This window comes from Bombina bombina, chromosome 8 (genome assembly GCF_027579735.1).
Source record: "Bombina bombina isolate aBomBom1 chromosome 8, aBomBom1.pri, whole genome shotgun sequence".
Classification (NCBI taxonomy): Eukaryota; Metazoa; Chordata; class Amphibia; order Anura; family Bombinatoridae; genus Bombina; species Bombina bombina.
The window spans coordinates 180,505,230-180,577,318 of NC_069506.1; positions in this window are offsets into that span (position 1 = coordinate 180,505,230).

Genomic DNA, 72,089 nt, shown 5'->3' on the forward strand with positions numbered 1-72,089 from the left:
TCTGAGTCGGCAGACATTGCATCCGGGGGAGTGGGAACTCCATCCGGAAATCTTTGCCCAAGTCACTCACCTGTGGGGCATTCCAGACATGGATCTGATGGCCTCTCGTCAGAACTTCAAAGTTCCTTGCTACGGGGCCAGATCCAGGGATCCCAAGGCGGCTCTAGTGGATGCACTAGTAGCACCTTGGACCTTCAAACTAGCTTATGTGTTCCCGCCATTTCCTCTCATCCCCAGGCTGATAGCCAGGATCAAGCAGGAGAGGGCGTCGGTGATCTTGATAGCTCCTGCGTGGCCACGCAGGACTTGGTATGCAGATCTGGTGAATATGTCATCGGCTCCACCTTGGAAGCTACCTTTGAGACGAGACCTTCTTGTTCAGGGTCCGTTCGAACATCCGAATCTGGTTTCACTCCAGCTGACTGCTTGGAGATTGAACGCTTGATTTTATCGAAGCGAGGATTCTCAGATTCTGTTATCGATACTCTTGTTCAGGCCAGAAAGCCTGTGACTAGAAAGATTTACCATAAAATTTGGAAAAAATATATCTGTTGGTGTGAATCTAAAGGATTCCCTTGGGACAAGGTTAAGATTCCTAGGATTCTATCCTTCCTTCAAGAAGGATTGGAAAAAGGATTATCTGCAAGTTCCCTGAAGGGACAGATTTCTGCCTTGTCGGTATTACTTCACAAAAAGCTGGCAGCTGTGCCAGATGTTCAAGCCTTTGTTCAGGCTCTGGTTAGAATCAAGCCTGTTTACAAACCTTTGACTCCTCCTTGGAGTCTCAATTTAGTTCTTTCAGTTCTTCAGGGGGTTCCGTTTGAACCCTTACATTCCGTTGATATTAAGTTATTATCTTGGAAAGTTTTGTTTTTAGTTGCGATTTCTTCTGCTAGAAGAGTCTCAGAATTATCTGCTCTGCAGTGTTCTCCTCCTTATCTGGTGTTCCATGCAGATAAGGTGGTTTTACGTACTAAACCTGGTTTTCTTCCAAAAGTTGTTTCTAACAAAAACATTAACCAGGAGATTATCGTACCTTCTCTGTGTCCAAAACCAGTTTCAAAGAAGGAACGTTTGTTGCACAATTTGGATGTTGTTCGCGCTCTAAAATTCTATTTAGATGCTACAAAGGATTTTAGACAAACATCTTCCTTGTTTGTTGTTTATTCAGGTAAAAGGAGAGGTCAAAAAGCAACTTCTACCTCTCTCTCTTTTTGGATTAAAAGCATCATCAGATTGGCTTACGAGACTGCCGGACGGCAGCCTCCCGAAAGAATCACAGCTCATTCCACTAGGGCTGTGGCTTCCACATGGGCCTTCAAGAACGAGGCTTCTGTTGATCAGATATGTAGGGCAGCGACTTGGTCTTCACTGCACACTTTTACCAAATTTTACAAGTTTGATACTTTTGCTTCTTCTGAGGCTATTTTTGGGAGAAAGGTTTTGCAAGCCGTGGTGCCTTCCATTTAGGTGACCTGATTTGCTCCCTCCCTTCATCCGTGTCCTAAAGCTTTGGTATTGGTTCCCACAAGTAAGGATGACGCCGTGGACCGGACACACCTATGTTGGAGAAAACAGAATTTATGTTTACCTGATAAATTTCTTTCTCCAACGGTGTGTCCGGTCCACGGCCCGCCCTGGTTTTTTTAATCAGGTCTGATATTTTATTTTCTTTAACTACAGTCACCACGGTACCATATGGTTTCTCCTATGCAAATATTCCTCCTTAACGTCGGTCGAATGACTGGGGTAGGCGGAGCCTAGGAGGGATCATGTGACCAGCTTTGCTGGGCTCTTTGCCATTTCCTGTTGGGGAAGAGAATATCCCACAAGTAAGGATGACGCCGTGGACCGGACACACCGTTGGAGAAAGAAATTTATCAGGTAAACATAAATTCTGTTTTTCCTTTGTGGAGAAAGTCTGCTAGCCTATAAAGCCCCTTATTTGCCCATTTATCAATTAGCCCCTGAAAATCTGGGCCCATCAGTGTCCGTAATGGCCTCATTAGTGAATCTGCTGGTAATAGCTTTAAAGTAGTGGACAACGAATGCCACATGGACATCATTTCTCCTGCTATTCTTGAGGCTTTTGTCAAGTTAAGTATATCTTTTGGGTGTTTCCACAAGATATCTTCTGACTGGTTATGTCCAGTCATTAAAGTTTCTACCTTGACCCACACCAATTAATTTTTTTTTTTTTTGCTCATGAGGGTTGACTGTGCTATTCTTGCTGCCTGATAATAATTAAGCAAATTTGGCACCCCTACACCTCCTAATTGTTTATGTTGTGTTAATATTTGTGAAGGTATTATAGCTTTCTTGCCCCCTCTTATAAATCTAATCAGATCTGTCTGAAGTTTGTTTAATTCTGGTAGTGGGATCCTAATTGGTAAAGCCTGAAAATAGTACAACAGCCTAGGGAGAACGTTCATTTTGATTGCCGACAATCGGCCATACCAAGAGAAGCCCCCCACTGTCCATGTTTTAATCTCTTTTCTAATTATCTTATACAATGGAACATAATTTAGTCTATATAGTTCTGAGATATCATTCGACAACCGAACCCCAAGGTATTTAATTGCTTCTTTAGCCCATTCAAATGAAAAATTAGTTTTGATGATCTTTTTAGAAAGGGCAGGGAGGGCAAACGGTAGCGCCTCACATTTTTCCTGATTGACCTTATACCCTGAGATATCAGCATAATCCTGTAGGATACGGTACAAGTGGGGCAGGGACTCCATTGGCTTGGTTAGAGTGAGGAGGATGTCATCTGCAAATAAAGATATTTTAAATTCCTCTCTACCTATCTCAACACCATGGATTTCGGGGGTTAAACGAATCACTGCTGCCAAGGGCTCTATACAAAGAGCAAATAGGAGTGGAGACAGGGGGCAACCCTGTCTTGTCCCATTACAGATGTTAATCTTTTTAGATTGGTAGCCTGCCGCTCTAACGTGTGCTGTGGGATTAGAGTAGATGCTCTTGATGGCTTGAACAAAGTGACCCCGAAATCCTAGCTTACTCAAAACCTCAAACATAAAATCCCAGTCTATTCTATCGAACGCCTTCTCCGCATCTAGAGATAGGACCAGAGAAGGCGTTCGTGTCTTATTGAGATAGTCGACCAGGGAGATCGTGCGCCTCACATTATCAGGGGCCTCTCTTCCTAAAACAAACCCTACCTGGTCTGGGTGGACCAAGGTCGGCAGATGTAGTTTGAGTCTGTTTGCCAAAATCTTAGTAAAAATTTTTATATCTTGATTGATTAAAGATATGGGCCTATGATTTTGGCAGAGTTTTGGGTTTCTTCTTGGCTTAGGAATCACTACTATCTTAGCCTGTAATATTTCGCTTGGGATTTCCTTACCTTGTAGAATACTGTTGCATAGTGTTACAATATGTGGAATTAGAGTTGATTTAAAGAGTTGGTAATATTCACCCGGGAACCCGTCTGGGCCCGCTGCTTTTCCCGGCTTAAGTTCTTTAATGGCTATCAGGACCTCCCTGGCCGACACCATCGCATTTAATTCGTCTCTAGTTGCTTTATCTATTGGTGTTAGTTTAGCGTCATCTAGAAATTTATGTAATATCTGTCGTGTCCTGTCATTCTGCATTGTTTTTTTCCCATCATAGAGTTGGGCATAATATTGAGCAAAACTATCAGCTATCTCCTGTGGGTTCGAGGTGCATGTACCGTCATTCTTTTGCAAGATTGGTATGGAAAAGGATTTTGTCTGTTCTCTAAGCTTGTGTGCTAAGTACTTGTCAGGTTTATTGGAATAAAGAAAATATTGTGCTTTCAGCTTGTGAGCTGCTCTAAGAGATGCCTTATTCATAATTGTTGATAAATCTGCTCTTTTTGCCTGTAGCTCTTGAAACAGTGTTGCTGATTGGTTCTGTTGGTGTAGTCTGGTGTGGGTGTCTATTTGAGCTTGTAGGGAGTCTATCTGTTTTCTGTTTGCTTTGGTTAGGATTGCCTTTTCTTTTATAAGTAACCCTCTAATGAAAGGTTTGTGTGCTGCCCAAGGGTTAATCGGGTTGGAGGTGGAACCTGCATTTAATGTCCAGTATTCTGACATAGCTTGTAAGATAGTATTATGTATGCCTGGTTGTTGTAAGACGTATGGGTCATAGTTCCAAGAACGGGCTGTACTGATCTGGAATGTTTCTTTTATATTAATTTGGACTATGGAATGGTCTGACCATGCACATGCGTGTATTGTGGAAGATGTTAGGTCAGGAATCCATATCTGGCTTAAATAAACATAATCTAGTTTTGAGTATGTTTTGTGGGCGTTAGAATAGTAAGTTTAGTCTAATGTTCTCCCATATAAGGTATCCCAAGACTCTAGGAGGTTGTGGGACAAAAAGATCTCCCTTATTTTTTTAACCATAGAGTTGTGTCTTAAGTGTTTTTCGGTCAATTTGGTTTGGGCTGTACCTTGGCGATTGTACATTTCTATATTAAAATCTCCGCCTAACAGTATTCTCTCCTGTGACCATTGGGTCAGCAGATAGGAAATGTGCGTGAAGAAAGATATCTGTGTCTCATTGGGTGCATAAATGTTGCATAGGACAATTTGTTTATCTCTTTGCCTCCCCCTTACTATCAAAAACCTTCCCTCTGGGTCCCTGACCACCTCCTCCACCACCATGCTTAGTGATTGGTGTATCAGAATTGATACCCCTCTTTTTTTTTTGTCTGTTGTTGCGTGATAGTGTTGAGCAAAGTTTCTCGACCAGTATTTTGGAACCACCTCTGTGGTAAAGTGAGTCTCCTGCAGGAATATTATATTAGCTTTTATTCTCAGATACTGATTTAGTGCTGTCCATCTTTTAAGGTCTGTATTGAGGCCTCTAACATTGTGTGAAACTAAACGGATGTCCGTAGTCATTACTTACTGTCTGAAGTCTGGGGCTCCCCCCCCTGATCCGCTTCTACCACCTCCAGTGCTGTCTTTTCTAAAAATTCCAAATAAGTACCTCTTTTTCTTAGGAATTCACCTGAGTAGGATACACATTGTAACAGAGCAAAAACAAAAGTAAGAATTAACAGGCTGCATAGTATTTCCAACAGGGTATTTGTACAACATTGAGTGTAAACATTAAAAACATTGAAAAACTGGTGTCTTCTACATTTGGTAACTGTATGCAGAAGTAAAACATAAACCATAAGAAAACTTCCCAAACCCTCCCTCTCCCCCCCCTCCATTCTGTCCATTTACTGAGTGTTTGTATACTCCCACTGCTAAAATGTTAATGTTGGGCATAGAGAATGTTCTTGTTTACCTTATTTCTGCTACTAACCGGCCAGTCCCTTGGTCATTTATAGCAATAGGTAGCATTCAAAACCTACATTTCTCACTCCTCAGAGGTTGAATCTCTAGGGTCATCACAGTTAGTTGTCCCTCAGGGTTCCTAGGGAATAGGAACTTCATGTCTTGGTTTTCTTCTTCGTGACTTTTGTCCACCTTTGCCTTTGTGGTTGACTGGATCCAGATGACTGTTGAGTTATGACCCCTGTTTGCTTTTCTTGTGGTAATTCCGGTGTTTCCAAATGTAGTTGATTACAGATTGCTGGGATTTCTGCCGGTTCTCTTAGGCTCAGAGATCTTCCATTGTGTAAAATGTATAGGTTGAAAGGGAATCCCCACCTATATCTAATTTGATGTTTCCTCAGAAGTGTGGTGAGGGGTCTCAGACCACCCCGTCTCTGCAGCGTTTTGACACAGAGGTCCTGATAGAATTGGATTACTGATCCTTGGAATTTAAACGTAGGGTTCTTCCTAGCATCTGCAAGAATTTCCTCCTTTTCCTGAAATCTGTAAAATTTAACTACCACATCTCTGGGTGGAGCTTCTTCTTTTGGCTTGGGTCGCAGTGCCCTGTGTGCTCTTTCCAATTGAAATTTCTCATAATTTACCTCTCCTGTGATGGCCTGGAAGAGCTGTTGTAAATAAATGCTTAATTTGTCCGCTGCAACGGATTCTGGTATCCCTTTTAATCTCAGGTTACATCTAAGACTTCTATTTTCTAGATCCTCTAATTTCTCCTGCATTTCGGTAACCTCTTGTCTTTGTTCTGTAAGTTGTTGGTTAACACTCGTGAGCTCATCTGTAACTGAAGTTTCAGCTTCCTCCAAAGCTGCCACCCTGGAGCCTAGTTCTGTAACATCAGTCACAGTGCTTTGGAATGCATCAAATTTTTCCCAAAGTTTATTAAAGTTCATGTCAATATCACTTTTAGATACTAGTGATCTTAGATCAGCTTTAGTGGCTGGTATAGAGTCATCTTCAGTAAACTGTGAGTCTGTTTCAGAGTCTATATCTTCCTCTGCAACATTTCTAGTTGTTTCTATAGCCTTTTCTCGCACTGGTTTAAAGAACATGGTAGCCGTTGGTGTCTTAAGGCCTTGTGAGGATTTAGTTTGTTTTCTTGCTGTCATGTTAGCTTTTTAAATGTTTTCCTCTAGGAAGAAATGATATTAGTTTAAAGTGTTGGTTAAATGAGGGACATTTGTTGAGATTTTGTCGTGTTATTTAGTTCCAGATATTATACATTATGCTTGTGTTGTATGTCTTTCTTGCACCTGCCTGAAGGGTACCCTATATCTGTAGATTATTTGTTAAGCGCAGCATTGTCCGTGCCAAACTAGTAATGCTGGAGTTGTATAATTCTTGGAATGTGTTTCTTTTACTGGATGTAGGGTATATGTACTTGTAGCAGATGTAGCATCTCTTTTTGTAGGTTACATGAGCAGGTATGGGCAGGTCTCACAACCTCTCAGTAGTGAGCTTTCAAATTAGTAGCTGATGTAAAGCATGGCACCATTTGCCACGTGGTGGTAAGGTAGTTTATGAAAAGGTTTTCATCACAGCATCCTAATTGTACAGCCTTAACAGCTTAAATCTCATGTCCCTCTGCTCAAAACTGTAATGTGCTAGCTTTAAACTCTCCTTTGTTTTCTAATAACTTTTACAGAGTTCAGAGTTAAGTGTAGTTATAAACGTTGCCTGTACTTTCATTTAATCTCTTTGCCTCTGTGCCTTGCAATTATCGATCCTTTGTATATAAGGCAATCAAGCGACATATATTTTTTTATAGGACCTGTCTCTATTTGGAGATTATATTTGACAACTGGTAGCAGTAATTTTATTAAGCTGGCATCACGCCGTTTATTTATATTGTCCCTGCACCGGAGCCATTAGTTTCTGTGTCACGCTGGCTAATAGTCGTCATGTTTACCCTCCAAACTAATTCTCCCGTTATCAGCCCGGTACAGTGCCGCTTACTTGTTTGGTCAGGTGGGACCCGAGGTCCGGTTCTTGTAGCCAGCTGCTATTGTACCTGACTTGTCTGCCCGGTCGCAGAGTCTCTCCTTGTCTCTTAGTTTTGAGACCTCGTGGTCAAGATGGCGGGCGGCGCAGCATGATCACTCTTCTCCTCGCTGCTTGTCAGGACCCGCAAAGGTCAAATCAGTCTCCACTCCGTCCCAATAAAGTTTACAGCTCCTTCATTGACACTTTTTGTGCTGTTTTAGATAGGTGTGTGCCCTTTAGAGAAAGCTAACAGTGCAGTGTTCAGCGGAGCTCCAAGATCACACCACCATCTACATTGAGCTCCAGGCTCCGCCCCCTTGTACTTAATTAAAGGGACACAGACCATTGCTTTGCCTGACCACTCTGCTGCCTCATCCTTGTACTTGATTAAAGGGACACAGACTATTGCTTTGCTTGACCACTCTGCCGCCTCATCCTTGTACTTGATTAAAGGGACACAGACCATTGCTTTGCCTGACCACTCTGCCGCCTCATCCTTGTACTTGATTAACGGGACATTGACCATTGCTTTGCCTGACCACTCTGCTGCCTCATCCTTGTACTTGTTTAAAGAGACATTGTCCACTGCCTCATCTGATCACTCAACTGCCTTATCTTCTGCCTGCTTTAAAACTCCAATCCAAATACCTGCATCTGTGAGTACAGTTTTCTTTTTCTACAAATTAACCTGTTCATTTTTTGTTCCTGAGTGGGTCACATCCTGGTATCCTCTCAGTGTGCTAGCGTGTGTTTATTTTTTCACGCTAGTAGTTTGGTCCAATCCTGGACTGATTCTATACAGCTGACACTTCTTCAGGGTTCCTTTCTCCTCTTAAATCTAGATTCTCTGAAGTTGACTGCTTGGAGATTGAACGTCTAGTCTTAGCTAGGCGTGGTTTTTCTGAGAAGGTCATTGATACTATGCTTCAGGCTTGTAAACCTGTTACTCGTAAGATTTACCATAAGGTATGGCGTAAATACCTGTATTAGTGCGAATCAAACAATTTCTCTTGGATTCAGGTGAGGGTTCCTCGTAATCTGTCTTTTCTTCAGGAGGGCATGGAGAAAGGGTTTGTCAGTCAGTACTCTGAAGGGTCAGATTTCTGCACTGTCTTCTCTTTTGCCCAAACGTCTGGCAGATCTGCCAGATGTTCAATCCTTTGTTCAGGCCTTGGTCAGAATCAGACCTGTGTTTAACCTGTTGCTCCTTTTTGGAGCCTTAACATTGTTCTTAAAGTTTTGCAGCGGACTCTGTTTGAGCCTATGCATTTGGTTGATATTAAGTTATTATCGTGGAAAGTTTTGTTTCTACTTGCTATTTCATGTGCTTGCAGAGTTTCCGAGCTTTCGGCTCTGTAGTGTTATTCTCCTTACCTTATTTTTCATACGGGTAAGGCGGTCCTTTGTATTAATTTGGGATTTCTACCCAAAGTGGTATCGGATCGCAACATCAATCAAGAAATTGTTGTACCTCCTTTTTGTCCGAATCCTCCTTCTCAGAAGGAGCGTCTGTTACACAACCTGGATGTCGTGCGTGTTCTAGGATTTTATTTACAAGCAACTAAGGATTTTCGGCAGTCTTCTGCCCTGTTCGTTGTCTTCGCTGTTTAGCGTAAAGGTCAGAAACACTTCTTCTGCTCTTTCTCTCTGGTTGAGAAATGTTATTCGTTTAGCACATGAGACAGCTGGACAACAGCCTTCTGAGAGAATTACGGGTCACTCCACTAGGGCTGTCTCTTCTTCTTGGGCTTTCAAAAATGAAGCATCTGTGGAGCAAATCTGCGAGGTGGCCATTTGGTCCTCATTGCACACTTTTTTTTACAAATTCTTCAAATTTGATACTTTTTCCAAGTCTGAGGCTTCCTTTTGGAGAAAAGTTCTTCGAGCAGTGGTGCCTTCGATATAGATCCGCCTTTCTTGTTCTCGCTCCCTTTCATTCTGTGTCCTCTGGCTTGGGTATTTGTTCCCACTAGTAATTGGAATGAATTTGTGGACTCCCCATGCCAAGGCTCCTTCCTGGAGCCTTAACCTTGTTCTTAAAGTTTTGCAGAAATGTTATTCGTTTAGCATATGAGACAGCTGGACAACAGCCTCCTGAGAGAATTACGGGCCACTCCACTAGGGCTGTCTCTTCTTCTTGGGCTTTCAAAGATGAAGCATCTGTGGAGCAAATCTGCGAGGTGGCCATTTGGTTCTTCAAATTTGATACTTTTGCCACGTCTGAGGCTTCCTTTGGGAGAAAAGTTCTTTGAGCAGTGGTGCCTTCGGTATAGGTCCGCCTTTCTTGTTCTTGCTCCCTTTCATTCTGTGTCCTCTGACTTGGGTATTGGTTTCCACTAGTAATTGGAATTAATTTGTGGACTCTCCATGCCATAGAAAAGAAAAGAAAATGAATGCTTACCTGATACCTTTCTTTCTGGACATGGAGAGTCCACAACCCACCCTTACTTACATTTAAGACTGCTTATTTTTTGGTATAAACCTCAGGCACCTCTATATCTTTGTGTTATCATCTTTTTCCGTTTTCCTTCGGTTGAATGACTGGGTATTATGGGTAAGGGAAGTGACACTTAACAGCTCTGCTGGGATGCTATTTGCCTACTCCTGCTGGCAGGAGTTGAATATCCCCACTAGTAATTGGAATGAATTTGTGGACTCTCCATGCCCGGAAAGAAAGAAATGTATCAGGTAAGCATAAATTTAGTTTTTTCTAACTTTGACCCCCAAAATCAAAACTATTTTTTTTTTAGTAGACAACCCAAAGTATTGATTTAGGCCCATTTTGGTATATTTCATGCCACCATTTCACCGCCAAATGCGATTAAATAAAAAAAGATTGTTAACTTTTTCACAAACTGTAGGTTTCTTAATGAAATTATTTACAAACTGCTTGTGCAATCATGGTACAAATGGTTGTAAATGCTTCTCTGGGATCCCCTTTGTCCAGAAATAGCAGACATATATGGCTTTGGCATTGCTTTTTGGTAATTAGAAGGTCGCTAATTGCAGCTGCACACCACACGTGTATTATGCCCAGCAGTGAAGGGGTTAATTAGGTATCTTGTAGTGTTAATTTAACTTTAGTGTATAGATTACCCTCCCACCTGACGCATCCCACCCCCTGATCTCTTCCAAACAGCTATCTTCCTTCCCCCACCCCCCAATGGTCACCCCCATCTTAAGTACTTGCAGAAAGTCTGCCAGCATGAAAATAAAAGGCTTTTTTTAATTTAATCTTTTATATATTTTCTGCAGTGTAGGATCCCCTCTTACACCCAAACTCTCTGATTCCCCCAAACAGCTCTCTAACCCTCCCCTATTTACCGCCATCTTAGTTACTGACAATTGTCTGCCCACTGTCTGTCCCACCAACTCCCACCCCCCTCCAGTGATGGCCCGCCCACCCGCCTCCCTCCAAACCCTCCCACGCCACCAACGATCGGCACTATCGCTGGCCGATGCAGAGTGGCCCTCTCTGCATCGGTTTTTGACTGGTGGGTGCTGGAAGATGCCTCAATATCGATGCATCGCTGCAATACCCTTACAGCACTCATTTTGACCGAGGACGTGCTAGGTACGTCAGCGGTCGTTAAGGGACGTTTTTTGGAGGATGTACCTAGCACATCCTCGGACGTTAAGGGGTTAAAAAGATTGATAAACCCTTTATTACCCATTCCCCAGTTTTGTATAACAAGCACTGCTATAATTAATTTACTCTTTACCTCTATAATTACCTGTATCTAATCCCTTGCAGACTGCCTCTTATCTCAGTGCTTTTTACAATCTTGCATTTTAGTCAATCAGTGCTGGTTCTTGTTTAACCATTGTATGCACAATGTTACTTATATGGCGCATATGAACTAGCACTGTCTAGCTGTTGGGCAAGATTTAATAAACGTATAAAAAGCACTGAGATAAGAAGCTGTCTGCATGGGCTTAGAAACAGGCAATCTTCTAGGTTATAAAGTATATTAATATAATAATGTTGGATTTGCAAAGCCAGGGAATGGGTAGTAAAGGCATTATCTATCTTTTTAAACAATAAAAAAAATATAGTACACTGTCCCTTTAAATGTGTGAAGACATAATTCTCATATGCTGCTTTAGTTCTTTCACATGCACGTAAGTTTTGCTTTAAGTCCTTAGCAAACATACTTAGAAGCTCCCAATTTAGCACTGTTGATGAGGTTAGGCTGGGACACCCACTGAAATGGGCTAGAAAAGCAGGATAAGTAGACAACCCCCCCCCCCCCCAACTGCACATGAAAAGACCATTTGCACAAACAGGGGCAAGCTGCAGTCCGTAGATATCAGTATACATATAAAAATTTGGAGCTTGGTTAGGAGTCTGAAAATCATCTCAATGTCATTAAAAATAATCAAAACTATACAATTCTTTCTAATGGCAGTAAAAATCACACACACACACACACAAATTGCCAACATATTATGTTAAATAAAGTGCATATAAAAAACAATTAAATGGAGGATACAATGTCTGATTTCATAAAACCAATAATGGTCTTTTTCTTTTTTCATTTTCCTCTCAATCCACAACTCCACCTCAAGAGATAAAAGAGTCTCATATAATTCCAAACCACTTCACAGAGTATTACTCACGTGATTAGGAGCTTTCTGGCAAAGCTCAAACCAATACAGCAGTGTTATGTTTGGCACATAACCAGCCACACTCTCTGCAAACGTAAAAATGGTTTAATTATTTAAAACACATACAGAACTCGCCAAATACAAACACATTAGAGAATATACACAGGGTATAATAGTGTCCTATAAACCTCAAAAATAGGGTCAAAAACACTTCCTCAATACCCTGTAATCCATTCACAGTGCTGTTAAAAGAGTTCCAGTAGCTACAGTATATCTGACACATGTTTTGCTTAAAGTTTTTTCAAGGATATAATATTTCTCTCCTCTTGCCGAGTTTATAAACCCTATATTTTGCCCTCATTGGTTATTCAAATTTTGCACCCTCCTCTCGTTGTCCAGCCTTCTTCATTCTAGCCACTCAGCACATTATTGTTTGTCACGTCCGGTTCCTGTAATGTGTCGCTTCCGGTTCCTGTAATACATACAAGACGGTGGCCATTTTAGTAGTTCTATTAGCGGCGGCCATCTTTGTAGTCCATAGAATGAAGAGGACGGGACACCGAGAGGAGGGTGAAAATTTTGAATAGCCATTGAGGGCAAATTACAGGGTTTATAAACTCGACAAGAGGAGAGAAAGATTATATCCTTGAAAAAGCTTTAAGTGAAACGCGTGTCAGATATAGCTACTGGAACTCTTTTAACAGCACACTGTGAAGGGATTACAGGGTATTGGGGAGATATTTTGTACCCTATTTTTGAGGTTTATAGGACACTATATTATACCGTGTGTATATTCACTGATGTGCTTGTATTTGGTGAGTTTTGCAAGTGTTTTTAATAATTAAACCATTTCTACATATGCCAAAAGTGTGGCTGGTTATGTGCCAAACATAACACTGCTGTATTGGTTTCAGCTTTGCCAGAAAGCTCCTAATTACGAAAGTAATACTCTGAAGTGGCTTGGAATTATATGATGAGTCAAACTTGATTGCACTTTTTTGCATGTTTCTTTCTCTTATCTCTTGAGGTGGAGTTGTGGATTGAGAAGAAAAGGAAAAAAGGAAATCAGACATTTTAACCTCCTTTTAATAGTTTTTTTTATGCACTTTATTTTACATTTTATTAGAGTCCATCAGGCCCATCTATCAAGCTCCGTACGGAGCTTGAAGGGCCGTGTTTCTGGCGAGTCTTCAGACTCGCCAGAAACGCAACTTATGAAGCAGCGTTCTAAAGAGCAGGCGGACAGGAATCGCCGGAAATCAACCCGATCGAATACGATCGGGTTGATTGACACCTCCCTACTGGATTGGCCGCGAGTCAGCAGGGGGCGGCGTTGCACCAGCAGCTCTCCGCATTTAGCAAGGTCTTGCGGACCTGATCCGCAGTGTCGGATCAGGTCCGCAAGACCTTTGATAAATTGGGGCCCTTGAATTCATAACCTATGAGAAGTACTTCACCTGGCCACCAGGAGGAGGCAAAGACACCCCAAACAAAGCATTAAGTATCCCTCGCATTTCCCCTACCCTCCCAGTAGTTCTTTGCCTCATTTCATGGAGGTAGGCAGAGATAGGTGCTCTGCTGAAGATTCAGATTTTATTGTCCTCAATGGATTGTTTCCTGCAAGAGAGGACAGGGTAGTTGTTTGAAGCCATGTAATTCTCTAGTAGTAGTATACTGGTGGATTCCAGTATACTTATGCTATCCTCCCTTTGTAGGCAAACAGTGACAGAGATTACAAGTTGTGTGCTAAACCTGGTGTGTAAATAACGCTAACAATTTAGCTGTACTTCACTTTCCATAGCACTGCCATTACAAGTTTAAAAAAACCTTCTTGTGTTGTGTGTTATGCTACATTAAGCTCCATACCGCACAAAAGCCAAGTCCTGACTTGACGTGCTAGTGCACATATCCCCCCATAGACATCAATAGAGAAAAAGTGTTAGAGAAAAACCTAACACCTGCAATTTCGGAAGGGTGATCGTTATAACGCAATCCCTATTGATGTCTATGGAGACAAGAAAGTTTTTTTGTTTAAATTAAACACCCTAACATAAACCCCTAGGCTAAATACCCCTAAACCGCCGACCTCCGACATCGCCAACACTAAATAAACCTATTAACCCCTAATCCGCCGCCCTGACATCACCAACACTAAATAAAGATATTAACCCCTAATTCGCCACCCACCCACATCATCAACACTAAAATAAACCTATTAACTCCTAAACCGCCGACCCCCCACATAGAATCTGCAACTTCCAGAAAGTTGCTTCAGATATTTTTCGTGTTCCGTTATCCGGGGCTCTTCAGGCATGGGATGGCCTGTTCAGCTCTCTGGGGGGAACGACTGTCCCTGAGGCTTCAGAGGGTCAACCTTCGGGCCGGAGTAGTCTTTTACTCCGGCGGGGGTATGCTGTGCTTTTCGGTATAGACTGGCGCGCCTTTGTGTTCTATTGGCACGCTTTGGCTTCGTTGGAAGATCCCATCCTTAATGAATCTGAGAATTCTCAGTCTTCTTCGAATAGCTTTCAGAATTAGATATAAGTGGAGGAAGTATTCCTCTTATAGGCTTATTTGTTGAGTATCTTTTTCCAGTTATGGGCTTGGAAGAACAGGGTCCCTGTTGGGCTCTTCCTGCGGGTGCGTCTGTTCTTATTGGGCGATAACCTTTGCGTTGCCTTCTTTATTCACTCCGGTTAGGATGATTGTTTATTGATAACAGCTCATGTTTTTCCTTCAGGAATTTTATTTTCTGGAATAGATACTCGCAACCTTTTGATCGCACTGTTTACTTCTACGGAAGTTGGTTCTAGAGGACGTGTTTGGTCCTATGTTTATCTGCCATTCATTCTCACTCTGGGGGTGAATATATGAGGCCTTGGGCCCTTGGTTGCAGGCTAGTCCTGCTTGGGTTCAGATCCTTCTATCCCTATTTCAGACTTGTGGCGCCTGTTCTGCCTGGCGGTTAAGGCGCAGAGTGCTTCACATTATTATTATTCTTGTTTTTAATTTACAAGTTCTGCTGAGCATTCTGGAAGGACCTAAGGGTTTGTGTGCGTGGAGGATTGGTTCAGTCCTCCTCAGCCTTTTTAGTTGGTCGTCTGGGATTCAGTGGAATTCCGCTGCAACACACTCAGTTGTTTCCGATGTCTGTCCCACGTGGGTGAGGGTTTGGAGGATTTAGGGCCTCCTTGCCGCCGGTTCCTGGCGGTCTTGCCCATTAAGGGCTTTTTGGACTTGTTCCTTTTGTGGTTCTCTTCCTTAGAGACTTCCGGTCTTGTCCGTTATCCTTAGCGGTTTAGCCGCCTGCTGGGAGGGCCTGTGGCCTTTTCCTGTTTTTGGGAGTTAGTTTTTTCCTTATCGGGGACGATAGGCTGTGTTGTGTCCTTCTCCAAGCTTTGCTTAGGGTTTTTTCTACCAGGGTTCTTTTTCCTTAGGTGGGTTCCTCTGGTTACGTACTCTGAGGTGTTTATGGAGACATTTAGGGACCCACTGGCGTGGCCTCGTGGTTTGCTCTAGCCTTGTTCTGCTCCCTTTTTGGATGACTTGGTCCTCAATGTTTTCCCTTGGTCTTGGATGTCTTGGTGTTGTTCTGCACGCCTTTTGGGCTCTAGAGTCTTGTAGCGACTCTGTTGTGTTCTAGCTCCTTTTGGAGTGCTGGACTCCTCAAAGGGGTGTTCGCTTCCTTTTGAGTTGGGAATTTTCGAGTGACTCTTGTTTTCCGTTTTTTCCGGGTTAGTCCGGTCATTCCCCTGTGAGGTCTGTTTTCAGACAGGGTATTTGTGTTCCCTGGGGTGTGGTTGGTTCCACACATTTCTGGGCTTGGGCCTTCAGTTTTTGTCTTGGATCTTTCTGGATATCCGGAACCTTATGAGCCCGTGGCTGGTTCAGTGCGTTCCAGTTTTTCTAGGGAACATTGGCTATGACTTATGGTCTAGTTGGTTGAGCTGCTTGCAGCTTGGCCAGGATCTGTGCGTTTTTCGATACGCTCCTTTTGGTCTGTCCTGTCCTTTGAATGATGAGTGCTCTCCTTCATTGGGAGTTTTGTTTTTCGTGGTGCTTTCATTTTCTCCTACATTGGTGTGTCCGGTCCACGGCTTCATCCTTACTTGTGGGATATTCTCTTCCCCTACAGGAAATGGCAAAGAGAGCACACAGCAAAAGCTGTCCATATAGCCCCCCCTCTGGCTCCGCCCGCCAGTCATTCTCTTTGCCGCTCTGAACAAGTAGCATCTCCACGGGGATGGTAAAGAGTATGTGGTGTTAGTTGTAGTTTTTATTTCTTCAAGAGTTTGTTATTTTAAAATAGTGCCGGTTTGTACTATTTACTCTACAACAGAAAGTGAAGAAGATTTCTGTTAAAAGAGGAGTATGATTTTAGCACCAGTAACTAAAATCCATTGCTTTTCCCACGCAGGACTGTTGAAACCAGAGAACTTCAGTTGGGGGGAACAGTTTGCAGGCTTATCTGCTTCAGGTATGACCAGTCTATTTTCTAACAAGACATAGTAATGCTAGAAGACTGTCAGTTTTCCCTTAGGGGATCGGTAAGCCATTTTCTTAGACTCAGTAACAGAATTAAGGCTTATAAATTGGGCTCTATGCTGGTTGACACTATTGTGGGCTAAATCGATTGGTTTTTATCATATTTTTGTGACATTTGGAGTGTTTTGTGAACTTTGAAACACTTTTGGGAACGTTTATTGCACCTGGCAGTTGTTTAGACGCCTAATCTAGTCAGAAAGGCCCCTTCACTCTGGTATGCAGAAGGAGGAGGCCTCATTTTCGCGCCTCAGTTGCGCAGTTATTCCATAGGCAGTGCATGCAGCTTCACGTGAGAGGGTCCTGTGGCTGAGAAAAGGACTCAGAAAGGCTTATTATCGTGGTGAATAACCCCTAAAGGAAGGTAAAAGCCGCAGCAAAGCTGTGGCAGGGACTGTAGTGTGTTTATAGCAGTAATTTGATCTTTTAACTCCGGTTTGCTCATTTTTGGGTTTAGAGACTTGAAATTGGTGTGCAATACTTTCAAGGCATTAAGACACTGGGGTGTAATTTTCATAAAGATCGGATGTTTCTTTGATAGTTTTTCGATCATTCAGAAATAAAGTGTGCTCTTTTTATTATTTAAAGAGACAGTAACGGTTTTGTTTAAAAACATTTTTATTGCATTAATAGCCTGCCTAAATCTGTCTAACATGTCTGTACCTTCAGATAGCATATGTTCTGTGTGTATGGAAGCCAAGGTGGTTCCCCCTTTAAATGTATGTGCAAATTGTGCCATGGCGTCCAAACAAAGTAAGGACAGTACTGTCACATTTAATAAGGTTGCCCAAGATGATTCTTCAAATGAAGGTAGTGGGGATAGCTCATCATCCTCTCCTTCTGTGTCAACACCAGTTTTGCCCGCGCAGACGACACCTAGTACATCTAGCGCGCCAATGCTTGTTACTATGCAGCAATTAACAGCAGTAATGGATAATTATATAGCAAATCTTTTATCCAAACTGCCAGCATTTCCCAGAAAGCGTGATTGCTCAGTTTTAAATACAGAGGATGAGCAAGTTGGCGCTGACGATAATTTATCTGTTATACCCTCACATCAATCTGAGTTGGCAGTGAGGGAGGGTCTGTCTGAGGGAGAAATTTCTGATTCAGGAAAAATTTCTCAGCAGGCAGAACCTGATATCGTGGCATTTAAATTTAAGCTAGAACATCTCCGCGCCCTGCTTAAGGAGGTGCTAGCTACTCTTGATGATTCCAGAGAAGTTGTGCAAGATGGACAAATTCTTAGAGGTCCCAGTGCACGCGGATGCTTTTCCGATACCCAAAAGGGTGGCGGACATAGTGACTAAGGAGTGGGAGAAGCCAGGTATACCTTTTGTTCCCCCTCCTATATTTAAGAAAATGTTCCCCATTGTCGACCCCAGAAGGGACGCATGGCAAACGGTCCCTAAGGTAGAGGGGGCAGTTTCAACATTAGCTAAGCGCACAACTATTCCTATTGAGGACAGTTGCGCTTTCAAAGATCCTATGGATAAAAAATTGGAAGGATTGCTTAAAAAGATATTTTTTCAGCAAGGTTTCCTTTTCCAACCAATTTCGTGCATTATTCCTGTCACTACGGTGGCGTCTAGACAAGAGGGTAACGCTTCCCAGCCTAAACCAGCATGGAAACCATTTCAAGGCTGGAACAAGGGTAAACAGGCCAAGAAGCCTGCTGCTGCTACCAAGACAGCATGAAGGGGTAGCCCCCGATCCGGGACCGGATCTAGTAGGGGGCAGACTTTCTCTCTTTGCTCAGGCTTGGGCAAGAGATGTTCCGGACCCCTGGGCACTAGAAATAGTCTCTCAGGGGTATCTTCTAGAATTCAAGGAACTCCCTCCAAGGGGAAGGTTCCACATGTCTCGCTTATCTTCAGACCAGATAAAGAGACAGGCATTCTTACATTGCATAGGAGACCTATTAAAGATGGGAGTGATACACCCAGTTCCAAAAGCAGAACAAGGTCTGGGTTTTTACTCAAACCTGTTCGTAGTTCCCAAAAAAGAGGGAATTTTCAGACCAATTCTGGATTTAAAAATTCTAAACAAATTCCTCAGAGTTCCATCATTCAAAATGGAAACCATTCGGACGATTTTACCAACAATCCAGGAGGGTCAATATATGACTACCGTGGACTTAAAGGATGCGTACCTGCATATTCCTATCCACAAAGATCATCATCAGTTCCTGAGGTTCGCCTTTCTGGACAAACATTACCAGTTCGTGGCTCTTCCATTCGGTTTAGCCACTGCTCCCAGAATTTTCACAAAGGTGCTAGGGTCCCTTCTAGCGGTTCTAAGACCGAGGGGCATTGCTGTAGCACCTTACCTAGACGACATTCTAATCCAAGCGTCGTCCCTTTCCAAAGCAAGGGCTCATACAGACATTGTTTTAGCCTTTCTCAGGTCTCACGGGTGGAAGGTGAACATAGAAAAGAGTTCCCTGTCCCCGTCCACAAGGGTTCCTTTTCTGGGAACAATAATAGATTCTGTAGAAATGAAGATTTTTCTGACAGAGGTCAGAAAGTTAAAGCTCCTAAACGCTTGTCAAGTTCTTCAATCTATTCCTCAGCCTTCCATAGCTCAGTGCATGGAGGTAATAGGGTTAATGGTTGCAGCAATGGACATGGTTCCTTTTGCTCGAATTCATCTAAGACCATTGCAACTGTGCATGCTCAAACAGTGGAATGGGGATTATGCAGACTTGTCTCCCCAGATTCAAGTAGACCAGGTAACCAGAGACTCACTCCGCTGGTGGTTGACTCAGGATCACCTGTCTCAGGGAATGAGTTTCCGCAGACCAGAGTGGGTCATTGTCACGACCGACGCCAGTCTCTTAGGCTGGGGCGCGGTCTGGGACTCCCTGAAAGCTCAGGGTCTATGGTCTCGGGAAGAGTCTCTTCTCCCGATAAACATTTTGGAACTGAGAGCGATATTCAATGCGCTCCTGGCTTGGCCTCAACTAGCGAAGGCCAGATTCATAAGATTTCAGTCGAACAACATGACGACTGTAGCGTACATCAATCATCAGGGGGAACAAAGAGTTCCTTGGCGATGAGAGAGGTATCCAAGATCATCAAATGGGCGGAGGATCACTCCTGCCACCTATCTGCAATTCACATCCCAGGAGTAGACAACTGGGAGGCAGATTATTTGAGTCGTCAGACTTTCCATCCGGGGGAGTGGGAACTCCACCCGGAGGTCTTTGCCCAGTTAACTCAACTATGGGGCATTCCAGATATGGATCTAATGGCGTCTCGTCAGAACTCCAAGGTTCCTCGCTACGGGTCCAGATCCAGGGATCCCAAGGCGACACTAGTGGATGCATTGGTGGCGCCTTGGTCTTCAATCTAGCTTATGTGTTTCCACCGTTCCCTCTCCTTCCCAGGCTTGTAGCCAGGATCAAACAGGAGAAGGCCTTGGCGATTCTAATAGCTCCTGCATGGCCACGCAGGACTTGGTATGCAGACCTGGTGAATATGTCATCATCTCCACCATGGAAGCTACCTTTGAGACAGGATCTTCTAGTACAAGGTCCATTCGAACATCCAAATCTAGTCTCTCTGCAACTGACTGCTTGGAAATTGAACGCTTGATTCTAGCTAAGCGTGGGTTTTCAGATTCAGTTATAGATACTCTGGTTCAAGCCAGAAAACCTGTGACTAGAAAAATTTACCATAAGATATGGCAAAAACATATCTGTTGGTGCGAATCCAAGGGATACTCTTGGAGTAAAATTAAAATTCCTAGGATACTTTCCTTTCTCCAAGAGGGTTTGGATAAAGGTTTGTCAGCTAGTTCTCTAAAAGGACAGATATCTGCTCTGTCTGTTTTGTTGCACAAACGTCTGGCAGCCGTGCCAGATGTACAGGCGTTTGTACAGGCGTTAGTCAGAATTAAGCCTGTCTACAGACCCATGACTCCTCCATGGAGTCTAAATTTAGTTCTTTCAGTTCTTCAAGGGGTTCCGTTTGAACCCTTACATTCCATAGATATTAAGTTACTATCTTGGAAAGTTCTGTTTTTGGTTGCTATTTCTTCTGCTAGAAGAGTTTCTGAATTATCTGCTTTGCAGTGTACTTCTCCCTATCTGGTATTCCATTCTGATAAGGTAGTTTTACGTACCAAGCCTGGTTTTCTTCCAAAAGTGGTTTCCAACAGGAATATTAACCAGGAAATAGTTGTTCCTTCTCTGTGTCCGAATCCAAGAAGGAACGTTTGTTACACAATCTAGATGTGGTCCGTGCTTTAAAATTCTATTTAGAAGCAACAAAGGATTTCAGGAGACATCATCCTTGTTTGTCGTTTATTCTGGGAAGAGGAGAGGGCAGAAAGCTACGGCTACCTCTCTTTCCTTTTGGCTGAAAAGCATCATCCGATTGGCTTATGAGACTGCCGGACGGCAGCCTCCTGAACGAATTACAGCTCACTCTACTAGAGCTGTGGCTTCCACATGGGCCTTCAAGAACGAGGCTTTTGTTGATCAGATCTGTAAGGCAGCGACTTGGTCTTCTCTGCATACTTTTGCCAAATTTTACAAATTCGATACTTATGCTTCTTTGGAGGCTGTTTTTGGGAGAAAGGTTTTGCAAGCTGTGGTGCCTTCCGTTTAGGTAACCTGACTTGTTCCCTCCCTTCATCCGTGTCCTAAAGCTTTGGTATTGGTTCCCACAAGTAAGGGTGAAGCCGTGGACCGGACACACCAATGTAGGAGAAAACAGAATTTATGTTTACCTGATAAATTTCTTTCTCCTACGGTGTGTCCGGTCCGACATTTTTTATTTCTATACACTACAGTCACCACGGCACCCTATAGTTTCTCCTTTTTCTCCTAACCGTCGGTCGAATGACTGGGGGGCGGAGCCAGAGGGGGGGCTATATGGACAGCTTTTGCTGTGTGCTCTCTTTGCCATTTCCTGTAGGGGAAGAGAATATCCCACAAGTAAGGATGAAGCCGTGGACCGGACACACCGTAAGAGAAAGAAATTTATCAGGTAAACATAAATTCTGTTTTCATCAGGCTATGGCTTCCTGTTTGGGTCTTGTGCACTGTTGTTCTCTGTGTTCTCCCCCTTGGGGGGTAGTTTTGTTCTTCTTTAGGAGATGGAATTCCTCTCTTGGGATGTAGGCTGTCCTGTCTTGTGGGCAGGTGATTGGAATGGATATGTTCGGTTCCATCTGTGGAGATTTAAGTCTCTGTGTTGAGACTGTCATTAGTATTGTGCTGGGTCTTATGGCGATCTACTGCATTCTCCGTTCCTCTCTATGAGGTTCTCTTGGGAGTTCCTAATTGAGGGACTTATTTGGGTTGGCACCTGAACTCTATTGGGGTGGCTAGGTCCGTTCCATTCTGTCCTTTTTCTGGAATGGAGATTGCGGTCTTTTTGTTTCCCTGCTTGCCAGATTTGCCTGTCGCTGGGCTGGTCTGGTGTTGGAAGCAGAATCTGGGATCTGGGCATAGTCCTCGGGTCTTGAGGTGAGCCTATTTGAGGTTTCTGTGCTTCTCCATGTTCAAGTTACGCAAGTAAGTTTGGTGGCTTGTGGATAGCCTGTGATGTGTCCACTGCTCAGTGGATGTTTTGCAGTTTAAAGGTTGGGTTGGTGCTCTGATCTGGTATAATGGTTTGAGCAACAGCTTAGGTCTTTTGACAACTCAGGTGTGATTCCCAGTACTGGGAAGTATATTTTTATCAAATCTACTTCAGCTGCTCTTTACTTGCTCTGCAAGTATTTTTTCTTTACAAGTCATCTTGGTTATGACTATTGCGTGTGCTTGATTGGTGTTTTCTATCTGGGTTTGCGGCACATATTTTGGCTTCTGAATATCTTGATATTCTGAGTTCCTTGCAACTTGAGGACTTTGTCTTCAGTTGTTATTTAGGGTGCGTTTGCACTGTAATAGGAGAAGTTTTCTTCTCTGTTTTCGGATCCTGGGCCTAATCTTGTAGTTTCTGTACTCTTTGGGGTCTTGGCGTTGCCTCCCCTTGTTTCTCAGGGCTGGTTTTTGATCTCTGTGAGCTTGACTTGGTTCTGAAGTTTTTTTCCTTATTTCATTAGGAACTTGTTGTACCCTATTTAGGGTCTTCCAGGTATCCTTGTCTGGTTTCTCTGTGTTCTCTTCCTTTTGGGAGTTTACGGTAGTTGATCCCTTTGTCTCCTAAATGGTGTGTTGTGGGGGACCGACTGCTGGGCGATGGTTTCTCCCGGAGGTTGTTGGCTCAGTCGAGTCTATTTTTTCGGTCTCTAGCAATGCTAGTTAACTTCTTTGGGTCAGTGTCCTTTTTCAAGTTTTCTCCGCTTCGGACAAAGCGTTTTTTTTTTTTTTTGCTTGGTTTGGGGTTTCAGGCCTGGTGTCCTTAGAATGGGCCGCCTTTTGTACCCTCCCTTTTTGCATTCAGTGTCCTATATAGCTTGGGTATTGTTTCCCCAAAAGTAATGAATGCAGCTGTGGACTTTTTCCATTTATGAAGAAAAACATAAATTATGATTACCTGATAATTTTCTCTGTGGGGCGTCTATTTTTTGTTCTTCTGGCACCTTTTCCCCCTGATATTTCTTCTACTGTTCCTTGTTCCTCGGCAGAATGACTGGGGGATGAGGGAAGTGGGAGGGGTATTTAAGCCTTTGGCTGGGGTGTCTTTGCCTCCTCCTGGTGGCCAGGTTCTGAATTTCCCAAAAGTAATGAATGCAGCTGTGGACTCTTTCCATCTGAAGAAAAGAAAATTATCAGGTAAGCATAATTTATGTTTTCTTGGCAGTGTGAGTCCATAAACACACCCTGAAATAATGTAGTGGAGGCAGTCTTATGGCACCTATGTACCCCTTTTATCTCTCTATTTTTTATCCACTGGTTAAACTAGAGGGTAGGGGAAGTGAGAGTGATGTTTAATGTTTTGTTTGGGGTGTCTTTGCCTCCTCCTAGTGGCCAGGTGAAGTATTTCCCATAGCTTCTGAATGAATTAGTGGACTTTCACTGCCAAGAAAGAAAATAATTTATCAGGTAAGCATAAGTATGTTATTTACAAAGACACACCCAGATGGGCTATATAAATGGATCATCTACAAAACATTTATGCAAAAAAAAAAATCTAGTGTACAATGTCCCTTTACAAGAAAGTGTAGAGTTAAAAATATAGGGCCAGATTACAAGTGGAGCGGTATTTAAATATCAGCTCCTGCACTAACTACGCTAGTAGTAAGCATTTTGCTCATGTTGGGTTGTGTTCGTATTACAAGTTGAAAGTAAAATGTTTTTGCTTGTGTGCTAACCTGATTCGCGAAAAAGACAAAGTTAGAATATCGTGATCATGTTAACGTATTTCACCATTGAAGTCAATGGTGCCCCAAAAAAATAGAAAAATAAACACCCTACTTGTGCAAACCCGATCGCATATTCTCATGTGCGCTAACCCGACATGAAAATATGTATATTTTACATTCCAATGTTCTTCACATAGAATTTCTTTTTCTATTTATTCATAAATACATATTTCTACATATATCTGATGGTATTTTGGTACAATATACAGTATATCTATATCTATATATATATATATATATATATATATATATATATATATATATACAGTGGGCAAAAAAGTATTTCTCTTGTTAAGTGTAGTCAGTCCACGGGTCATCCATTACTTATGGGATTATATCTCTTCCCCAACAGGAAGTTGCAAGAAGATCACCCAAGCAGAGCTGCTATATAGCTCCTCCCCTCACATGTCATATCCAGTCATTCTCTTGCAACCTAACTAAAGATAGGTCGTTGTGATAGGTCTGTGGTGTTTTTAAACTTAGTTTATTTCTTCAATCAAAAGTTTGTTATTTTAAATGGCACCGGAGTGTGCTGTTTGTTCTCAGGCAGCATTAGAAGAAGAATCTGCCTGCGTTTTTTCTATGATCTTAGCAGACGTAACTAAGATCCACTGGCTGTTCTCGCACATTCTGAGGAGTGAGGTAACTTCAGAAAAAGGGAATAGCATGCAGGGCCCCCATGCAAACGAGGTATGTGCAGTAAATTATTTTTCTAAGCAATGGAATTGACTGAGAAAATACTGCTGATACCAATGTAATGTAAGTTCAGTCTTAAATGCAGTGGTAGCGACTGGTATTAGGCTGATGTGTGTGTGTGTACACTGAAGTATTTTTCTAGGGAATGGAATTTGACTCAGAAAATACTGTTAATACTGAAGTAATGTATGAGCCTTAACTGCAGTAAAAGCGACTGGTAGCAGGCTTTTTAATAACACTTCATAACTTTTAAAATGTATGTTCAAAACGTTTACTGGCATGTTAATCGTTTTTTGTGAGGTACTTGGTGATAAAACTTGTTAAGGCATGATTTTTACCACATGGCTAACTTTTGTTTCTGCATGGAAACAGTTAACTGAGCTTCCCCACTGTTGTAAAATGAGTGGGAGGGGCCTATTTTAGCGCTTTTTTGCGCAGTAAAAATTCAGTCACAATCTTCCTACTTCATCCTCCATGATCCAGGACGTCTCTAGAGAGCTCAGGGGTCTTCAAAATTCATTTTGAGGGAGGTAATCAGTCACAGCAGACCTGTGACAGTGTGTTTGACTGTGATAAAAACGTTAATTATTAAATTGTTATCCGTTTTTTTGGGTATTAAGGGGTTAATCATCCATTTGTTGGTGGGTGCAATCCTTTGCTAACTTAATGCATTTACTGTGAAAATTTGGTTGCTATAACTAATTTGGTTCATTGTTATTTCAACTGTGACAGCTTTTTTGTGCTTCTTAAAGGCGCAGTAGCGTTTTTTATATTGCTTGTAAATTTATTTGAAAAGTATTTTCCAAGCTTGCTAGTCTCATTGTTTAAACATGTCTGACACAGATGAATCTGTTTGTTCACTATGTATGAAGGCCAATGTGGAACCCAACAGAAATATGTGTACCAATTGTATTGATATTACTTTAAATAAAAGTCAGTCTTTACATGTAAAGAAATTATCACCAGACAACGAGGGGGAAGTTATGCCGACTAACTCTCCTCACGTGTCAGTACCTTCGCCTCCCGCTCAGGAGGTGCGTGATTTTGTGGCGCCAAGTACATCAGGGAGGCCCTTACAAATCACTTTGCAAGACATGGCTACTGTTATGACAGAAGTATTATCTAAATTGCCAGAATTAAGAGGCAAGCGTGATAGCTCTGGGTTAAGGACAGAGCGCGCTGATGATGTGGGAGCCTTGTCCGATACTGCGTCACAATTTGCAGAACATGAAGACAGAGAGCTTCATTCTGTGGGTGACGGATCTGATCCAGGGAGACTGGATTCAGAGATTTCTAATTTTAAATTTAAGCTTGAGAACCTCCGCATATTGCTAGGGGAGGTATTAGCGGCTCTGAATGATTGTAACACGGTTGCAATTCCAGAAAAATTATGTAGGTTGGATAGATACTATGCGGTACCGGTGTGTACTGACGTGTTTCCTATACCTAAAAGGCTTACAGAGAATATTAGCAAGGAGTGGGATAGACCCGGTGTGCCTTTTTCCCCTCCTCCCATATTTAGGAAAATGTTTCCTATAGACGCCACCACACGAGACTTATGGCAGACGGTCCCTAAGGTGGAGGGAGCAGTTTCTACTTTAGCTAAGCGTACCACTATCCCGGTGGAGGATAGTTGTGCCTTTTCAGATCCAATGGATAAAAAATTAGAAGGTTACCTTAAGAAAATGTTTGTTCAACAAGGTTTTATCTTACAGCCCCTTGCATGCATTGCGCCTGTCACTGCTGCGGCGGCATTCTGGTTCGAGTCTCTGGAAGAGGCCATTCGCACAGCTCCATTGGATGAAATTATGAACAAGCTTAAAGCACTTAAGCTAGCTAATGCATTTGTTTCTGATGCCGTCGTACATTTAACCAAACTTATGGCTAAGAACTCCGGATTCGCCATCCAAGCGCGCAGAGCGCTATGGCTTAAATCCTGGTCAGCTGACGTGACTTCTAAATCTAAATTGTTTAATATTCCTTTCAAAGGGCAGACCTTATTCGGGCCCGGCTTGAAAGAAATTATCGCTGACATTACGGGAGGTAAGGGCCATGCTCTGCCTCAGGACATGGCCAAATCAAAGGCTAAACAGTCTAATTTACGTGCCTTTCGTAACCTCAAGGCAGGAGCAGCATCAACTTCCTCCGCTCCAAAACAGGAAGGAGCTGTTGCTCGTTACAGACAGGGCTGGAAAACTAACCAGTCCTGGAACAAGGGCAAGCAGGCCAGAAAACCTGCTGCTGCCCCTAAGACAGCATGAAGAGAGGGCCCCCTATCCGGAAACGGATCTAGTGGGGGGCAGACTTTCTCTCTTCGCCCAGGCTTGGGCAAGAGATGTCCAGGATCCCTGGGCGTTGGAGATCATATCTCAGGGATATCTTCTGGACTTCAAAGCTTCTCCTCCACAAGGGAGATTTCATCTTTCAAGGTTATCAGCAAACCAAATAAAGAAAGAGGCATTTCTACGCTGTGTGCAAGACCTCTTACTAATGGGGGTGATCCACCCAGTTCCGCAGACGGAACAAGGACAAGGATTCTATTCAAATCTGTTTGTGGTTCCCAAGAAAGAGGGAACCTTCAGACCAATCTTGGACTTAAAAATCCTAAACAAATTCCTAAGAGTTCCATCATTCAAAATGGAAACTATTCGAACCATCCTACCCATGATCCAAGAGGGTCAGTACATGACCACAGTGGACTTAAAGGATGCCTACCTTCACATACCGATTCACAAGGATCATTATCAGTACCTAAGATTTGCCTTCCTAGACAGGCATTACCCGTTTGTAGCTCTTCCCTTCGGGTTAGCGACGGCTCCAAGAATCTTTACAAAGGTTCTGGGCTCACTTCTGGCGGTACTAAGACCGCGAGGCATAGCGGTGGTTCCGTACCTAGACGACATTCTGATACAAGCGTCAAGTTTTCAAACTGCCAAGTCTCATACAAAGATAGTTCTGGCATTTCTGAGGTCGCATGGGTGGAAGGTGAACGTGGAAAAGAGTTCTCTATTACCACTCACAAGGGTTCCCTTCCTAGGGACTCTTATAGATTCTGTAGAGATGAAAATTTACCTGACGGAGGCCAGGTTATCAAAACTTCTAAATGCTTGCCGTGCCCTTCATTCCATTCCACACCCGTCAGTAGCTCAGTGCATGGAAGTAATCGGCTTAATGGTAGCGGCAATGCATCTCAGACCGCTGCAATTGTGCATGCTAAGTCAGTGGAATGGGGATTACTCAGATTTGTCCCCTCTACTAAATCTGGATCAAGAGACCAGAGATTCTCTTTTATGGTGGCTTTCTCGGCCCCACTTGTCCAAGGGGATGACCTTTCGCAGGCCAGATTGGACGATTGTAACAACAGACGCCAGCCTTCTAGGTTGGGGCGCAGTCTGGAATTCCCTGAAGGCTCAGGGATCATGGACTCAGGAGGAGAAACTCCTCCCAATAAATATTCTGGAGTTAAGAGCAATATTCAATGCTCTTCTAGCTTGGCCTCAGTTAGCAACTCTGAGGTTCATCAGATTTCAGTCGGACAACATCACGACTGTGGCTTACATCAATCATCAAGGGGGAACCAGGAGTTCCCTAGCGATGTTAGAAGTCTCAAAGATAATTCGCTGGGCAGAGTCTCACTCTTGCCACCTGTCAGCGATCTACATCCCAGGCGTGGAGAACTGGGAGGCGGATTTCCTAAGTCGCCAGACTTTTCATCCGGGGGAGTGGGAACTTCATCCGGAGGTCTTCGCTCAACTTATTCATCGTTGGGGCAAACCAGATCTGGATCTCATGGCATCTCGCCAGAACGCCAAGCTTCCTTGTTACGGATCCAGGTCCAGGGACCCGGGAGCGGTGCTGATAGATGCTCTGACAGCCCCTTGGGTTTTCAACATGGCTTATGTGTTTCCACCATTTCCGATGCTTCCTCGACTGATTGCCAAGATCAAACAGGAGAGAGCATCGGTGATTCTCATAGCGCCTGCGTGGCCACGCAGGACCTGGTATGCAGACCTAGTGGACATGTCGTCCTGTCCACCATGGTCTCTGCCTCTAAGGCAGGACCTTCTAATTCAGGGTCCTTTCAACCATCCAAATCTAATTTCTCTGAGGCTGACTGCATGGAGATTGAACGCTTGATTCTATCAAAGCGTGGCTTCTAGGAGTCGGTTATTGATACCTTAATACAGGCTAGGAAACCTGTTACCAGAAGAATTTACCATAAGATATGGCGTAAATATTTATATTGGTGCGAATCCAAGAGTTACTCATGGAGTAAGGTTAGGATTCCTAGGATATTGTCTTTTCTACAAGAGGGTTTAGAAAAGGGCTTATCCGCTAGTTCGTTAAAGGGACAGATTTCTGCTCTGTCCATTCTTCTACACAAGCGTCTGGCAGAAGTTCCAGACGTTCAGGCTTTGGCTAGGATTAAGCCTGTGTTTAAGACTGTTTCTCCGCCGTGGAGCTTAAACTTAGTTCTTAACATTCTGCAAGGCGTTCCGTTTGAACCCCTTCATTCCATTGATATCAAGCTGTTATCTTGGAAAGTTCTGTTTTTGATGGCTATTTCCTCGGCTCGAAGAGTCTCTGAGTTATCTGCCTTACATTGTGATTCTCCTTATCTGATCTTTCATTCAGACAAGGTAGTTCTGCATACTAAAACCTGGGTTTTTACCTAAGGTTGTTTCTAGCAGGAATATCAATCAAGAGATTGTTGTTCCATCATTATGTCCTAATCCTTCTTCAAAGAAGGAACGTCTTTTGCATAATTTAGACATAGTCCGTGCCCTGAAGTTCTACTTACAGGCAACTAAAGATTTTCGGCAAACTTCTTCTCTGTTTGTCGTTTACTCTGGACAGAGGAGAGGTCAAAAGGCTTCGGCTACCTCTCTCTCCTTTTGGTTTCGTAGCATAATACGTTTAGCCTATGAGACTGCTGGACAGCAGCCTCCTGAAAGGATTACAGCTCATTCTACTAGAGCTGTGGCTTCCACCTGGGCCTTTAAAAATGAGGCCTCTATTGAACAGATTTGCAAGGCTGCAACTTGGTCTTCACTTCACACTTTTTCAAAATTTTACAAATTTGACACTTTTGCTTCTTCGGAGGCTATTTTTGGGAGAAAGGTACTTCAGGCAGTGGTTCCCTCCGTTTAAAGTTCCTGCCTTGTACCTCCCTTCATCCGTGTACTTTAGCTTTGGTATTGGTATCCCATAAGTAATGGATGACCCGTGGACTGACTACACTTAACGAGAGAAAACATAATTTATGCTTACCTGATAAATTTATTTCTCTTGTAGTGTAGTCAGTCCACGGCCCGCCCTGTCTTTTAAGGCAGTTCTAAATTTTAATTAAACTCCAGTCACCACTGCACCCTATGGTTTCTCCTTTCTCGTCTTGTTTCGGTCGAATGACTGGATATGACATGTGAGGGGAGGAGCTATATAGCAGCTCTGCTTGGGTGATCCTCTTGCAACTTCCTGTTGGGGAAGAGATATAATCCCATAAGTAATGGATGACCCGTGGACTGACTACACTACAAGAGAAATAAATTTATCAGGTAAGTATAAATTATGTTTTAGTCAGCCACCAATTGTGCAAGTTCTCCCACTTAAGAAGATGAGAGAGGCCTGTTATTTTACATCATAGGTATACCTCAACTATGAGAGACAAAATGTGGAAACAAATCCAGACAATCACATTTGGAAAGAATTTATTTGCAAATTATGGTGGAAAATAAGTATTTGGTCAATATCAAAAGTTCATCTAAATACTTTGTTATATAGCCTTTGTTGGCAATGACAGAGGTCAAACGTTTTCTGTAATTCTTCACAAGGTTGTCACACACTGTTGCTGGTATGTTGGCCCATTCCTGCATGCAGATCTCCTCTAGAGCAGTGATGTTTTGGGGCTGTCGCTGGGCAACACAGACTTTCAACTCCCTCCAAAGGTTTTCTATGGGGTTGAGATCTGGAGACTGGCTAGGCCACTCCAGGACCTTGAAATTCTTCTTACGAAGCCACTCCTTCGTTGCCCAGGCGGTGTGTTTGGGAACATTGTCATGCTGAAAGACCCAGCCACGTTTCATCTTCAATGCCCTTGCTGATGGAAGGAGGTTTGCACTCAAAATCTCAAGATACATGGCCCCATTCATTCTTTCATGTACACGGATCAGTCGTCCTGTTCCCTTTGCAGAGAAACAGCCCCAAAGCATGATGTTGCCACCCCATGCTTCATAGTAGGTATAGTGTTCTTTGGTTGCAACTCAGCATTCTCTCTCCTCCAAACACGACAAGTTGTGTTTCTACCAAACAGTTCTACTTTGGTTTCATCTGACCATATGACATTCTCCCAATCCGCTTCTGGATCATCCAAATGCTCTCTAGCATACTTCAGACGGGCCCGGACATGTACTGGCTTAAGCAGGGGGACACGTCTGGCACTGCAGGATCTGAGTCCATGGCGGCGTAGTGTGTTACTGATAGTAGCCTTTGTTATGTTGGTCCCAGCTCTCTGCAGGTCATTCACTAGGTACCCCGTGTGGTTCTGGGATGTTTGCTCACCGTTCTTGTGATCATTTTGACTCCACGGGGTGAGATCTTGCATGGAGCCCCAGATCGAGGGAGATTATCAGTGGTCTTTTATGTCTTCCATTTTCTAATTATTGCTCCCACAGTTGATTTCTTCACGCCAAGCTGCTTGCCTATTGCAGATTCAGTCTTCCCAGCCTGGTGCAGGTCTACAATTTTGTTTCTGTTGTCCTTCGACAGCTCTTTGGTCTTCACCATAGTGGAGTTTGGAGTGTGACTGTTTGAGGTTGTGGACAGGTGTCTTTTATACTGATACAAGTTCAAACAGGTGCCATTAATACAGGTAATGAGTGGAGGACAGAGGAGCCTCTTAAAGAAGAAGATACAGGTCTGTGAGAGCCAGAAATCTTGCTTGTTTGTTGGTGACCAAATACTTATTTTCCACCATAATATGCAAATAAATTCTTTCCAAATCAGACAATGTGATTGTCTGGATTTGTTTCCACATTTTGTCTCTCATAGTTGAGGTATACCTATGATGAAAATTACAGGCCTCTCTCATCTTCTTAATTGGGAGAACTTGCACAATTGGTGGCTGACTAAATACTTTTATGCCCCACTGTATATATATATATATAGATGATTATTTATAGGTATAGCTATATACAGATATATAGGAATATCTATTTTAAAATGCATAGACCATATTCTGCTATGTGCAGAACATTGGAATGTGAAATATTTACAGTAAATACACAGTATAACACTTTATTAAATATGAATATTTCATAAATATGATTTTTTCATGTTTTACAGACATATATACACATTTCTCCAACATAGGTGTGTCCGGTCCACGGCGTCATCCTTACTTGTGGGATATTCTCTTCCCCAACAGGAAATGGCAAAGAGCCCAGCAAAGCTGGTCACATGATCCCTCCTAGGCTCCGCCTACCCCAGTCATTCTCTTTGCCGTTGTACAGGCAACATCTCCACGGAGATGGCTTAGAGTTTTTTAGTGTTTAACAAAGGATTTTAGACAAACATCTTCCTTGTTTGTTGTTTATTCCGGTAAAAGGAGAGGTCAAAAAGCAACTTCTACCTCTCTCTCCTTTTGGATTAAAAGCATCATCAGATTGGCTTACGAGACTGCCGGACGGCAGCCTCCCGAAAGAATCACAGCTCATTCCACTAGGGCTGTGGCTTCCACATGGGCCTTCAAGAACGAGGCTTCTGTTGATCAGATATGTAGGGCAGCGACTTGGTCTTCACTGCACACTTTTACCAAATTTTACAAGTTTGATACTTTTGCTTCTTCTGAGGCTATTTTTGGGAGAAAGGTTTTGCAAACCGTGGTGCCTTCCATTTAGGTGACCTGATTTTCTCCCTCCCTTCATCCGTGTCCTAAAGCTTTGGTATTGGTTCCCACAAGTAAGGATGACGCCGTGGACCGGACACACCTATGTTGGAGAAAACAGAATTTATGTTTACCTGATAAATTACTTTCTCCAACGGTGTGTCCGGTCCACGGCCCGCCCTGGTTTTTTTAATCAGGTCTGATAATTTATTTTCTTTAACTACAGTCACCACGGTACCATATGGTTTCTCCTATGCAAATATTCCTCCTTAACGTCGGTCGAATGACTGGGGTAGGCGGAGCCTAGGAGGGATCATGTGACCAGCTTTGCTGGGCTCTTTGCCATTTCCTGTTGGGGAAGAGAATATCCCACAAGTAAGGATGACGCCGTGGACCGGACACACCGTTGGAGAAAGTAATTTATCAGGTAAACATAAATTCTGTTTTTTCATGTGTGTATATATATATATATATATCTGTAAATATATATATATAAATACATATATGAACATATATGTACAGTATCTCACAAAAGTAAGTACACCCCTCACATTTTTGTAAATTTTTTATTATATATTTTCATGTGACAACACTGAAGAAATGAGACTTTGCTACAATGTAAAGTAGTGAGTGTACAGCCTGTATAATAGTGTAAATTTTCTGTCCCCTCAAAATACCTCAACACACAGCTATTAATATCTAAACTGTTGGCAACAAAAGTGAGTACACCCCTAAGTGGAAGTGTCCAAATTGGGCCCAAAGTGTCAATATTTTGTGTGGCCACCATTATTTTCCAGCACTGCCTTATCCCTCTTGGGCATGGAGTTCACGAGAGCTTCACAGGTTCCCACTGGAGTCCTCTTTCACTCTTCCATGACGACATCACGGAGCTGGTGGATGTTAGAGACCTTGCGCTCTCCCACCTTCTGTTTGAGGATGCCCCACAGATGCTCAATAGGGTTTAGGTCTGGAGACATGCTTGGCCAGTCCATCACCTTTACCCTCAGCTTCTTTAGCAAGGCAGTGGTTGTCTTAGAGGTGTGTTTCGGGTCGTTATCATGTTGGAATACTGCCCTGTGCCCCAGTTTCCGAAGGGAGGGGATTATGCTCTTCTTCAGTATGTCACAATACATGTTTCTTCAATGAATTGTAGCTCCCCAGTGTCTTTGTACTTCTCACCTGGTTGCCGCCACACACGCTTGACATCTTGGTCTCAGGACATGGTTCCAGTAATCAATGTCCTTAGTCTGCTTGTCTTCAGCAAACTGGGGGCTTTCTTGTGCATCATCTTTAGAAGAGGCTTCCTTCTGGGATGACAGCCATGCAGACCAATTTGATGCAGTGTGCGGTGTATGGTCTGAGCACTGACAGGCTGTCCCCCCAACCTTCAACCTCTGCAGCAATGCTGGCAGCACTCATAGTCTATTTCCCATAGGCAACCTCTGGATATGACGCTGAGCATGTGCACTCAACTTCTTTGGTCGACCATGGCGAGGCCTGTTCTGAGTGGAGCCTGTCCTGTGAAACCGCTGTATGGTCTTGCCCACTGTGCTGCAGCTCAGTTTCAGGGTCTTGGCAATCTTCTTATAGCCTAGGCCATCTTTATGTAGAGCAACAATTCTTTTTTTCAGATCCTCTTTGCCATGAGGTGCCATGTTGAACTTCCAGTGACCAGTATGAGAGAGTCTGAGAGCGATAACGCCAAATTTAACACACCTGCTCCCCATTCACACCTGAGACTTTGTAACACTAACGAGTCACATGACACCAGGGAGGGAAAATGGCTAATTGGGCCCAATTTCGACATTTCCACTTAGGGGTGTACTCACTTTTGTTGCCAACGGTTTATACATTAATGGCTGTGTTTTGTTATTTTGAGGGGACAGCAAGTTTGCTCTGTTATACAGGCTGTACACTCACTACTTTATATTGTATCAAAGTGCCATTTCTTCAGTGTTGTCACATGAAAAGATATAATAAAATATTTACAAAAATGTGAGGGGTGTACTCACTTTTGTGAGATACTGTATATATACTTATGTATCTCTATGTTAAAGCCCTTTGCCTGCCTTTTTTCTTCTAACACTTGAGACCTCATATCTTTGAGCCCTTATCATATTTTTGTGCAATATTTTTTTTAAATAATTTTTATTAGATAGTGTTATTATGAGTATATCTGTACTTTTAAATGTATTTTTGATGTATTTTGTGACACTTTTTTGTTTTGCAAAACAGTTAACCAGAGCTCTGGGATGTGCTATCCAGACACGCTTTAACTTCAATTGCGCTTAAGCGATTGCATTTATTTTCAACTAGTAGTACGAACGCTACACCCGATGCGCACAAACAGCTGCAATGAACCCGATATCGTTTGTGTGTAACTGTTAGCGCTCTACTCGTAATCTGGCCTATACTGTTTAAAAATAAAGTGTTTTTTTATGGATTCTACAATGCCAGAAAAGGCTGCAATACAATGCTTTACACAAAGTTAAAGTTCTCTATGGTAGTCATATGATTAAAGAAACAAATACTTTTGAAAATGTTGTGCTTTCTTACTGGATGCTGGAAGTTCCGCTAGCACACAAAATAAATTAGAATTTTTACTTGGCTCTGAAACAATCTACATAGAGATTGCATAGATCAGAGAACAGGTTTTACATCTGTCCATTATTGGACATACAGGGTAAGATTACAAATGGTACATTAACTGTTTTGCATTGCTGGAAGTAGCGTGCAAATTACAAATTGAAAGTAAACTAGTACGCTTGAGCGCAATTGAATTTAACGCTCATTGGGATATCGCGACTTCAGAGCTCTGGTTAACTATTACGCAAGTCAAATAAGTTGTACAAAACACATAAAAAATACATAACAATGTTTAATAAAAATGATTAAAAAATCAAAGATAGGAGGTCTCAGGTGTTAGAAAAAAAAAAGCTGCAAAGGGCTTTTACATAGAGATACATACATACATATACATGTCTAAATATATACAGTATATATGTGTGTACATATGTATTTATGTGTATATATGTAGTTGTAGACATATATACACATATAAACACATAAATACATATGTATACATACTAGACATATATAAGTGCCTTGGAGAACTTTGCAGTCAAGTAGCTGAAAATATGTAAAATGTAAAATAATATTTATGCAATATTCATATTTAATAAAGTGTTTAACTGTGTATTTAATTTAAATATTTCACATTCCAATGTTCTTCACAGGGGAATATGTTCTGAATATTTTTAAACAGATATTCCTATATATATATATATATATATATATATATATATATATATATATATATATATATATATATATATATATATTTCCTAAGATAGGGTGTGTCCACAGAATAATCAATTACTGTTGGGAATATCACTCCTGGCCAGCAGGAGGAGGCAAAGAGCACCACAGCAAAGCTGTGAAATGTCACTTCCCTTCCCACAATCCCCAGTCATTCTCTTTGCCTTCGGTGCAAGGAGGAGGTGAAGATTTGGTGTCTGAAAAAGATTGGATTTATTTCACTTCAATCAAGATTTTATTATTTTGAAAGCCAGAGTAGGTTTGCTCTGATCTTTCCTATCAAGATTTGGTCTAGCCGTACTCCAGTAGGGCAGTGGTGGCTTTTAAGCAGTTAGGAGCTTGTGAAGTGGGCTTCGCTGCCTTTTCCTAACATGTTTCTGCCCTAGTATAGAGTAGGTTTACTCTGTTCTTTCTGTTTTGTCACAGGTCTCTGTAAGGAGTGGCTTCCTTTCATGCTGGGGAGCTGTCCTCCTGCCGGACAGCTGGATGAGCAAGTAAGTGCCTTTTGTCTTCTGGGGCTAGGAGACTGGCACTAAAGGGGTTAAGACTTAAACCTGCAGTTACTTTGGGACACAAAATCCTTTATGGGGAAGATTTTATGGCAGAGAGCAGGCACTATATGGCACAGGCCCGGACTGGCCATAGGGCACGCTGGGCATTTGCCCGGTGGGCCGCAGTGTCCCTTAGCCTTGCCCACCGACCGGATCTCTTAGCCCCGCCCACTGAACGGATACCTTAGCTTGCCCACCATCCGGGTCCCTTGACCCCATCCAGGACTCATATCAACTGTGGGGGTGAAAGGGGTGACTGGAGTCAGGGGCCCCTTGATTACAGGGGGCCTAACCATGCCCCACAGTCCACACCAGCAGAGTTCCCTCTAAGACTGGCCCGGTTTCTTAATCTGCACCCACCCTGTTCATGTGAGCAGGCTCAGTGTGGGGCCGCCCCCAGCATTACATTTAGTTACTTTCTATATGAGCGGGAGCAGAAGCAGTGAAGCACAAGCTGCAAGCAACTATCCAGGAACTGTTCAACAGCATCAAAATAGGGTACAAATTATTTTATATATGTTTGTTGTAGTTTTTTTTTTTTAAAATGCACAAGTTTTTTTAATTTTATTTACTAGCATAAAGTTTTTTTTGTTTTAATAAAAAAATATATATTTCTTCTGTTATGTGTGATCAGTCCACGGGTCATCATTACTTCTGGGATATAACTCCTCCCCAACAGGAAATGCAAGAGGATTCACCCAGCAGAGCTGCATATAGCTCCTCCCCTCTACGTCACTCCCAGTCATTCTCTTGCACCCAACGACTAGATAGGATGTGTAAGAGGACTATGGTGATTATTCTTAGTTTTTATGACTTCAATCAAAAGTTTGTTATTTTACAATGACACCGGAGTGTGTTATTGCCTCTCTGGCAGAGTTTGAAGAAGAATCTACCAGAGTTTTACTATGATTTTAGCCGGAGTAGTTAAGATCATATTGCTGTTCTCGGCCATCTGAGGAGAGGTAAAAACTTCAGATCAGGGGACAGCGGGCAGATGAATCTGCATAGAGGTATGTGGCAGTTTTTATTTTCTGACAATGGAATTGATGAGAAAATCCTGCCATACCAATATAATGTCATGTATGTATACTTTGCACTTCAGTATTCTGGGAATGGTACTTCACTGGAATTACTCTGTAAAAAGTACATAAGAATTTTTTTATATGTATTGATTATGTTAAACGTTTTTGCTGGAATGTAGAATCGTTTACATTTAGTGAGGTACTGAGTGAATAAATGTTTGGGCTATTTTTCCACTTGGCAGTTGCTTATTCTAATTATGACAGTTTCGTTTCTCCCTCACTGCTGTGTGTGAGGGGGAGGGGCCGTTTTTGGCGCTCTTTGCTACGCATCAAAATTTCCAGTCAGTTGCTCATTGTATTTCCTGCATGATCCGGTTCATCTCTACAGAACTCAGGGGTCTTCAAAACTTCTTTTGAGGGAGGTAGATTCTCTCAGCAGAGCTGTGAGAATTATATATTGACTGTGATAAAAAACGTTACTCTGTAATTTAATTAATTTTGCTTTGCTAATGGGTCAGGGTCCATTCAAACATCAAAATCTAACTTCTCTGAAGCTGACTGCTTGGAAATTGAACGTTTGATTTTATCAAAACGTGGTTTTTCTGAGTCGGTTATTGATACCCTGATACAGGCTAGGAAGCCTGTTACCAGAAGGATTTACCATAAGATATGGCGTAAATACCTATCCTGGTGCGAATCCAAAGGTTACTCTTGGAGTAAGGTTAGGATTCCTAGGATATTGTCCTTTCTACAAGAAGGTTTAGAAAAGGGTTTATCGGCTAGTTCATTAAAGGGACAGATCTCAGCTCTGTCCATTTTGTTGCACAAGCGTCTGTCAGAAATTCCAGACGTCCAGGCTTTTTGTCAAGCTTTAGCTAGGATCAAGCCTGTGTTTAAAACTGTTGCTCCGCCATGGAGTTTAAACCTGGTTCTTAACGTTTTACAAGGAGTTCCGTTTGAACCCCTTCATTCCATTGATATAAAGTTGTTATCTTGGAAAGTTCTATTTTTAACGGCTATTTCTTCGGCTCGGAGAGTCTCTGAGTTATCAGCCCTACATTGTGATTCTCCTTATTTGATTTTTCATTCAGATAAGGTAGTTCTGCGTACAAAACCTGGGTTCTTACCTAAGGTAGTCACTAACAGGAACATCAATCAGGAGATCGTTGTTCCTTCTTTGTGCCCGAATCCTTCTTCAAAGAAGGAACGTCTTCTGCACAATCTGGATGTAGTTCGTGCCCTCAAGTTCTATTTGCAGGCAACTAAGGAATTTCGACAAACGTCTTCCCTGTTTGTCGTGTACTCTGGTCAGAGGAGAGGTCAAAAGGCTTCGGCTACCTCTCTTTCCTTCTGGCTTCGTAGCATAATTCGTTTAGCCTATGAGACTGCTGGACAGCAGCCTCCTGAAAGAATTACAGCTCATTCTACTAGAGCTGTGGCTTCCACTTGGGCCTTTAAGAATGAGGCCTCTGTTGAACAGATTTGCAAGGCTGCAACTTGGTCTTCGCTCCATACTTTTTCAAAATTTTACAAATTTGACACTTTTGCTTCTTCGGAGGCTATTTTTGGGAGAAAGGTTCTTCAGGCAGTGGTTCCTTCTGTATAATGAGCCTGCCTAGCCCTCCCGTCATCCGTGTACTTTTGCTTTGGTATTGGTATCCCAGAAGTAATGATGACCCGTGGACTGATCACACATAACAGAAGAAAACATAATTTATGCTTACCTGATAAATTCCTTTCTTCTGTTGTGTGATCAGTCCACGGCCCGCCCTGTTTTTTAAGGCAGGTAAATATTTTTTAAATTATACTACAGTCACCACTTCACCCTTGGTTTCTCCTTTCTCGTTGGTCCTTGGTCGAATGACTGGGAGTGACGTAGAGGGGAGGAGCTATATGCAGCTCTGCTGGGTGAATCCTCTTGCATTTCCTGTTGGGGAGGAGTTATATCCCAGAAGTAATGATGACCCGTGGACTGATCACACAACAGAAGAAAGGAATTTATCAGGTAAGCATAAATTATGTTATTTTGCATGTGTGTAAATTTACTGTGCACAGCCAGAGCAGGGCCGTTTTTAGGGGGCCAGGATTTTTCCTACTCATCCCAACCACTGCACTGCCTATAGATTAATTTGTTTTATGTGTGACACTAGGAACATTAAATACAAGCTAATTTATAGGCAGGGGTTGTAGAAAAAAATCCTCTGGTATCTACTTTGCTGGCTACTAGACTACATATTCCAACATGCCCTACAGACAGATGAGAGGTGTGGTTGATCGGCATGAGGATCCTCGCATGGTGCTACTGCTGTTACTGCTGTCTGACTCTGCTAGCCTCCGTGGGATAACTTTACTGGGCAAACACTAGCAAGATGTTATCACCAACATAAATCCCATACACACATTCCTCCTACTTATTCAAGTGCAGCTGCAACGGAGGGTGACATTTGATTCCAGACAGCAAGATAACTCAGAAACAGAGTAATCAGTGTTAAGAAGGAGCAAGGGAGGGAGTTTGAAGGGCTGGACTCAGGCAGATCTTATAATTCCAGATCAAAGGTGAGGAGAAAGAGAGAGAATGCTAAGGACAACACACAGGGAGAAACAGCCAAGTTACAGAGTCAGTCGCCTAGATTTAGAGTTCTGCGGCCAAAGGGGTGCGTTAGCTACGCATGCTTTTTTTTCCCTGCACCTTTTAAATACCGCTGGTATTTAGAGTTCACAGAAGGGCTGCGTTAGGCTCCAAAAAAGGAGCGTAGAGCATATTTACCGCAACTGCAACTCTCGATACCAGCGGTGCTTACGGACGCGGCCAGCTTGAAAAACGTGCTTGTGCACGATTCCCCCATAGGAAGCAATGGGACAGTTTGAGCTGAAAAAAAACCTAACACCTGCAAAAAAGCAGCGTTCAGCTCCTAACGCAGCCCCATTGTTTCCTATGGGGAAACTCTTCCTAAGTCTGCACCTAACACCCTAACATGTACCCCGAGTCTAAACACCCCTAACCTTACACTTATTAACCCCTATTCTGCCGCTATCGCTGACCCCTGCATTTTATTATTAACCCCTAATCTGCCGCTCCGTACACCGCCGCAACCTACATTATCCCTATGTACCCCTAATCTGCTGCCCCTAACACCGCCTACCCCTATATTATATTTATTAACCCCTAATCTGCCCCCCACAACGTCGCCGCCAGCTACCTACAATAATTAACCCCTAATCTGCAGACCGGATCTCGCCGCTACTATAATAAATGGATTAACCCCTAAAGCTAAGTCTAACCCTAACCCTAACACCCCCCTAAGTTAAATATAATTTAAATCTAACGAAATAAATTAACTCTTATTAAATAAATTATTCCTATTTAAAACTAAATACTTACCTGTAAAATAAATCCTAATATAGCTACAATATAAATTATAATTATATTGTAGCTATTTTAGGATTAATATTTATTTCTCCAACATTGGTGTGTCCGGTCCACGGCGTCATCCTTACTTGTGGGAATATCTCTTCCCCAACAGGAAATGGCAAAGAGTCCCAGCAAAGCTGGCCATATAGTCCCTCCTAGGCTCCGCCCACCCCAGTCATTCTCTTTGCCGTTGCACAGGCAACATCTCCACGGAGATAGTTAAGAGTATGTGGTGTTTAGTTGTAGTTTTTTTATTCTACTATCAAGAGTTTGTTATTTTAAAATAGTGCTGGTATGTACTATTTACTCTGAAACAGAAAAAGATGAAGATTTCTGTTTGTGAGAGGAAGATGATTTTAGCAGACAGTAACTAAAATCGATTGCTGTTTCCACATAGGACTGTTGAGATGAAGTAACTTCAGTTGGGGGAAACAGTTAGCAGACTTTTCTGCTTAAGGTATGACTAGCCATATTTCTAACAAGACTGTGTAATGCTGGAAGGCTGTCATTTCCCCTCATGGGGACCGGTAAGCCATTTTCTTAGTCTCAAACAGAATAAAGGGCTTAATATGGGCTATAAAACTGGTAGACACTTTTATGGGCTAAATCGATTGCTTTATTTGGACATTTTATACATGTTTATGCTGATAATTCACACTTATAAACTTGGGGAACGTTTTTTAACGTCAGGCACTATGTTAGACACCTTTTCCAGTCAGGAAGGGCCTTCCCAGTTGTAGGCTGAGCCTCATTTTCGCGCCATTACTGCGCAGTTGTTTTTGAGTGCAAGACATGCAGATGCATGTGTGAGGACCTGAAAGTAGTTGGAAAAGTTCCTAGAAGGCGTCATTTGGTATCGTATTCCCCTCTGGGCTTGGTAAAGTCACAGCAAAGGCTATAGCTGGGACTGTATAGGGGTTAAATCTGTAGCCGGCTCCGGTTTCGTTATTTTAAGGGTTAAAGCTCTGAAAATTGGTGTGCAATACTTTTAATGCTTTAAGACACTGTGGTGAAATTTTGGTAAATTTTGAACAATTCCTTCATATATTTTCACATATTCAGTAATAAAGTGTGCTCTGTTTAAAATTTAAAGAGACAGTAACGGTTTTGTTTTAAAACGGTTTTTGTGCTTTATTGACAAGTTTAAGCCTGTTTAACATGTCTGTGCCTTCAGATAAGCTATGTTCTATATATATATGAAAGCCAATGTGTCTCCCCCTTCAAAATTGTGTGATAATTGTGCCATAGCGTCCAAACAAAGTAAGGACAGTACTGCCACAGATAATGAAATTGCCCAAGATGATTCCTCTGATGAAGGGAGTAGACATGGTTCTACATCATCTCCTTCTGTGTCTACGCCAGTTTTGCCCACGCAGGAGGCCCCTAGTACTTCTTGCGCGCCAATGCTTATTACCATGCAACAATTGACGGCTGTAATGGATAACTCCATAGCAAATATTTTATCCAAAATGCTTGCATATCAGAGAAAGCGCAATTGCTCTGTTTTAAACACTGAAGAGCAGGAGGGCGCTGATGATAATTGTTCTGTCATACCTTCACACCAATCTGAAGGGGCCATGAGGGAGGTTTTGTCAGATGGGGAAATTTCAGATTCAGGCTGAACCTGATGTTGTGACATTTAAATTTAAATTAGAACATCTCCGCGCACTGCTTAAGGAGGTGTTATCTACTCTGGATGATTGTGACAACTTGGTCATTCCAGAAAAATTATGCAAGATGGACAAGTTCCTAGAGGTTCCGGTGCACCCCGACGCTTTTCCTATACCCAAGCGGGTGGCGGACATAGTGAATAAGGAGTGGGAGAAGCCCAGCATACCTTTTGTTCCCCCTCCTATATTTAAGAAATTATTTCCTATGGTCGACCCCAGAAAGGACTTATGGCAGACAGTCCCTAAGGTCGAGGGGGCAGTTTCTACTCTAAACAAGCGCACTACTATTCCTATCGAAGATAGTTGTGCTTTCAAAGATCCTATGGATAAAAAATTGGAAGGTTTGCTTAAAAAGATTTTTGTACAGCAAGGTTACCTTCTACAACCCATTTCGTGCATTGTTCCTGTCACTACATCAGCGTGGTTCTGGTTCGAGGAACTAGAAAAGTCGCTCAGTAGAGAGACTCCATATGAGGAGGTTATGGACAGAGTTCACGCACTTAAGTTGGCTAACTCTTTTATTTTAGATGCCGCTTTGCAATTAGCTAGATTAGCGGCGAAAAATTCAGGGTTTGCAATTGTGGCGCGCAGAGCGCTTTGGCTAAAGTCTTGGTCAGCGGATGTATCATCCAAGACAAAATTGCTTAACGTCCCCTTCAAGGGTAAAACCCTCTTTGGACCAGAATTGAAAGAGATTATCTCAGACATCACTGGGGGAAAGGGCCACGCCCTCCCACAAGATAGGCCTTTCAAATCCAAGAATAAGTCTAATTTTCGTTCCTTTCGTAATTTCAGGAACGGACCGGCCTCTAATTCTGCATCCTCTAAGCAAGAGGGTAATGCCTCACAGTCCAAATCAGCCTGGAAACCGATGCAAGGCTGGAACAAGGGTAAGCAGACCAAGAAGCCTGCTACCGCTAACAAAACAGCATGAAGGAGTAGCCCCCGATCCGGGACCGGATCTAGTGGGGGGCAGACTCTCTTTGCTCAGGCTTGGGCAAGAGATGTTCAGGATCCCTGGACGCTAGAAATAGTTTCTCAGGGTTATCTTCTGGAATTCAAGGAACTACCCCCAAGGGGAAGGTTCCACATGTCTCACTTATCCTCAAACCAAATAAAGAGACAGGCGTTCTTACATTGTGTAATGCTAAAGATGGGAGTGATACACCCAGTTCCAATGACGGAACAAGGAATGGGATTTTACTCAAATCTGTTCGTAGTTCCCAAAAAAGAGGGAACCTTCAGACCAATTCTGGATTTAAAGATCCTAAACGAATTTCTCAGGGTACCATCGTTCAAAATGGAAACCATTCGAACGATTCTACCCACTATCCAGGAAGGTCAATTTATGACTACCGTGGATCTAAAGGATGCGTACCTACATATTCCTATCCACAAAGAACATCATCAGTTCCTAAGGTTCACCTTTCTGGACAAACATTACCAGTTTGTGGCCCTCCCATTCGGATTAGCCACTGCTCTAAGGATTTTCACAAAGGTACTTGGGTCCCTTCTAGCGGTTCTAAGACCGAGGGGCATTGCAGTAGTACCATACTTGGACGAAATTCTAATACAAGCGTCGTCCCTTTCAAAGCAAAGGCTCATACAGACATCGTTCTGGCCTTTCTCAGATCTCACGGATGGAAGGTGAACATAGAAAAAAGTTCTCTGTCTCCGTCAACAAGAGTTCCCTTCCTGGGAACAATAATAGATTCCTTAGAAATGAGGATCTTTCTGACAGATGTCAGAAAGTCAAAACTTCTAAGCGCTTGTCAAGTTCTTCATTCTGTTCCACGTCCTTCCATAGCTCAGTGCATGGAAGTAGTAGGGTTGATGGTTGCAGCAATGGACATAGTTCCTTTTGCGCGAATTCATCTAAGACCATTACAACTGTGCATGCTGAAACAGTGGAATGGGGACTATACAGACTTGTCTCCAGTGATTCAAGTAGATCAGAAGACCAGAGATTCACTCCGTTGGTGGATATCCCTGGACCACCTATCCCAGGGAATGAGCTTCCGCAGACCAGAGTGGGTCATTGTCACGACCGACGCCAGTCTAGTGGGCTGGGGTGCGGTCTGGGAATCCCTGAAAGCTCAGGGACTATGGTCTCGGGAAGAGTCTCTTCTCCCGATAAACATTCTGGAACTAAGAGCGATATTCAATGCACTCAGGGCTTGGCCTCAGCTTGCAAAGGCCAGATTCATAAGATTCCAATCAGACAACATGACGACTGTTGCGTATATCAATCATCAGGGGGGAACAAGGAGTTCCCTGGCGATGAAAGAAGTAACCAAAATAATACAATGGGCGGAGAATCACTCCTGCCATCTATCTGCGATCCACATCCCAGGTGTGGAAAACTGGGAAGCGGATTATCTGAGTCGTCAGACATTCCATCCGGGGGAGTGGGAACTCCACCCGGAGATTTTTGCCCAGTTGACTCAATTATGAGGCATTCCAGACATGGATCTGATGGCGTCTCGTCAGAACTTCAAGGTTCCTTGCTACGGGTCCAGATCCAGGGATCCCAAGGCGATTCTAGTGGATGCACTAGTAGCGCCTTGGACCTTCAACCTAGCTTATGTGTTCCCACCGTTTCCTCTCATTCCCAGGCTGGTAGCCAGGATCAAACAGGAGAGGGTCTAGGTGACCTTGATAGCTCCTGCATGGCCACGCAGGACTTGGTATGCAGACCTGGTGAATATGTCATCGGTTCCACCATGGAAGCTACCTTTGAGACAGGACCTTCTTGTTCAGGGTCCATTCGAACATCCAAATCTGGTCTCCCTCCAGCTGACGGCTTGGAGATTGAACGCTTGATTCTATCAAAGCGTGGGTTTTCAGATTCTGTGATAGATACTCTTGTTCAGGCCAGAAAACTGGTAACTAGAAAGATTTACCATAAAATGTGGAAAAGATATATCTGCTGGTGTAAATCCAAGGGATTCCCTTGGAATAAGGTAAACATTCCTAAGATTCTTTCCTTTCTGCAAGAAGGTTTGGATAAAGGATTATCTGCGAGTTCTCTAAAGGGACAGATTTCTGCTTTATCTGTCTTACTACACAAACGACTGGCAGCTATGCCAGATGTTCAAGCATTTGTTCAGGCTCTGGTTAGGATCAAGCCTGTTTACAGACCTTTGACTCCTCCCTGGAGTTTAAATCTAGTTCTTTCAGTTCTTCAAGGGGTTCCGTTTGAACCTCTACATTCCATAGATATTAAGTTGTTATCTTGGAAAGTTTTGTTTTTGGTTGCTATTTCTTCTGCTAGAAGAGTTTCAGAGTTATCTGCTCTGCAGTGTTCTCCGCCCTATCTGGTGTTCCATGCAGATAAGGTGGTTTTGCGTACTAAGCCTGGTTTTCTTCCAAAGGTTGTTTCTAACAAAAATATTAACCAGGAGATAGTTGTACCTTCTTTGTGTCCGAATCCAGTTTCAAAGAAGGAACGTTTGTTACACAATTTGGACGTAGTCCGTGCTCTAAAATTCTATTTAGAAGCTACAAAAGATTTCAGACAAACATCTTCTCTGTTTGTCGTCTATTCTGGTAAAAGGAGAGGTCAAAAAGCGACTTCTACCTCTCTTTCCTTTTGGCTTAAAAGCATCATCCGATTGGCTTACGAGATTGCCGGACGGCAGCCTCCTGAAAGAATCACAGCTCACTCCACTAGGGCTGTGGCTTCCACATGGGCCTTCAAGAACGAGGCTTCTGTTGATCAGATATGTAAGGCAGCGACTTGGTCTTCACTGCACACTTTTGCCAAATTTTACAAATTTGATACTTTTGCTTCTTCGGAGGCTATTTTTGGGAGAAAGGTTTTGCAAGCCGTGGTGCCTTCCGTTTAGGTAACCTGATTTGCTCCCTCCCTTCATCCGTGTCCTAAAGCTTTGGTATTGGTTCCCACAAGTAAGGATGACGCCGTGGACCGGACACACCAATGTTGGAGAAAACAGAATTTATGCTTACCTGATAAATTACTTTCTCCAACGGTGTGTCCGGTCCACGGCCCGCCCTGGTTTTTTAATCAGGTCTGATGAATTATTTTCTCTAACTACAGTCACCACGGTACCATATGGTTTCTCCTATATTTTTCCTCCTGTCCGTCGGTCGAATGACTGGGGTGGGCGGAGCCTAGGAGGGACTATATGGCCAGCTTTGCTGGGACTCTTTGCCATTTCCTGTTGGGGAAGAGATATTCCCACAAGTAAGGATGACGCCATGGACCGGACACACCGTTGGAGAAAGTAATTTATCAGGTAAGCATAAATTCTGTTTTTACAGGCAACTTTGTAATTATTTTAACCAGGTACAATAGCTATTAAATAGTTAATAACTATTTAATAGCTACCTAGTTAAAATAATTACAAAATTACCTGTAAAATAAATCCTAACCTAAGTTACAATTAAACCTAACACTACGCTATCAATAAATTAATTAAATACAATACCTACAAATAACTACAATTAAATAAACTAACTAAAGTACAAAAAATAAAAAAGAACTAAGTTACAAAAAATAAAAAAATATTTACAAACATTAGAAAAATATTACAACAATTTTAAACTAATTACACCTACTCTAAGCCCCCTAATAAAATAACAAAGACCCCCCAAAATAAAAAAATGCCCAACCCTATTCTAAATTAAAAAAGTTCAAAGCTCTTTTACCTTACCAGCCCTGAAAAGGGCCTTTTGCGGGGCATGCCCCAAATAAACCCATACAATACCCCCCCCCAACATTACAACCCACCACCCACATACCCCTAATCTAACCCAAACCCCCCTTAAATAAACCTAACACTAAGCCCCTGAAGATCTTCCTACCTTATCTTCACCATGCCAGGTTCACCGATCCGTCCTCTGAAGTCTTGATCCAAGTCTCCGAAGTCTTCATCCAAGCCCAAGCTGGGGCTGGCGATCCATAATCAGATTGAGCTCGCATTCTATTGGCTGATCGGAACAGCCAATAGAATGCGAGCTCAATCTGATTGGCTGATCCAATCAGCCAATCGGATTGAACTTGAATCTGATTGGCTGATTCCATCAGCCAATCAGAATTTTCCTACCTTAATTCCGATTGGCTGATAGAATCCTATCAGCCAATCGGAATTCGAGGGACACCATCTTGGATGACGTCCTTTAAAGGAACCTTCATTCTTGAGTTGGACGTCGGAAGAAGAGGATGGATCCGCGCTGGAGGTCTTCAAGATGGAGCCGTTCGTCATCGGATGAAGATAGAAGATGCCGCTTGGATAAAGATGGTTGCCGGTCCGGATCTCCTCTTCTTCCCGGATAGGATGAAGACTTTGGAGCCTCTTCTGGACCTCTTCAGCCGCTGCTTGATAGAAGACTTCAGCCGGATTATGGATCGCCAGCCCCAGCTTGGGCTTGGATGAAGACTTCGGAGGCTTGGATCAAGACTTCAGAGGACGGATCGGTGAACCTGGCATGGTGAAGATAAGGTAGGAAGATCTTCAGGGGCTTAGTGTTAGGTTTATTTAAGGTGGGTTTGGGTTAGATTAGGGGTATGTGGGTGGTGGGTTGTAATGTTGGGGGGGGGGTATTGTATGTTTTTTTTTTACAGGCAAAAGAGCTGAATTATTTGGGGCATGCCCCGCAAATGGCCCTTTTCAGGGCTGGTAAGGTAAAAGAGCTTTGAACTTTTTTAATTTAAAATAGGGTAGGGCATTTTTTTATTTTGGGGGTCTTTGTTATTTTATTAGGGGGCTTAGAGTAGGTGTAATTAGTTTAAAATTGTTGTAATATTTTTCTAATGTTTGTAAATATTTTTTTATTTTTCGTAACTTAGTTCTTTTTTATTTTTTGTACTTTAGTTAGTTTATTTAATTGTAGTTATTTGTAGGTATTGTATTTAATTAATTTATTGATAGTGTAGTGTTAGGTTTAATTGTAACTTAGGTTAGGATTTATTTTACAGGTAATTTTGTAATTATTTTAACTATTTTAGCTATTAAATAGTTCTTAACTATTTAATAGCTATTGTACTTGGTTAAAATAATTACAAAGTTGCCTGTAAAATAAATATTAATCCTAAAATAGCTACAATATAATTATAATTTATATTGTAGCTATATTAGGGTTTATTTTACAGGTAAGTATTTAGCTTTAAATAGAAATAATTTATTTAATAAGAGTTAATATATTTCCTTAGATTTAAATTATATTTAACTTAGGGGGGTGTTAGTGTTTGGGTTAGACTTAGCTTTAGGGGTTAATACATTTATTATAGTAGCGGTGTGGTCCGGTCGGCAGATTAGGGGTTTATAATTGTAGGTAGGTGGAGGCGACGTTGGGGGCGGCAGATTAGGGGTTAATAAATATAATATAGGGGTCGGCTGTGTTAGGGGCAGCAGATTAGGGGTACATAGGTATAATGTAGGTTGCGGCGGTGTACGGAGCGGCAGATTAGGGGTTAAAAAAATATGCAGGTGTCAGCGATAGCGGGGGCGGCAGATTAGGGGTTAATAAATATTATGTAGGGGTCGGCGGTATTAGGGGCAGCAGATTAGGGGTACATAGGGATAACGTAGGTGGCGGCGGTGTACAGAGCGGCAGATTAGGGGTTAAAATTTTTTAATAGAGTGGCGGCGATGTGGGGGGACCTCGGTTTAGGGTACATAGGTAGTTTATGGGTGTTAGTGTACTTTAAAGCACAGTAGTTAAGAGCTTTATAAACCGCCGTTAGCCCAGAAAGCTCTTAACTACTGACTTTTTTCTGCGGCTGGAGTTTTGTCGTTAGATTTCTAACGCTCACTTAAGCCACGACTCTAAATACCGGCGTTAGGAAGATCCCATTGAAAAGATAGGATACGCAAATGGCGTAGGGGGATCTGCGGTATGGAAAAGTCGCGGCTGCAAAGTGAGCGTTAGACCCTTTCCTGACTGACTCCAAATACCAGCGGGCGGTAAAAAACAGCGTTAGGAGCCTCTAACGCTGGTTTTGACGGCTACCGCCAAACTCTAAATCTAGGCCAGTGAGTCCAGAAATATGGAGAGTGACAGAAAATGTCATAGGGATCAAAGTGACAGAGACAGGAGTATTAAAATGTTTTATATAGAGAGCCTGAGAAAGGGACAAAGTAACTGCTGTATTTGTCTCAATAGTTCTGATGGTAAATGACCTTCTGTTTTGCAACTGTTTGCCTTTATAGTAATATTTTAAACCATACATAGATATAATTATTTCCTTGAATATATGTGTCATTTTTATTGGCTGTAGTCAAGCAGTAATCAGCCTGTAGTCTCTATTGTAACTGTGTACACGTGTGTGTATGCTTTGGATGGTGTGGGTGAATGTTGTGCAGTGTGTGTGTGTTGTGTGCCTGCATGCATGGGAATGCTGTGTAGTGTGTGTGTTATGTGCCTGAATGTATGTGAATGCTGTGTAGTGTGTGTGTTTGTTGTGTGCCTGCATGTATGTGAAGGCTGTGTAGTGTGTGTGTGTGTTGTGTGCCTGCATGTATGTGAAGGCTGTGTAGTGTGTGTGTGTGTTGTGTGCCTGAATGTATGTAAATGCTGTGTAGTGTATTTTGTGTGCCTGCATGTATGTGAATGCTGTGTAGTGTGTATTTTGTGTGCCTGCATGTATGTAAATGCTGTGTAGTGTGTGTGTTTTGTGTGCCTGCATGTATGTGAATGTTGTGTAGTGTGTGTGTTTTGTGTGCCTGCATGTATGTGAATGCAGTGTAGTGTGTGTGTTTGTTGTGTGCCTGCATGTATGTGAAGGCTGTGTAGTGTGTTTGTGTGTGTGTTTGTGTGCCTGCATTTATTTGAATGCTGTGTAGTGTGTGCCTTCATTTATGTGAATGCTGTGTAGTGTGTGTGCGCCTGCATTTATGTGAATGCTGTGTAGTGTGTGTGTGTGTCTGCATGTGTGTGAATGCTGTGTAGTGTGTGTGTTGTGTGTGTGTTGTGTGTGTGTCTGCATGTATGTGAATGCTGTGTAGTGTGTGTGTTGTAAGGTGACCACGTGTCCCGTGTTGCCCGGGACAGTCCCGCATTTTAAAGGTCTGTCCCAGGTCCCGGGTGCCTCCATTCATTGTCCCGGACTGACTGACTGCTGAAACTGACAGCACACTGACAGCCGCACTGACAGCCAGCGGATTGACTCACTTTCACTGGTCTTAGACTTAGTTAGTCTCCAGGGTGGGTAACAAGTGGCTTCCCGCAGCGCAGATAGATAGATAGATAGATAGATAGATAGATAGATAGTGAGGTGAGAGTGTTGAGACTCCTCCTAGACTCCAGACAACATCAGGGGGAAGGGGGCCAGACTGCAGACCAGAGGCGCCGGATATGAATTTATTTTAATATATGCAAGATTTCCCTGGCCGGCGGGCCCACCCGCCCCCTTCTGGGTTGCTGTCTAGTCTAGCTCTAGCCTCTACACTCTTTCTAGCTCTATATAATGCGATACAGCCAGCGGTATGGACTACTACTGACCGTGACCTGGCCCGTGGAGGACGTTAGTGGAGTCGAGACCGGTGAAGAGAGTGACTGCTGTTGCTGACTGTGCCTGTGACAATTCCGTTGGACTGGAGCTAAGCATTAGGTAAGTTAAGTAACGCCATGATCAGCGGTCATGCAGGCAAAATTTACAGCTTTGCACTCGCTCCAATGACAACATTTCCTCCTAACTGAAGGTAAATCAAACGGTTCTCTCCAACCGAGAACCGTTTGATTTACCTTAGGAGGAAATGTTGTCATTGTTTGTAAAATGGAAAGTGCTGAAGGGACTGCTGGGTACTAAGAAGTTGCTACTTCAACAGTAAGCACCACTACACTATACACAGTAGCACCACTACACTATACAGTAAGCACCACTACACTATACACAGTATAGTGTAGTGGTGCTTACTGTATAGTGTAGTGGTGCTACAGTGTATAGTGTAGTGCTGCTTACTCTATATTGTAGTGAGTGCTGCTTACTGTATACTGTATTGCTGCTTACTGTCTATAGTGTAGTTCTGCTACTGTGTATAAGTGTTGTGCTGTTACTGTGTATAGTGTAGTGTTGCTACTGTGCATAGTATAGTGCTGTATACTGTAGTGCTGCTTACTGTGTATACTGTAGTGCTGTTACTGTGTGTAGTGTAGTGCTGCTACTGTGTATAGTGTAGTGCTGCTTACTGTATAGTGTAGTGTTGCTACTGTGCATAGTGTATGGCTGCATACTGTATACTGTAGTGCTGCTTACTGTGTATACTGTAGTGCTGCTTACTATGTATACAGTAGAGCTGTTACTGTGTATAGTGTAGTGCTGCTTACTGTATAGTGTAGTGTTGCTACTGTGCATAGTGTATTGCTGCATACTGTATACTCTAGTGCTGCTTACTGTGTATACTGTAGTGCTGGTACTGTGTATATTGTAGTGCTGCTTTACTGTATAGTGTAGTGTTGCTACTGTGCATAGTGTATTGCTGCATACTGCATACTGTAGTGCTGTTACTGTGTATACTGTAGTGCTGTTACTGTGTATACTGTAGTGCTGTTACTGTGTATACTGTAGAGCTGTTACTGTTTATAGTGTAGTGCTGCTTACTGTATAATGTAGTGTTGCTACTGTGCATAGTGTATTGCTGCATACTGTATACTGTAGTGCTGCTTACTGTGTATACTGTAGTGCTGTTACTGTGTATAGTGTAGTGCTGCTTACTGTATAGTGTAGTGTTGCTACTGTGCATAGTGTATTGCTGCATACTGTATACTGTAGTGCTGCTTACTGTGTATAGTGTAGTGTTGCTACTGTGTATAGTGTAGTGCTGCTTACTGTATAGTGTAGTACTGCGTATATATACTGTGTATAGTGTAGTTTTGCTACTGCTATACACAGTAGCACCACTACACTATACACATTAGCACCACTACACTATACAGTAAGCAGCACTACACTATACACAGTAGCACCACTACACTATACAGTAAGCATCACTACACTATACACAGTAGCACCGCTACACTACACAGTAAGCAGCACTACAAGATACCCATTAACAGACAGGATGTAGTAGCTCAGTTGAAATTTGATTTTGTATAAATATGCTTTATTTAGCAGAACTACACTATACACAGTAGCAGCACTACCTTGTGCAGTTGTGAATACAACATAGGATAAGACATGAACAGACACATACCTAGATATGTATACACTGCCCTTCAAACGGAGATCACAGACTCGGTTTCTCATACCGAAAATGTTTAAAATATAGTTATTTGGGGGTTTGAAAAGCACGGTGCAATATCAGAGTAAAGGGATGACTGTCACATAACCCTGGCCCAACTAGCTACAAGCTTTACAAGCGGTTTAGGAGATGTAAGAACCAGGGTTATTTCCTTGTTGGACACTTTTTGCGATAATCTAACAAACCACCCCTCCCTATAACACGTGACTAACTTTATCAATCATAATAACTAAAAGAGTAGAATACGAAAGACAAGGAAGTTGGTTTCTTACTCAAGCTGTTTCTTATTCGTGAAATTCTGTTTCTTATTCAATTTTTTTTGTCAGACTGCTTTAAATTGACTTTAAAGTAAAAATATAGGTTTTATTTAAATAATAATATGATTCATATAATGTAGTTACACAGAGGTAGAATCCCTTTATACGACAATTGGATATACAAACTGGGAAAAAAAGGGCATACGTTGGCACCAATACCAATATTACTATTTTGAATAAGTAACTGATATTTTCAAAGGGTTAATGACCATTGGGCCACTGATTTCACTATGAATATATACAGGGTAGATCCCCCTCCATGACATGCAATTGTTTTTAGCCTGGCCCAATGGTGTTTTGGGCCCAGACATTGATGCCAACACTGGCATTGGTGCTGTAATTACCATTTTTGAATAAGTAACTGATATTTTCAAAGTGTTAATAACAATTGGGCCACTGATTTCACTATGGATATATACAGAGTAGACCCCCCTTCATGACATGCAATTGTTTTTAGCCTGGCCCAATGGTGTTTTGGGCACAGAAATTGATGCCAACCCTGGCATAGGTGCTCTAATTCAAATTTTTAATAAGTAACTGATATTTTCAAAGGGTTAATAACCATTGGGCCACTGATATCACTATGAATATATACAGGGTAGATCTTAATTTTGTATTTATTTATTTTTGTATCAGTTCATAACTGTATTAAAATCTAATTGCCTTATACCTATCCCTTTAATTTGGACAAGACTTGCTTACAATTCATTTTACACTGATAGTCACTTACCTATCTCTCACACATATGTACTATTTACCTGTATAAATATGCACACTCACTGATAGCCACTTACTAGTAAGTGACTATCAGTGAGTGTGCATTTTTATACAGGTAAATAGTACATACAGTATGTGTGAGTGTCTGTACTCAATGAGATAGGTGACTATCAGTGAGTGTGCATATTTATACAGGTAAATACTAAATATACACACTCACCTATCTCTCTATGAGTACAGACACTCACACATATGTACTATTTACCTGTATAAATATGCACACTCACTGATAGCCACTTACTAGTAAGTGACTATCAGTGAGTGTGCATATTTATACAGGTAAATAGTATGTGTGAGTGTCATAGAGAGATATTTTATTTTATTTCCTTATTGCAAGTTTGGCATGTTGCTTTAACAAAATGTTAATATTTAGGTAACTAGAAAATAATAAGGTATTGTAGTGTACAACTGTAGTCCAAAAACTCATAGGCACCTAATAACCAAAAATATGACAGCTTGTTTAGACTGCTTAGCCATTTCCACCCCAAGTGCTGAGCTATTTTGCCGTTTTTAGATGTTGCTTATATTTAGGCCCTACTGTAAGTCATTGCCTGGATTTTTACTTTGCTGTTCCTTATAATATTGAACCCCTAAAGTGCGCATAACAACGTGATTATCATCCGCAGTAAATACAATGTGCAGATGACGACCATGTGTCGTCATGCACACTTAAGGGGTTAAATATTATAAGGAACATGAAAGTAAAAATTAAAGTTATAGTAAATGTTAACAGTTTGTATTAAACATGAATTAAATGTAAATCATTCTTTTAAAATATATATTTTTCTTACCTGTTACTGCTCATTAGCATGCTCCTAGTAAACAGTGAAACATAATCAATGAGTACAACAGTGTCAGTCTGCCTGATTGCCACTGTGTCAGTCTGCCTGAGTACCACTGTGTCAGTCTGTCTGAGTACCAATGTTATATACATGTGAATGCTCCTAAACTCCTATAATCCTATCTCAGTTTAGTCTTTAACAAAGGAAACAAAGAATCAAATTTGATAATAGAAGTAGGTTGTAAAGTTATTTGAAATGACATACTCTATGTTACTCACGGAAGATTAATTTTGACATTACTCTCCCTTTTTTAAAGAATTTTAGCTGTTCATTTATATATATATATATATATATATATATATAACATCTGCGATCGGAATTGTGCGATTGTTGCTAATATGGATAGCAGCGGGGATGAACAAGGGCCTTGGACTTCTGGAGCAGCAAAATCAAAGAAGATAAAGCGAATGTGCCGTTTCCGAGACTCATGGAAAACATACACATGCATTACAACAGTGGCTAGTAACTATCATAGAGCATATTGTACTCTGTGTAGGCGGGAGTTTGGAATTGGTCATGGTGGTGAAGGTCACATCAAAATTCACATATCTAGTGAAGGTCACAAAAATGCTGATCGGGCTGCAATACAAAGTGGAATGCTTTCCAAATTCATGATTCCCTCTAAGGATATGGCAATGCAAGAAAAAATAATAGCAGCTGAAATATCAATGGTTTACCATTCCGTGTGCCACAGTCATTCATATAGATCTTTGGACTGCACCATGAAACTTCTTCCTGTTATATTTCAGGATTCTGCTAAAGCCACTAAGATGTCATGTGGTCGAACCAAAGCTGAAGCCATTGTGAAAAACGTGCTGGCTCCTTACAGTGTGGAAGCGGTAGTTAATGATTTGAAAAACAGTTATGCTTATTTTAGTGTTGCATCAGATGCATCTAACCATGGACACACTAAACTTTTCCCCTTAGTTCTGCGTTACTTTAAGCCTTCCAAAGGAGTGGTAACAAGTTTGTTGGATTTTTATGAAGGTGATGAAAGTGCTGCTTCAATTACAGAACAAATTTTAAATGTGCTTAAAACAAATGGCCTATCTGTGGATATGATGTCTGCATATTCTGAACTTTGGTAAGCATAACGGTGTGTACCAGAAGCTTCCTGCTGTAAATGATCGGATATTGCCAGCTGGCTGCCCAGCTCACATACTCCATAATACAGCTAAAAAGGCTTCAGATGTTTTAAATTTTGACGTGGAAAGTCTAATTTTAAAATTATTTAATTATTTTTCAATATCAGCCAAGAGAGTTGCCACACTGAAAGAAATGTTTGACTTTGTTGACCTTGAGTGGTCAGAACTTCGCCATGTACCAACAAGATGGCTGTCTTTTTATCCAGCAATTGACAGAGTTTTAAAAAATTGGCCAGCTGTAAAAGCTTACGTCCAAAGCATTGGTGAGGATGAAACACCTAAAGTTATATGACAATTTATTGTGGATGAAGACAGTGAGACAACAGAACAGGACCCGCTGTAATGCAGATCTGAGATAGTAGCTATATGGAACACAACTGCAGAAGTAGAAGTAAATGAATGAAATGTTTCACCCCTCTGTATGGTATCACTATGGGAAGTCAGTGATATCAGCACAGTTAGAGGAGAGAATTAATATAAGTCTGGACCCAGCGATTATGTATCACAAGGTTAGGTGATTGGTAGAACTTATAAAGAACTTTAGTTAATTTGCCAGGGCGGTATTAAAGTTCATCAGGTGCTTGGGGTATTATATTGGTAGTTAAGTAAGTAACAGAAAGTCTTTAGTAACCCTTGAGCAAGAATTAAATCATATAGGAGAAAAGCCCCACTCCTTGTTTATCATATAAGCATACAGTTCAAACTCACAGTAGCAAGGAGATAGAGTGAAATCCTTTACCTGTAATCTTCAGCTGCTTTCCGCAGCACACAGGGAGCTGGAGCGCAGGAGCCTGAGGAGGAGTTACTCAGTGACGCGCTGGATGATTGACAGCGCAGACCGCTACTGAATCCTGGTTGTATTATGCAAGTGCTGCTACGAGGAGACCGGTTGAGAGGCAGGCGGTAAATACTGTCCGGTGGTAAGTAGGAGAGTTCTACTGGAGACCGCAAGAAGCAACCAAGTAATACCTAGGACTACAGAAAAATGAGGAGAAGGTAAAACATCAAAAGAAATGAATTCTGTATGACCCTTTTCTGTAACAACTCTCAAAGGGACGGTATGATGTGTAATGGGACCGTTGCGTATTGTAGAACCAAACCATCAATAACACAAAGTACAAGAGGTATCTCTTTCAACACAAGTGGGATTTTATTTATTTTTACAAGCTCAGAATCTATGAAGTTTCCAAAAGCCCCGGAATCAATGATGGCTTCAGTTGGTAGTCTTTTCTGATCCCACTGCAAGAATAAAGAGAGTTTACAGTAAGTGAACTTGTTATGAACATCATGAGAGGAACAGATAGTGGTGGACTTACTTTTCTTATTCTTCTGGAGGATGGGACATTGGTGTACTGAGTGCGACAGATCTCCACAATACATACAAAGATTCTTATTCTTACGTCTAATCCTCTCTTCGTTTGATAAGGGTCCTCTGACTACCCCAATCTCCATAGGAACTGATGCTTGAGGTGTGGGTATGGGGTGGCATTGTAGATACCGTATTCCTAGCGTAAGAGTCGCTGTGGTATTTCTCTGACCGCCTCTCTCTGTCTTCTGTCAATTTGAGAGGAGATCCTCATCAAGGCTTCTAATGTGGATGGTAATTCGATCCGTGCCAACTCATCCTTCAGGTTCTCCGCCAATCCTAAACGGAACTAGTTACGGAGTGCTATAGGACTCCAGAGGGAGTCAGATGCATAGAGTTTGAACTCCGCGATGTAGTCTTCCACGGGCCTTTTGCCCTGTTTGAGATCTCTCATGTGAGCTTCAGCGGTCAGTTGAGTGTCCTTATCCAAGTATAACTCATCCATAGCACTGAAGAATGAAACTAAGGTGGCAAGTGTAGAATCTTCATGGTCACATAAATTGTCTGCCCAAACCCTAGGCTCCCCTCTTAGAAATGTAATTATTGTGAGAACTCTTATCTTTTCCGTAGAATAGCTTTTAGGTCTCAATGTGAACAACAAATGGCAGGCGTTTTTTAATTGTTTATATGAACGTCTGTTGCCACTGAAAGTCTCTGGGAGTGAGATTTGTGGTTCGGGTAAAGTCTCTTGAGCAGACTTGACTGCTATGGAGTCCTTAATTAAATCTTTCAGTGTCTTATTCTCTATCTGAAGTTCTCTAACAGCGTGAGCAATTTGATCCACTTTCTGTGACAAATTGTAAACAACTTGCGGGAGTTCTGCTGGTTCCATTATTTTTTTTGATGGCTTAGTATTATGTAATGCAGATCTGAGTTAGTAGCTATATGGAACACAACTGCAGAAGTAGAAGTAAATGAATGAAATGTTTCACCCCTCTGTATGGTATCACTATGGGAAGTCAGTGATATCAGCACAGTTAGAGGAGAGAATTAGTATAAGTCTGGACCCAGCGATTATGTATCACAAGGTTAGGTGATTGGTAGAACTTATAAAGAACTTTAGTTAATTTGCCAGGGCGGTATTAAAGTTCATCAGGTGCTTGGGGTATTATATTGGTAGTTAAGTAAGTAACAGAAAGTCTTTAGTAACCCTTGAGCAAGAATTAAATCATATAGGAGAAAAGCCCCACTCCTTGTTTATCATATAAGCATACAGTTCAAACTTACAGTAGCAAGGAGATAGAGTGAAATCCTTTACCTGTAATCTTCAGCTGCTTCACGAAGCACACAGGGAGCTGGAGCGCAGGAGCCTGAGGAGGAGTTACTCAGTGACGCGCTGGATGAATGACAGCGCAGACCGCTACTGAATCCCGGTTGTATTATGCAAGTGCTGCTACGAGGAGACCGGTTGAGAGGCAGGCGGTAAATACTGTCCGGTGGTAAGTAGGAGAGTTCTACTGGAGACCGCAAGAAGCTTGAGAGTGTAGTGAATTCACTTGGGGCTGGTTAGTAGTGAAAACGGCAAGTGCCGAAATACAAAGGCTGATGTGTCCTCAGATTGAATGTAGAAACAGAAAATACAGGCAGGTTGTTAGGAGCGTTATGGAGATAACGCAAGGTTATTTGTAATCCACAATAACAAAATAAAGAGGTAGAAGTTGTCCACGTAAGGAATAAGTCAGGCTCAGTATGAGCAGTAGCTGTTCAGAGCAAACAACAGAATACTAAGCACTGGCCATTAGGAGAACAGGTGAATTTAAAGCTTCTGTGGGCAGGGCTAAACTATTGAAGGCTGAGAATTAAAGGTAAACACAGTTAGTGAAGAATCCTGACACCCGCCATCAGTTCCTGAGTTATATCTCCAGTTTTTACACAACTGCTTGCCTATTTTTCAGACAGCCATATTAAAACTGGAGCGTAATGACTTGATTGCAGTTGAGGTTTATGAGATCATGACAACAGTGAAAGGCAAACTAATCCAAAGACAGACAGACATACCATTTTTTTGGATACCTTGTTGGGAAATCTTTAAAAAAAACTACCTAATCTGCAAGCAAGAAAAATAGAATTCCTAAACTTTTATGAAAAAGCTGTTCAGTATTTAGAACAGTGGTTTGATTTTTCAGAAAACAACTATTTATCTGCTGGTGGCAGCAGTTGAAGCTCTAAATTTAGACTCTCTTTCAATAGATGACCTTTATGAGGAATATGCTTGTGTTTGTCCACACTTTGCAACGATTTTTAACAGTACTGAAGCGGATGATGATCTCAACATGGATGTTAAATGGTCAACAATATTTATGAAAGCTGGACCTGAGAAACTTCCAAACCTTTTGAAAGTGGTTGCATTTGTCATCAGCATTCCATGCTCAAATGCAACAGTTGAAAGAGTCTTCGGCATGTGATAGGACACGGGTCTAATCTCCTTTAGGACAAGAAGGAGTTAATCCTCAATTGGGCTCAGTTTTTTCTATCAGAGATTCTGGTTTATTAGACTCTAGCAATAATATAGCCTTAGCAAGGTCTCTGTTTATGTATTGCGCCTGTGTGCAATCAGGGTTAAACAGCCTGGTCAATAAGCGTGACACTGTCTTCAGAGGCCTTATGGTATGAAACTTAAGGCTTTCTATATGAGAGTTCGTATGGAGCCATTTAGGAGAGCACACTTTGCATTTTAGGCAGCATTCCTATGGGATTGATATACCTTTTAATTTCGCTATTTATAAAAGCGGAGAGGTACTGTGATCATTGTAAAAGGAAACTTTTTCTTTTCATTTCTTCACTGCAATATGTTTTTTCCCTTTTGGGGTCGGTAGATGTCTCTGGGGTTTCTTATATTTAATGTTTTCCCTGTAAGCGCGATTTAGCGTGCCTCATCTCCTACGTTGTTTGGCCCCACCTCCTTCTTTGTGAAGAGAGGTGCCATTTAACGGAATGCTGCATGTGCATATGAACACCGCCTTGTTCTCTGGCTGAGAGAGGAGCGGCATTCTTTTTCTGCTGTGGGGTGTTACTTAGAAAGGAGCTGTATTATTTGAGAGGCATAATCCCTCTGTCTTCCGTCCTTGGAGGGTCCGGTTATATAATTACAATTTTTCTTTCTTTTACCCTTTATAGTTTTGTGGGGCTTATGTTCAGGAACAAGAGCCTGTTCCTAGGTAATAATTTAAGATCTTGAGGAACAATTTTCGTTCTGTAAGATATATACTCACTTTTGTATCTAATCTTTAGATAATGTTACCTATGGAGTTTAGTCTCCTCTAGGAACATTTTGGAAAATTAAAATAAAAATATTTATTTTTCTATGCTACAATAGCTATTGAATTATATGAATAGGATGTGTTTCTATGAGCCTTATGTCTCCCAGGATGATGCTGTTTTGGCAGTGCCACAGTTTTTCTCCTAAAACATCCCAAGCCTCTATGGCGTCACATGCATTGCCCTGCAGTTCCTCTCAATCTCAAGGAGGAGTGTGTTTGCATACGGAACTGCAGCTCAGGTATTATCTGTGGTATCTGCGGCTTGGTCTATTTTTTTGTTTTCCCTTTCCTATAGGGAAATTGCAAAAGGACATTTAAAGTTTCGGATTAGAAGGTTTCTGCTCCACATGCGGCTACACAGATGACACTCTTCTAATCTGAGAGTGAAATCTCAGATTTGGACACTATAATTACTTCATCTGATGCTGAAGTAGTCTCCTTCAGATGTATGCTTTAACACCTCGTGTACTGTTTAAGGAGGTTTTATCTACTTGGACTACATTGACTTCCCTGTTGTTGTCAACGCTTGAAAGTTTTGTGAAATTTATCAGTTCTATGATTTTCTTTCCTATGAGGAAGTGTTCTAAACGTGCTATGGAAATCTTCACAGGAATAGGGGAAGCTAGGCCTTCTCCCTGTCTCTCGTTCTTTGAAGGATTTCCCTGTCGCTGTCTCCATTAGCACAGTGCTTTTAGTAGAAGGGAGTTTTTTCTACTATGGCTCAGAGAACTTTGATCCCTGTGGAAGTTATTTAGCTCCTTTTCGGATCCTTGGATAAGAAGCTGGAGGTTTAATTGCTCATTTAGAGCAATGACTGGTCTTATTAGACTTGCTGTGCTAGCCTGTCGGGCGTTGTGGCTGAAATCTGGGATCAGCTGAGAAGCCTACCTGTGGCTTAGTGGTACAGCCTAGGGATTATAGTTCTGCAGTTGCAGGTTCAATATTTTATGTTTCCTCCAAATCCAATCTTTTGGCATTTCCCTTCAAGGATGAGACCTTGTTTGGACTTGGTCTGGCAGAATTATCCTCTGACTTTTCGGGTGAAAAAAGGGTTTTTCTACCTCACGTCAAGAGAGGCAGACTATAGCCAGTTTTTCCTTTTCCTCTTTCTGCAGGGTCAGTCATGTTTCTTGGAGTCCTATCTAAGATTACTTCCCAGAGGCAGATTTCTCCTTCTAGTGTATCTGCAATCCAAATATGATGGGAGGCATTCCTTGAACTGGGTTCAGGGCCTTCCTCTCTGGGAGTGATGAGTCCCAGTTTGGGAATGTGATCTAGGTATTTACCTTAAGTTTCTCAGATTCTGACCTTCAGAGTTGTATCCATTCTCCTTTGGTTCAAGAGGGCCTGTTCATAACAAACATAGACCTGAAGGATGTGTATTTATTGTTCCCATTATTCTAGATCTTCTCAAGTTTCTGAGTCTTGTCATCCTAGAAAGACTTTTAGGTCTTGGAAAATTGCAAGGGTGCTCTTCTGGACAATATATGATTCAGGTGTCATCCTTTTTCGAGCAAACTCTTTTTCAAGAGATCTTGTCCAATCTACTTTTCAATGGATGGGAAATGAATCTGAAGAAGTATTCCCTTGTCTCATCTACAAGGGTGATTTATTTGGGTACCTTAATAGATTATCTATCTAGGAGAAGACTTCTAACATAGGTCAGATTATCAATAATTTATTCCTTTTCTTTTCTCTGAAGTCTACTGTCCAGCTAACAGTGAGCTCTTGTGGTCCGGTAAATAGCTTAGCCATTTTGCAACCAGAAGGTTGGGAGTTTGGATCTAGCTGCAGTTGATTTTATCTTCACTTTTCAGTGACTCAATGTATGGAGGGAATTGGTCTGATGGTTATCATGGACATCATTCCCTTTGCTATTTTCCATAGAATGGAGAACATTCAGATCTGTCTCAGAGGATAGATCTAGATCAGTCGACAACAGACTCTCTCCCGTAGGGGTTTCTCTGGAGTATCTGTCTCAGGGCGCATGCTGCTAGAGACATTCCTGGGTGATGTGACCACGGATACCAACCTGCTGGGCTGGGAAACAGTCTGGGTCTTGTTTAAGGCTCAGGGATTATGGACTCGAAAGTGTCTGCTCTCCTCTTTAACATCTTGGCGTTGAGAGCGATTTTCAATGCTCTGATGGCTTGGCCTCAGTTGTCCTTAGCTTGGTTCCAGTCGGACAATATCACCTCATGGGTTTACATCAACCACCAGGGAGGAACTCGGAGTTCCTTAGCCATGTAGGAGGTGACTTGGATTGTTCAGTGGGCGGAAGCTCACAATTGTTGTCTATCAGCCATCCTCATTCCAGGAGTGGACAACTGGGAAGCGGTTTTCCTGGGCAGACATATTTTTCATCCTGGGGAGTGGGAACTCCATCCGGAGGTGTTCTCCAACTTAACCCTCAAATGGGGGGTGCCGGAGGAGTTGGATTTGATGACGTCTCGGCAAAATGCCAAGCTACGGTTCGAAGTTAAGAGATCCACACACAGCTCTGATAGATGCTCTGGCGGTTCCTTGGGATTTTAGGCTGGCATACCTGTTTCCTCCGTTTGCTCTCCTTCCACGAGTCATTGCTCGTATCAAACAGGAGAGAGCGTCGGTAATTCTAATGGTCCCTGGTCTCGCAGGATCTGGTTTCACGACCGAGTGGAGATGTAATCTCTTCCACCTTGGAGACTGCCTCTGAGGAAGGACCTTTTGATTCAGGATCCCTTCTCTCATCCAAATTTTGTTTCTCTGAAGCTGACTGCTTGGAGATTGAACGCTTAGTTCTTTCTAAGCGTGGTTTTTCTTAATCGGTCAGTGAGACCAGGATTCATGCTTGCAAGCCTGTTATGGGTAAGATTTACCTTAAGATATGGTGTAAATGTCTTTATTGGTGTGAATCCAAGGGCTACTCTTGGAATAGGTGTATGTGGTTGTAGAGAACTGTGCCTAGATTTATATATATACAGGCCACACTATAAAAGAACCCCTAACTGGATCTTGGATTCAAAGTACCGAAAAAGGGAATAGGATTTTTTTTTTTATAATAAAAAAGGAGTGACTCAGGATTTGTCTCTCTCACATATATATTAAGTCAAAAACTGTTCAGATAAAATTCAATACAATCAGATTCAATGTTATAGAAATACTATAATACAATTGGTATACAATGTAATAGATATAAAGTGCAAAACATGAATACAATAATAGAGGAGACAATCTCAGATGATCAAAATAGTGCAATGTCTGGATAGATCTCCGGTAAGGATACTGATTGGTTACCTATTCAAACGTGTACACGTGCAATAAAAGGTGGTGAACTGTGGAAAATACAGTCAAAAAATGCAAAATATATATATAAATAAAAATCAAAAATTAAAATTTAAAAATCATAACGTGAAAAACGTGAAAAAAATATGTGAAAAAGTATATGTGAAAAAAAATTTCACATGAAATTTTTTTCACACACACACACACACATATATATATATATATATATATATATATATTCACATATATTTTTCACATTATGATTTTTACATTTTAATTTTTGATTTATATATATATATATATATATATATATATATATATATATATATATATATATCATTTTTTGCAAGTTTTGGCCATTTTTTTACTGTGTTTTCCACAGTTCACCACCTTACCAGAGATCTATCCAGACATTGCACTATTTTGATCATCTGAAATTATCTCCTCTAATGTATTCATTTTTTGCACTTTATATCTATTACATTGTATTTCTATAACATTGAATCCAATTGTATTGTATTTTATATGAACAGTTTTTGACTTAACTTAATATATATGTGAGAGCGACCAATCCTGAGTCACTCCTTTTTTAATTATAATTTTTTTTTTAAGTTTTTAATATAAATACATTGTTTTAAGCATTTTTTAAACCACCAGTTTATATACTTATTTACCTATATAGAAAGACAACTGTAGGTGTTACATTATATATTATATATTATTAGGGTATCACCGATACCATTTTTTTAAGACCGAGTACAAGTACCGATACTTGTTTTCAAATACTCGCCGATACCAATTACCGATACTTTTTTTTATGTCATGTGACAGTTTACAAAGCACAATACAGACTAACTATTTAAGATTCCTTCTTTATAATTATGAAGGACTGTAGCTCAAAAGACATTATGAAATAATAAAACAGGTTTTATTTGTCACAAAGTTCACAGAACATGTTTAGAAATAAAAATATAACAATAAAATATATTAACAACAACAATAAATAACAAATATAAAATTGCAACCAACCAAAAGTGCCATACAGTAAAAAATAGAACAGTGCACTGTTTAATCATGGTGAACAACACTATTGGCTAGATTACATTTGACTGGTAAGCTTTACCAATGCTCTCATTACAAGTCCTACTCCATTAAAGGCTATGGAGTTGGAAAGCTTACCAATCAAATGTAATCTAAATCTAGTCCTATAAGTGCAGGATGAGTGTACATTAATTTTTCCTATGAGTACTCTTCCTGCAATTATATAAGCTAAGATGTTTCTCAGAGTACAGTATGTTTTGAACATAATTGTGCAAGATGAGAACTAGCAGTATAAAAGGTAATCTAGTAATTAGAATAATTTTTCAAAAGTTAGTGGCAAGTTCTTTTTAAGGAACAGAACAGAAGCATCTCTGCATGTTCAACTATAAGTCTGTTTTTTGCTATCAGTAAGGAGGTTCAACTTTCTACACTACTGCATGGGGCAGAAAGACATTTTTGGGCCATTTTAGCCAGAGCTGGAAATCTCAGTTTATTAACTGCCCAGTACTTCAGGGGTTTGTCTGAATACAGTACAGTGATCTCTACTACAATAATACAAATAAGAGCAATTTGTATTGGCAGAACAGTAGTAAACAATTTTTAGTTTAGTCTCCACTCCAGCTTTAAATGAAATAGGAACATGCAGTTTGAAAAAAACACCACAAGATAGCATATGGGTAATAAGTGGAGGTATCGGTTTAAGTATCGGTACATTTGCACGAGTACAAGTACTCATGCAAGTACTTGGTATCGATACCGATACTAGTATCGGTATCGGTGCAACCCTATATATTATACATTATTAGATATACCATTGTATCATCCTCCTTTTCAGTCAGCTTTGGTCCTGGTTTATCCTGTTTTATATATACTTTAGCCAACTTTGGCGCTCCTATTCCCTTTTTCTGTACTCTTAGAATAGGGTCAGGAATCTTAGAATGTTGTCCTTTCTACAGGAAGGTCTGGTGAAAGGTTTTGTCAGTCAGTTCTCTGAAGGGTCAGATTTCTCCATGATCTTTTTTGCTGTATAAGCTTCTGACTGACGTGCCAGATGTGCAATCTTTTTGTTAGGCATTGGTCAGCATCAGGCCTGTGTTTAAATCTGTTGCTCCTCCTGGGAGCCTTAACTTTGTTCTTAAAGTTTTGCAGCAAGCTCCGTTTGAGCCATTGCATTCCATAGATATTAAGTTGCTATCTTGGAAGGTTTTGTTTCTTATTGCTATCTCTTCTGCTCAGAGAGTGTCAAAACTCTCAGCTTTGCAGTGTGATTTGCCTTATCTTATCTTTCATGCCGATGAGGCAGCTCTTCGTACTAAGTTAGGTTCCTTCTTAAAGTGGTTTCGAACAGAAATTTTACTCAGGAAATTGTTGTTCCTTCTCTTTGTCATAGTTCTTTTCTGAAGAACGTTTGTTGCACAACTTGGACGTTGTGCGTGCTTTAAAATTTTATTTACAGGCGACTAAGGATTTTTGCCAGTCTTCTGCCATGTTTGTTTGTTTCTCTGGGAACGTAAAGGTCAGAAAGCTTCTGCTACTTCTCTTTCTCTCTGGTTGAGAAGTATAATTGGTTTTGTTTCTGAGACTGCTGGGCAGCAGTCTCCTGAGAGAATTACAGCTCATTCCACTAGGGCTGTCTCTTCTTCTTGGGTTTTCAAAAATTAAGCTTCTGTGGAACGGATTTGCATGGCTGCAACTTGGTCTTCTCTGCATACCCTGTCTAAATTTTTCAAATTTGATTCTTTTGCCTCGGCTGAGGGTTTTTTGGGAGAAAGTTTCTTCAAGCGGTGGTGCCTTCTGTTTAGGTTACCTGTCTTGTCCCTCTCTAATCATCTGTGTCCTCTAGCTTGGTTATTGGTTCCCAACAGTAACTGATGATTCCTTGGACTCACGGTATCTTAGGAAAGACAACAAAATGTATGCTTACTTGATAAATTTATTTTTTTCCGGATACGGTGAATCCACAGCCCGCCCTTTATTTTAAGACAGTTATTTCTTTCTAATGACACAGTGAGTCTACGGATCATCTTAATTACTGTTGGGAATATCACTCCTGACCAGCAGGAGGAGGCAAAGAGCACCACAGCAAAAGCTGTTAAATACCACTCCCCCTACCCACAATCCCTAGTCATTCTCTTTGTTTCTATCCGTTGCAAGGAGGGGTAAAGTTAGGTGTCTGATTCTTCAATCAAGAGTTTGTTATTTTTTAAGCAGAGCAAGTTTTGGTTTTCTTTGGGGGTTAGCCGTAGTCCATGTCAGTCTCTTCAGTAGAGCAAGTGGTGGCTTTTAAGCATTTGGGAACTTGTGGGATATAATCCCCACTGGGCCTCCCAAGTAATTTCATGCTGCCCTTGGTTGAAAGTTTGAGTAAGTTTACTCAGCCTTTTCTTTTTTTCCACAGGTCCATGTGAGTTAGGAATCCTTTAAGGATTTTCTAGTTAAAAAAAAAAAAGGCAGTCTGTTTAAAATTTAAAGGGACAGTAACGTTTTTTTTGTTTCATTAAAATTCTGATTTGAACTTAGAATTTTTTTATTGATTAAGGTTTTTTTTCCTTTGGAATAATATGGACCAAGAGGCCCTGCAAGCTGTTGCTTGTTCTCTATGTTTAAATACTAATGTTGAGCCTCCTATCCCTTTTTGTTCCTCTTGTATTGAGAGAATATTACGTTACAAGGATAGACTTTTTGATTCTGATCCTTCATTGTCTAGGGCGGATGTTGTTCAGGAGTCTCCTGTTCAGGCTAATCCGCAGCTTTCTCCTCAAACGTCCCAATGTTCTGCATTGCCCTGTGTTTCGTCTCAGGTTGGTTTTTCCTTACAGGATATGGCTACCCATATATCCTCAGCAGTATTTGAGGCTTTGTCTGCTTTTCCTATGTTGCAGGGGAAATTCAAGAGGAAGTATAGAGTTTCTGATTCTGTTGCAATTGTGTCTAGTGTTTCTTCTCATAAGTCTGAGGAGGAAGATACTTCAGTAGCATCTGAGGGTGAGATCTCAGAATCTGATAGTGTAAATTCTTCTGAACCTGAGGTTGTTTCCTTTAGGTTTAAGCTAGAGCACCTTCGTTTGTTACTCAAGGAGGTTTTGGCTATCTTGGATGACTCTGAGGCGTCAGTCATGGTTATTCCTAAGAAATCTAGTAAGCTTAATACGTTTTTTGATGTCCCTTCCTCGGTGGAAGTTTTTCCTATACCAGATCGTGTTTCAGATATTACTGCTCGAGAATGGGAGAAGCCTGGGATTCCTTTTTCCCCTTCTCCAATTTTTAGGAAGATGTTTCCTATTGCTGATTCTATTAAGGAATCTTGGCAGATGGTTCCTAAGGTAGAGGGAGCAGTTTCCACTCTGACCAAGAGGACCACTATTCCTATTGAGGACAGCTGTTCCTTTAAGGATCCTATGGATAAGAAGTTGGAAGCTGGAGAGTGTCTTCAGGTGGCACCTTGAGTGGTTGCAAAATTAGTTGCTGTGTGAGGAGAACTGATAATCTGCCACATATCAGTTGTCTATGAAGCCATTCAATCTGTACACATTGCTGAGTGGACTCTGCATATCCTGCTGAACATTTTGATACCAGAAATGTGCCGAGTTCCACACCAGAAAACTAATCTGAAGTGTTGAGGCCTGCGGCAACCCTTGTGGAGGATCTCAACAAGCCCTCCCCCCACCGCAAGTAATAAATCGGGGTATGAGCGGCTTTTATGCTGCTATAAAACAGTTCAAGCGTTATCTACTAACCCTATAATTGAGCCTATAGAATTAGATTTGCTGATAGCTTTGAATCGCCTGCTACACGAATGTTTGCTCCGTGTGGAGGATCATCTTGAGACAGCGGGGCGCAGAGCTGGCAAACTTGAGATACTAGACACTGCATGTGAAAACCAGAGGGAGCTACAAGGAGAGCCGAGTCCTGATCTATCTAAGTCTTTGGAGGCATTTGAAATCTCTAAAAGTAGGGTAACATACCAACCTGTCCAAGTTCATAATGACCTGCTGTTTAAAGCCGTTGGTAGATCAGAGATGGCGGCAAATAGACCGAGTGGAGAGAGTTAGCATGCTGCAATATTGAATACTCTGACTAGCGGAGTGAATGAGATCGCAGAGGCGGATGTTAGAGTGAGAGGAACGCTGCCTAGTTTGGAGCTGCATCTGAATCAGGAGGAAAGCTGGTGTAAGATCATGGTACCTGTTCCGGCCACTGCCTGTAACCTTACGCAAGCGGTTCGGGAAGACCAGATAAGATGGTTGCCTCGACTCTCGCCCCAGCAAGTCATCAGTAGTGGTGAATGATGTCTCCCCTGGACAGTCGGGTACAACTATTCCACAGATGTATTTCAACAAGAAGCCCGGCTGACCGATTTTGGGACTCTGCTAATACCAGACAATAGTCATACACAAGTGGAAACTTTTGGATTCCAGAGGTCCGGTGTGGGTTGATCTCAGCCGCCTATCCACTAATTAATCTTTTTCATGAGGGGCAATGCGTACTTCTACTAGACTTCTTTATGAGGACTTTTGGTCTGCTTCTTGAAGTATTGTTGTCCCTCTTTACACTTACCAGTATTAGTCTGGTCAGGAAACCACAATTAATTTATGTCTAACAAAAGCCCAGAGACAATGTTGTTAGCCAGGAACCATAGCTTCGTGACTACCCTGTAAGTATAAGACTGTTAGGCTCTTGTGTCTCAGGAGTCTTTGTCACTTTAATTATGGCTCTAACCTGCTCTCCCACACCAAATATTGTGCTGTGTACCCACATGCTTCATTTCCCTATGGATCCTTGAGATGCTTTTTGATACCTATATGTTATTAAGTTACCCACGGCTAGATTACGAGTTTTGCGTTAACCTTAAAAAGCAGTGTTGAGAGGTCCCAACGCTGCTTTTTTTCTAATGCTGGTATTACAAGTTTTGCAGGTAGAGGCACACCGCTCACTTTTCTTCCGCGACTCGAGGCTATCGCAAATCCCCTACCTATCAATTGCGTATCCTATCTTTTTAATGGGATTTGGCTAACGCTGGTATTACAAGTCTTGGAGAAAGTGAGCGGTAGAGCCTCTACCTCCAAGACACCTACCGCATATAAAAGTCAGTAGTTAAGAGTTTTATGGGCTAACGCCGGTACATAGGGCTCTTAACTACAGTGCTACAAATTACACTAACACCCATAAACTATCTATGAACCCCTAAACCGAGGCCCCCCCACATCGCAAACACTATAATAAAATTATTTAACCCCTAATCTTCTGACCGGACACCGCCGCCACCTACATTATCCCTATGAACCGCTAATCTGCTGCCCCTAACATCGCCGACACCTACATTATAGTTATTAACCCCTAATCTGGCCCCCCCCAACGTCGCCGCCACCTACCTACAATTATTAACTCCTAATCTGCCGACCGGACATCGCCGCCACTTTAATAAATTTATTAACCCCTAAACCGCCACACTCCTGCCTCGCAAACACTATAATAAATTGTATTAATCCCTAATCTGCCCCCCCCCCAACGTCGCCGCCACCTACCTACAATTATTAACCCCTAATCTCCCACCCCCAACGTCGCCGCTACTATAATAAAGTTATTAACCCCTAAACCTAAGTCTAACCCTAACACCCCCCTAAATTAAATATAATTTAAATAAATCTAAATAAAATTACTATCATTAAATAAATTATTCCTATTTAAAACTAAATACTTACCTGTAAAATAAACCCTAATATAGCTACAATATAATTTAATAATTGCATTGTAGCTATTTTAGGATTTATATTTATTTTACGGGCAACTTTGTATTTATTTTAACTAGGTACAATAGCTATTAAATAGTTAATAACTATTTAATAGCTGCCTAGTTAAAATAATTACAAAATTACCTGTAAAATAAATCCTAACCTAAGTTACAAATACACCTAACACTACACTATCAATAAATTAATTAAATAAATTAACCACAATTATCTTACATAAAATACAAATAAATAAACTAAACTATATTACAAAAACAAACAAACACTAGATTACAAAAAATAAAAAATATTACAAGAATTTTAATCTAATTACACCTAATCTAAGCCCCCTAATAAAATAAAAAAGCCCCACAAAATAATAAAATTCCCTATCCTAAACTAAATTACAAAGTAATCAGCTCTTTTACCAGCCCTTAAAAGGGCTTTTTGCGGGGCATTACCCCAAAGTAATCAGCTCTTTTACCTGTAAAAAAAACAAATACAATACTCCCCTCCCCAACATTACAACCCACCACCCACACACCCCTACTCTAAAACCCACCCGATCCCCCCTTAAAAAAACCTAACACTACCCCATTGAAGATCACCCTACCTTGAGCAGTGTTCACCCAGCCGGGCACCGATGGGCCAGAAGAGGACATCCGGACCGGCAGAAGTTTTCATCCGATCGGGGCAGAAGAGGTCCTCCATCCAGTCTTCATCCAAGCGGCATCTTCTATCTTCAATCAATCGGAGCGGAGCGGGTCCATCTTCTATCCAGCCGACGCGGAGCCATCCTCTTCTTCCGATGCCCTAACGAAGAATGAAGGTTCCTTTAAATGACGTCATCCAGGATGGCATCCCTCGAATTCCGATGGGTTGATAGGATTCTATCAGCCAATCGGAATTAAGGTAGGAAAATTCCTATTGGTTGATGCTATCAGCCAATCGGATTGAAGTTCAATCCGATTGGATGATTGGATCAGCCAATAGAATGCAAGGTCAACTCTATTGGCTGATCCAATCATCCAATCAGATTGAACTTCAATCCGATTGGCTGATTAAATCAACCAATAGTAATTTTCCTACCTTAATTCCGATTGGCTGATAGAATCCTATCAGCCAATTGGAATTCGAGGGACGCCATCTTGGATGACGTCATTTAAAGGAACCTTCATTCTTCATTAGGACATCGGAAGAAGAGGATGGCTCCGCGTCAGCTGGATAGAAGATGGACCCGCTCCGATTGATTGAAGATAGAAGATACCGCTTGGATGAAAACTTCTGCTGGATGGAGGACCTCTTCGCCCCAATCGGATGAAGACTGCTGCCAGTCCGGATGTCCTCTTCTGGCCCATCGGTGCCCGGCTGAGTGAACACTGCTCAAGGTAGGGTGATCTTCAATGGGGTAGTGTTAGTTTTTTTTAAGGGGGGATCGGGTGGGTTTTAGAGTAGGGGTGTGTGGGTGGTGGGTTGTAATGTTGGGGGGGTTATAGTATTTGTTTTTTTTACAGGTAAAAGATCTGATTACTTTGGCGGCAATGCCCCGCAAAAAGCCCTTTTAAGGGCTGGTAAAAGAGCTGATTACTTTGTAATTTAGTTTAGGATACGGAATTTTATTATTTTGGGGGGCTTTTTTATTTTATTAGGGGGCTTAGATTAGGTGTAATTAGATTAAAATTCTTGTAATATTTTTTTATTTTTTATAATTTAGTGTTTGTTTTTGTAATATAGTTTAGTTTATTTGTATTTTATGTAAGATAATTGTAGTTAATTTATTTAATTAATTTATTGATAGTGTAG